Source organism: Chrysemys picta, chromosome 23 (assembly GCF_011386835.1).
Source record: "Chrysemys picta bellii isolate R12L10 chromosome 23, ASM1138683v2, whole genome shotgun sequence".
NCBI lineage: Eukaryota > Metazoa > Chordata > Testudines > Emydidae > Chrysemys > Chrysemys picta.
In genome coordinates this window covers 12,561,730-12,624,359 of record NC_088813.1, presented here as the reverse complement: position 1 = coordinate 12,624,359, position 62,630 = coordinate 12,561,730, and the positions used below count along the sequence as shown (strand labels likewise).

The following is a 62,630-nucleotide window of genomic DNA, read 5'->3' as shown; positions in this document are numbered from 1 at the left end:
GCAGAGAGTGGCCGGTGGGAGAAGAGAATAATTCCTTTGTTACTGGCGTTCCCTGAACTGCTACTCACTGGGCCTGCAGCCAGGATCCAGGGAGTGTCTCTAAATTCTCTCCACTCTCAAAAAAAACCCCAAAAAACAAAACAAAACAAAAAAACCCGGGCTTTGCCGCCAAACCCTATCTGTTTGACCCAGTGGCAGGTTCCTGCTCCGCCAGGGACCATAAATCTGTCCCACCCAGAGTAACAGAACAAGGACATCAGCCGCCCGTAGCCCCTGGGGAGGCAGGGCGCGCCCCAGCTCTTATCACCGCAGCAGGGAAAACAGTTGGCTTCAAATACTTTATAGCGCGGGAATCACGCGCTTATCTAATGGCCTGAAAGCGCAGGAGAACGTACTCTGCTCCTGCCATCGCCTGCCGGAGGGGAGCTAGAGCTGAGCGGCTCTTCCCTCGCCAGGCCGGATGGCACTGATATCATCCAACCTGTTTTGTGCCAGTTGGGGTTATTGCTGGCAGGGCTTTGGCTGGGGCAATAGCAGCGGGCTGTAGTGGGGAGAGCACCAGAGTGGTGCTGTAGCCACAGGAGACGTGGGTTCTGATTCTGCTCCTGTCGCTGGGTGGCCTTGGGCAAATCACTTCCCTGCTCTGAGCCGCCGTTTCCCTGTCTGTGACACGGTGCGAATGACAGCGACCTCCCTTGCCAAGCACGTGGAGAGCAAGGGATGAAGAGTGCGAGAGAACAGCTGGGGATTCTAATGGGACGCCTGCCTGGAGCACGAGACCTGCATGGATGCCCCCTGCACACGATGGAAGGAGACTGTCCCGGGCACATCAGTTACACGACATGCTGCCTCCTTCACTTTCCAGCAGCATCGCCGACGTTTGTGTCAGAAGCAGTGCCACACCTCCAGGGCTGGCCCAGTGCATTCTGGGACATCTAGTGCCCAGACAGTGCTAGGATCAGGGGCTTCTGGGTAATTTCCAACTAGGCAACAAAGCATTGTGGGATAGAAACGGAAAGACCCTGTGGAGAAAGCACCAGAGACAGCAGCAGGTGGGCTGACGACGCCTCATTGTAACCAGACCGTAGAGCCAACGCTTGGCAGATCCGCAGGACTGCTGCTGGGCGTGACTGCCGTGTGGCTCGGTAAGTCCAAGGAGAGCCGGTGCCTTGTGGTGTGTTGGATGCTGGCGGTGCTAGATACCCTGGGACCCACGTCCGTAGGGGAGAGGACGCAGGTGGCTGAGCTGCGTTGGCTCTTCCGAAGGCTGTGGGATTGTGTCCTGCACTATCTGCACTGGTGACTGAGAAGGGCACCTGTATCTGAATGCAATCGCATCTGTCTCAGGTGTGTGGGGAACATACCAGCCTCTGGCACTGGGCGCATGGTGCAACATAAATGATCAGCAGCTGTTGGCATAACACGGTGTGGAGGAGGAAATGCTGCTCTCATGGCCCAGCCCTAGAACAACTCGAAGGAACATTTCGAACAGGGAAGTTGGCACCTGGTCGGGAAAACTCCTAGGCATCATGTAAACAGCCTGTTTGTTCCCTCTAGTTCTGCCAGGTTTGGGGGAAGGGAGTTGTTCCTCCTTCCGTGCCCCTGCTCTACCCGTCTGTCCTAGCGCCGGGCGCAGACAATGCCATTCAGGAGCCTGCCTGAGCAGAAACAGGCCCAGCTCTCTGCCCACTGGAGACCACCTTAGTACAGTCACGAGAACCACCCCGAGCACCCACGTTCAGCGGAGCCCACGGGCACTGCTCACCCCATGGGACTCCCCCGGCACTTGGAGCAGGCGCTAAAGGAAGCACCCAACCCCCATCACCTGGGGGAAGCCGATTCCCACACGACTAGAAAAGTCCCAGCAAAGATTACAAGTGGGTGTGGGATATCAGCAATCCGGTCTCCTGTTCGCCCCAACAAGCTGTAAACTCTCTCCCCATAGTCAGGAATCAAGGCTGAGCAGAAGCAGAAGGGGTTAAAAGACCCTGGGTAAAGCAGGCTAGGAGGAGCTGCCCCTGCGGAGAGCCTCTCCCCATCACTGGAGCTCAGGCTCAGATCCCACAGAGCCCAGGGCAGCTAAGTGCAGAGATGATTAGCCAGCTAGCAGCCAGCAGAGACCACCCAAGCCAGCCTCTCAGCTGCCGGTTCCTTAGCGCTCCCCCGGCCCGCTGCTCGCGGGCACCCAGAGCCTTTGGCAGCTCGGTCACCGTAGCTGCCAGGAGTCACCCCATGCCGTCTGGGAGCTGCTCGGTGGCATCGCCTTTGGGGAACCACTCAGTCTAGTTGCTAACAGACAGGCCTCCACGTCCCAAGGATCGGCCCCAGAGCTGGCCCTAGATGGGCCCCGGAGCCCGAGAGCTCCTCTTGCTCCCGCAGCCCCTTGGCAGGAGTGACACTTCCATTGCTCTAAGGTCCTTCCTATGGCCGCATCCCATCGCACCGGAGCACCTCACCGTCCTTAGCCTCACACCACCTCTTGGCGGTGCTGTTATCCCCACTGAACAGCGAGGCCCAGAGACCGGGGTGAGTTGTGCACGGCGAGTTGGCACACTGTGGATTCACTCCTGGGCTTGCCGTGCAGTAACTTGCTGTGTAGACAAGCCCTAAGTGACTCACAGGGCAGCTATGGTGCAGCAGAGACTTGAACCTGGGTCTCCTTGAGGGCAGGCTAGTGCCCTACCCACTAAACTGTCCTTCCTCCCCCTGTCCCATCTTCAGCTTGCCAAGGATGTGTGATCCCTACACACCGGGAGCTTCGCACCCCTGGGATGCGCTTGCCAGTCTGGTGTGTCCCTCTGCAGCCAGCCTGAGCGGTGCATGCAGGGAACTGCCCCCTGGCTCAATGAGAATGGGATAAAATGCGGCAGGAGATTAGAGAGCAACCGGTGCATTTCCCAAACCAACCCTAGGGCTGGCAATTGCAGCTGTAGCTTCAGCAAGTGTTTGCTGTTTCCAAGAGCTGCATGCAGGGAGTGCTTCCGCCGCACCTTTGTTTGCTCTGTGCCGTGGCGGGAGAACCGGCTGCTGGCGCCCAACGATCTACTGAGCGCTGTATAATTCACTCCTTGGTCCACTCTCACATGGTGGGGCTTGTGTCAGCCGCAACTCCTAGCAACTGGCTCCGGTACAAATCGGTGCAAGGCAAGAAGTGCAGGGATTGCGTTCCAGCCCTGAGCGGAGCTGGCAGCTCTGGCTGGGCGAGGTGGTGTGATGGGAACCGACAGGCATGAAGACTTGCCCAGTGCTCGGGAAGCTCAGATCGGAGAGATCTGCTGGGCCCGGGAAAAAGATAAAATCCCGATTTCCTGACATGGCTCCAGAGCTTCCCCAGCGTTTGGGGGTGCTTGGATCCCGAGCCGCAGGGTGGCCCCCTCGCTAACCCGCACAGACATGTTTCTATGCGGCTGTCTATGCACGTGGAGCGCACAGGACGGCTGTGCACACGGCGATCCGAACACAGCACGGGGAGCCAGCTGCACCCAAGTTCTAATCCCAGCTCTGCCACTGACTCACTGCCTGACCTTGGGCATGTCACCTGTGTGCCACAGTTTGCCCATCTGGTTCATGGCAATGCCCCAAACCCCCACAAAGCCCCGGTGTCGTGGGCAACGAGCGAATACTGACAGAGGACTTCGAAGATGGAAAGCCCAGTATAAGCAGTATCACCACTAGTCTCTCAAAGAGCAGCGTGTGCGTCAAAGGGCAGCCTTCCCCATCCAGCAATGCAATGGTGGCAGCAGGAGGCGAGCGCTGCTGCTAGTCGCCCCTTGGCACTGGGGCGTCGATATTTTCAGCACACAAGTCACGAGCCGATTGGAAAAGGAGATCCGGTGTCAGGAAACAGCACTGGTGCCATAGGCTTGGCAGGGGAGTGACCTAACTGGAATGCATAGGCAGTTATTACTGACTGCATTATTATTACAAGGACCATTCATCTGTCTGGTGCCTAAACTCAGCTCCGCCTTGTCACGCCTAGTGGCTGTTTCCTACTATCCACGGGTGCTCCAGTCTCAGCTGCGGGGACTCGACCCACATGGAAAATCTACACAAAAGGCCTTGACTTGAATTCCATCCACCAGAAATCCTGACCCCAACCAACAGGAGAGAAGCAGCAGGGCTCAGAATAAGAGTCTGGATTCAAAGCTGATTTCCCCCCTACTACTAGTTTAGAAGGGCAGTATCTGGAGAGACCCAGACAGACAGGGCATCTCCTTCTGCCCCCTCCCCAAGTTGGCATAAGAAGAGTTAACATTGTCTTGCTGGATACACCTGCGTGATGGGATGGGGCAAGGGGAGTGGCAATAGAAGAGACACCCTTGACTTGGACACACGGATAGCTTCCCTGCTCTCTGGGATGGGCGGGGCAGGGGTGGGGGGACATGCCAAGCTGAAGCAGTGCTCCCGCTGCTATCTCCTCCCAGTCCCCGGCTGCACTAAAATCCAATTCGGGAACTAAAGATCACGCAAGCGGCGCTGCTAATCCACAGTGGGTTTCCGTTTGTATCTTGCAGCTGCCATGTGTCTGCACATATGTGCCTCCCCATGTGACACCATCTCCCAGACAGCCTCCTACCAGGTCAGAGCCTGCCTGGGCCAGGGACCAGCCCTCTCAGCGTGGGAACCCTCCCCAGGCGGGGCACATTGTACCACCAGGCAGCTGCCAAGTGGGAGTTAAAGGGTCGGGAAGGCTGAGGATTGGTCCCACGAACACCTGTGCACTAGATCCTCTTCTGACTTCTCTCTGTTGACTCCAGTGGGATTGGCCCTAGAGAGATGAGAATTGGGCCCAGTCTCTCAAACCTCCACCCCTCTTCTCTCCCACAGGCAACCACCAGACGATGACACCAAAGGGGAAAGACGCTATCTCCTCCCACATTCAAGGCAGATTGGACAGCATCCTGAAGACAAAAACCCAGCCTTCCTGCCAGCCAGGCCTATCCACACAGGCTGAGAGGCATTCTCCACCCACCAGAGAGAAATCACGGCCTTCAGCAGCAAAGAAGAATTATCCCCTGGCTGCTAATCCCTCTGATCACATGACTGGAGACAGTGCTAAACAACAACACAATGGACGCACTAAACTCCCTTCCCATGTGCTCATGCAAATATAGGCTCACCACATTTTTCCTTTGAAAATCAACAGCGCTGTATTACTGGGAAATCAGCAGAGGCAGCCAGCGCTTGCTTCAAACTGTTCTGAGGCTTCACTCCCAAGAGCGCACAGGATGCAGCATGCAGAACTGTCCGCTGTGGTGGGTGCCCATCTGCAGACATTTCCCCGCACGCCTCGGGAGGAACAAACTGGAGAACTTACCGGCCTGGCGAATGAGACAGGCCTGATGCCAGTGGTACAAGGAACCCAGCAGCTGCGGTGCAGACCCTGCAGAATGTCTTCTCAAAACGGGAGCTGATGCTTTCAATAAAACTAATCATATACGTAGTGACACTTCCCCAGCACCTTCCATTGGAGAACCTCAAAGTACTTTGCAAATACTAAAGCACTGGGTAGGGTCCCATGGTCTGTGTTCTATAAGTGCTCATAAACAGGCTCTTCTGGCCTTAAAATCCACAGAGTCCTGTACAGTTCACCGCCCTCAGCACAGTGGGTATTAGCCCCATTTTACAGATGGGAAAACAGAGGCACAGAGAGGGTAAGTGACTTGACCAAGATTGCCCAGCAAGACAGTGGCAGAGAAGGGGATCAAAGTGGTTGAATCCCGACTACTAGAACCTTGCTGTAGCCACACGATACCAGTGCCACCCTTAAACAAAAATCAGCAACGGCTCAATTATAATGATTTATGCAGAAGGTTCCCTTCCCCTTTGCACAGGAATTGCAAGTGGGCATTTCCCCATAATCAACGCGGAGGCTCTTTCGGCAGCACCTGCCTCACCTAGATGCACGTTACATGGGGCAAGGGCCACCTGGCAACCCAGTCACAGCTGGTCTTATAGGGGGCTACCCGCTGTTGTCCTTCTCCATTGTTCTAGGTTTCTTGATGTTCTCTTCCCAGAGGCTCTTTGCCAGAACAGCGCTCTGGCTGGGTTTATGTAACACAATCTCTTGACCTCTTTTCTCCAGCACCTGTTGCCACAATGTTACCTGATGTCTCTTCCTTAGGCGAGAGAGGACAGCTTGGAGGGATCTCCGCTGGCCACGTGTTCTCAGCTCAACTGACTGGCTATTGTACAGAAATATGTGGGCTTGCGTTCTGTCCGACTGCAGACTGGTCTGGACAACTGGGGCTGGGCTCCCTGCTTGGGGTTCGAGTCCCTCTGTGGTTTCTGTAACTCCCTCTCATTCAGGATCGTGCTGCAGTACACAGGGTGAGTTTATAACCCAGGGAGCGTGAAAGCACCTGGCTGACTGCGGCAAGCTGTAAACGAAGCAGGAGCTGGCACTGTTCTGATCCCAGCCCAGATGGGGCTTTGCTTTGCTGACGACGGGTAGCCCGAGGGGCCGTCAGAACTACACGCCAGGACGATACGTTCGATAACAAAGGCCCAGCTTATCCCCTTGAGTGGAACCTGCAGGAGGGGACTCTGGGGTAGGATGTCTCCATGACAATCTCCTGACAGGGATCCCCCCCACTGCTCAGTTAGGGGGCAGGAGCAGGAGGAGACGTGGGATTTCCCAGGGGAATAGGCCTGCCCCAAACCTGGCAGAGTCCAGCCAAATTGCCCCCCAGCAGCACAGCTCCATTAGAAGCTGGGGAGTAATAGAGAGTTATGGTTCCACTTTTTGGCAGCGTAGCCAGGCCCTCTCCAGACGCTTTGTTCACACACGGGCAGGTACCGGCTGTGTTTCCGGCCGGTCACTTTCACGTACAATATCAAACGTGGCACCTCGAAGTTTGCAACTTAGCAATAATGCAAAGAAGGAGCCATCAAGTAACTAAGGTGTAAAGGGACCTGGTTCTTGCAGGTGACCAGGTGCTACTACTACTAATTAAAAACAAAAAAAGTCTGAAGGGACAGCTGCAATCTCCCAGGCCTGGGAGTCTGGGATGAACGCCCAATGCTGCCACTGACTCACTGGGTGGCCATGGCCGAGTCATGCCATTTCCCCAGGCCTCAGTGATCACACCAATGAAATGGAGACTCTTTCCCACCCTTCCCCAGCCATTTTCAGCAACGGACCTGACAGCACAAATGAGGGCGCAAGGATTAAAAACAGAGCAGGCTGGGATCAAACATCGCTCTTCAGAGGCCTTCAGGGGGAAAAAGGAAAGCAAGCTTCCGAGAAGAATCCAGAGGGAAACAGCACAAAGGCAAAGGGATTAACTGTACAGACCACAGCTAGGGGACCAGGCTGGCTTCTAGTCAGAGGGCAGGTCTTCACTACGGGGGGGTCGATTTAAGATACGCAAATTCAGCTATGCGAATAGCGTAGCTGAATTCGACGTATCGCAGCCGACTTACCCCGCTGTGAGGACGGCGGCAAAATCGACCTCCGTGGCTCCCCGTCGACGGCGCTTACTCCCACCTCCGCTGGTGGAGTAAGAGCGTCGATTCGGGGATCGATTGTCGCGTCCCGACGAGACGCGATAATTCGATCCCCGAGAGATCCATTTCTACCCGATTCAGGCGGGTAGTGTAGACCTAGCCAGAGATGGCTCAACCCTGGCAATCCCTGAGTCACAAACACCTGCAGTTCCAAGAAAGGCCGAGATGACACATGTGAGGTGACAAGAGGAACAGTGAAGCCAATGACAGAGCTTTGTACGGGTGAATGAGAAACTCCCGATGGGGCCAGGGGATCGATGCTGAGGAAAAGCGCAAGCAAAACCTTACAAGGAAAGGTGGTAATCCAAAGAGGTGTAAAGATGGAAGACCTGCCAGGATGGTAAATAGCATGGGGAGATGGAAGAGCCACGAGGTCAGCTGGGTCCCCAGGGTGCGGGGCAGCATAAATAAAATATATAACGAGTTCCAGAGATTGCCAAAGCCAGACATTTTGGAAGCAACCGTTGTAATGATCTAGCCTGACCCTGGATAACAGGCCATAACATTTCACCCATCAAGCCCACTAATATGTGATTGAATCGGATCAGCTGTTTACTATGGAGACAATGGGAATCCAATGAATGGTTGGTGACATCCATGGAAAGCACTGTGGGTCTCAGTCCACGTCACGGAGAATAACTCAAAACCACCAGCACACTTGGCATTTGTATGGCACCTTTGCTAGCAGCCTCAGCAGAGGTGCTAAGAACTGAGCAGGGCACGATGACCGAATCCCCCCCCTTAGAGCTGCTTTCTCTTCTGTAGGGTTGGGGGCTTCACTCTCCAGGCTCCTCCCGCTAGCATCTCTCCTGAGCACTGACGGCCCCTGTGATGGAAGGACACAGCTGGGAAGTGGGAGCAAAGCAGGATCTCCGTGTTAATTGCTGATGGTCAGGGTGTTCCTACATCCCAGGGGACGATGAGCTCCAAGGGAGGACTGCCCCTAAGGCAGGCAGTGCGTTTCCTCAAACCTCTCTCTTTGGGAAACAACTACCTGTACTTCTAGTGCAGGGTCAAGGCCAGCCTAGCAAAGGTTTTTACTGATGGGCAAGGCTGGGCCTCTGCTGTTTTCTAATCCCACTGTAATTAATTACCTTATCTTGGCCAAAGTCATTTAGATAAAGTGCCTGGTGTGATAGGCCCTGAGACTCTGGCAGCACAGATGGGAAGGCTGCATTTGTCTGGGGATTAGGGGAGGGCAGATGGAGCTAAGTGGCATTCCTCATCCTCATTCCACTCGAAACTGACAACAGCCTGAAACTCGAGACCCCAACAACTTTCTCAGGGAGGCTGATTTTTAACTGCGCTCTTTGCTGAACGAGGGGCCGGAAGCAACAAAACCAAGAGAGGGAAATCTGAACAAAGGTCACGCAACACGGCAGCAGGAACCCATTCGGGTCTTCGGCAGAACCCAGCCAGAACCACCTTCAGACCAGGCCTGCATGCTGGCACTTACCTAATGCTGGGAATAAAAATAGCCTGTGGTGGTTTTTCACACCTAGGGGTAACCTGCACAGTTTGCTGGCTAAGTTCAGCGGCGAGGAGCTGCCGGCAGTTTCCCCACTGGCCTCTCAGGGTGACAGCTAACTAGGAAGATCATTCAAAGCAGCATTAACTCCTCCCCACTCGAGACTGCAATCCAGAGCCAAGACAGCCTCAGACCCTTCCCCTGTGTATGGAGCATTTCCACTGCCCCAGCTGAATCTGCAGCATGGTTAGGATCCTGAAAGTCTGAAGTCCACTCGAGACTTTACTTGCAGGATGCTCAGATACTGCGGTGACGGGTGGCAGTACAGAACCTACAGGAGCGGTGTTTTCTATCTGCTCAAGAGGAGAAGATGCTCCGGCGAGGCCTTCATGTGCCAAACAGCGACAGGGAAACGAAACCTTGCACCTGACCCTTCGAGGTGCTGAGGGCCCTTTACTCCAGGAATCAAGGGGACATCTCTCAGGCTCAGCCCTGAATGAAGAGAAGGTTAAAGAGTGACTGGCTGATAGTCTGTAGCATGCACACCGGGAGCAAACATTTAATATGGGGCTCTTCAGTCTAGCGGAGGAAGGTCTAACATGATCCAGGGGCTGGAAGTTGAAGGATAAAAATTCATCCTGGAAATAAGACATCCATTTTTCACTGCAGGAGCAATAAAAAATGTACCCAGGCTCGGGGTGGATTCTCCATCATGAGTGGAAAAAGCTGCTCTAGGAATTATTCTGGGGACATTATCTGGTCTGTACTTTGCAGGAGGACACAGTAGAGGACCACAATGGTCCCTTGGGATCTATGACCCTTTGCATTTCCACCAGTGGATTCATTTCCAGCTCAGACACAGCAGGGATGAGATAGTGAAACAGAACCTACAGTCACGAGGGCCATACCCTCCTAACCCCTGCCACGAGAGAGCGCGAGAGGAAGCGTGAGCATCACACACGCAACATCAAGGAGAAGGGGAAAGCTCTCGCCAGCGCAGCCCCCACCTGCAGCTCGGTGTTCATCGCTAATGGGATCGTCCATGGAATATGCAGACTAGCAGCAGCTATTTTGGTCGCATAACACTGTTAATCTTGGGAGATAGTGGAGTTCATATTAAACCGATTAGGCCCATTAAATCCATTTTTAACAGTGTGGTCATCTGACAGCACATGCTCCGTGAGGCAGACTGGACACACACACACACACACACACACACACACACACCCCGCATAATCCCGGTCTCATTCACAGAGTTTGCCTGGACGATCCCGACGCTGGCTGGGAAGACAGGGAGAGGGGGAGGGGAAGAGTCCTTACAAAATAGCAGTGTCTGAAGGTTTCAACGCCGGCGTTCAGTCCTTGCTGATTCCAGGGCAAAAGAGTGACATGTTATTTGCAACTTCTCCCTGGATTTATCTTGACTGAGCTACCCCCAGTGGGTCAAACAAATCAACGATGCTGCTTTTCAGGGCATTACAGAAACAATTAAACATAGGGGACCCAGAGAGCACGTCCCGGCAATTCAACCTAATCCCCAGATCCATTCAATCCATTCCCAAGCGGGCAGAGCCCTGGGGCATTCATCTCATCCTGGCCACATTCAGTGATTCTGTGGCAGCTGCAGGAACACCTTGCGCTTTGAAGGCTAGAAGCCCCACGGGAGAAACCTGAGCCAAAACATAGTCTGCTCCCTTTGCAACAAGAATCCCACGAGCCCGGTCTGAAGACAGAATGGTTTTTACACAGGGAAATAAGGCAGGGTAGCTGGATCTCTCTTTGATCTATCAGAATGAAGCTCAGATGCATTCACTACCACACAGAAACCCACAGGAGTACATCTGCTCCAAGCACGGCTCTGATCTCCAAGCATCAATGGATGTCCAACCACGGTATAAACCCCTGGGAATCAGGGTTTAGCTAGGACAGACTCACCTGTTGTCAACTCTAGGGATTTTAAGTTCTAGCCCATTGTCAAGATCATTTCAAAGGTGCTGTCTAACAGGTGCTGGTGCTTTCACCTCCTGCAATATGCAGAAAGATAAGACTACCTTCTGCCCACAGCACACAAAGCACAGGCTCTGCAGAACGCATGTCTGGAGAAAAGGGCTGGACCTGGGGTCACTTGCAGCTCAGGGAAGCCTGGAACAGATTGGAGCTACCAAACCGGAGGGCTGATCATTTTCACCAACAAGAGAGCGCCAACATTTCTACTTTATTTAGATGTAAAAAAAAGCCTCCATAAAAAATAAATCAAGGTAGTGAGAATTCACTAGTATGTGGCTCTAATCTTTTGGCCAAGGCTGGTATGAACACAGTCTTTCTGTCCCTGAGAACGCCTCACTCAAATGCCAGCAAACCAGATCAAACCCCAAGGCTGGGATGCTGTGTCACTGCCTAGAATTAAAAACACAACTCAGCTCGGTTGCTCCTGAGGCGCTTGCTTGGAGGTTCAGCCGTTTTCAGGCTGGGCTGGAGAAGTTCGGGGATCCTCGCCCCATTCGTGCCGGGTGAAGGCGATATGCTCTTGCCTGCAGCAGGATGCTGAAAGCAAGACACCCAGCTTATCCCCAGATCCTTCCTGCGCTCTGCTCCATTCAATCTTGATCCCATCAGGGGTAGAACAGCGGCTGACCCTGCTCCCCAGCTGGTTGGCAGATGCAGAACTGAGCCTAGTTTCTGCCCTGTCCCAAGTCCTCTGTCCCTTCACGGTCTCCTTGAGTCTCTGTGACACTAACACGACTTTCCACAGCACTGAGCTTCAACTGCAGCTTCCGTCTTTTCTTCAGGTGGCGGAGGTGGGACTTGGATTTTGTGTGAGCTGAGGGCAAAGACAAAGCAGAACATGTGACTCAGGGGGATCTTGGGGAAGTAAATACGCAACTCGTCCAATCCTGTGATGTGCTGAGCATCCTCAACTCCCATTCGCTACTACCGGCGGGGGGTGGGGGGGTGTATGCTCATTACCTCATAGGATCCGGCTCTCAAGCCCCTTTAGCCCCCGTTCCAGTCACTCCTAGACATATTCCTTTCAGGCCAAACCAATTCATTCTCGTTCTTCGTACTAGGGGGAAAGGCCTTGGTGTGTTTAAAATCCGGTCACCCACTTGAATAATCCAAATGAATAAACATTATATTATAGCACGCACACACACTGCACTTTAAAGAGAGACGCAAAACCATTTTTGTGCCAAAAGACTCTCAAATGGGTGACCCCTACACCGCTGACGAGTCTCGCCCTCAGTGAGGAACAGCTGCCGTGAGACTCGTATCACAAAATGGTTTTCGTATCTCATTATGTCGTGAAGTTGGACAACTGTCTGCAGCACCACGAAGTGGTGCCAAAAATATGTCTTTATATACAATCTGCCATAGCTTGGTGTTTTGTGTGTCTACAGACTGGATGACGTGAACACCTACAAAGTTGTGCAAAAGCACAGGTGTGCCACAGGTAGGCCCTGATCCTGCAAACACTCACGCTTGTGCATTCCTTTAAGCACACAAGCAGTCCCATTGCTTAGGCCTGGCCTACACTCAAAGTTTTACTGGCATTACTATGTCCGTAGGAGGTATGATGAATTTACAACACAGTTATGCCAGGCAAAACACCAGTGTAAATGCAGTTATATCAGTATAAGGTGCTTCACCGAACCAGAATAACAACGGCAGTATAAGCACTTTTATACTGGTATAACAGCCTCCACACTCGGGGGGTTTTGCTGCTCTAATCATGCCAGCATAGTTCAGGCAGCAATACTTCAGTGTAGACAAGACCTTAATTAAGCATGTGCATATGAGTCTGCAGGATGGGGGCTCTAGGGTGTTTTCCAGACTTTTTTTTTTGCCTCCTTCTAAAGAAAATTACATGCAAATTTGGTACTTTATTGCAATGTTATTGGGACACCATCAGGGTGCAATGAAATCGCACTTCTCTGAAATTTTGTTACAAGTGATACCAAAGTTTAACGGAGACAGTACACATCTCTCCTGTCATTTGTAAGAGTCTTTCGTTTTAAACAACATGAAAGTGCAATTGTAAAAAACAAAAAAACCCCACAAAAACTGAGAAGACGATCAGGGCAGGAGCAGTTTCTGAAAATACATCTAACTCATTTTCAGAAACTGACTCGATTTCGAGTTGACTCTGTGCCCCCAGTGTTTTCATTTCCTGCCTCCTGTGTTTAAATTTGTAGCTGTTAAGATTGCATTTAACGGCAACATTTCAGTTCAGTTCTACATGAGTCCTCCCTACCCCCCAACACTGCTCCGGCACCATTCATGGGTTCTTGCCAAATATGGATGGATACAGGGGATGCAGCATTGATCAAGGATAAATGAATATTATTAATAACTGGGAACTTGGGCAACACGCCCAGAAAAGGAATCTATTGCCCTGTAACTGTCGCTTATGAAAGTAACACTCTGGTCAGAACGCTTCCTGTGTCCTAACAGCATGGAGAGCGCGCTCAGATCTTTCAGAGACACTCTCCTTGGTGTGTATGGATGTCTTTTAAAATGTCTTCAAACTAGTACAATACACAGATCTACTAAAAACCAGATAACTACATTTATGATCTAAGCATATTAAAGAGAATTGCTACATTAAAAACACCAACTTCCCTATGTTAGGGAACTTCCCTATGTTTATTGATCCTTGGATCAATAAAACTAAATTAATCTTTAAGATCTAGTTCTCGCTATTAATACTGCATTTGCTTTCAGCATTTCACTCAGTTTGCACAATGAAGACAGACGTGTCAGTTTCATGTTTGTTGCTAGTCAGTTTCTATCCAATTTCACTTTGAGGTTCTGAGCTTCAGGGAAATGTTAATTTGTTTAAAATATTTTGATTCCAATGGGACTAAGATTCAATTTTCAAACTCATGGAAATGTTCCTATCAACGTTAGATGTGGGGAAAGCTTTAGTTTTACAAAACTTAAATGTTGGAGCAAACCCGACTTTTTAAAAACTTTCCAGGATATATTATTGTTGGTTTGAAATAAAAAAATGGATTGTAAAAGAAATAAGATTCTCAGTGCAGGTTCGCTAACCCTCCTGAATTGCTAGCAAGGGCCAGCGGCTCAGAACGAACACTGACAAATTCAGAAGTGATGTGCTAAGAAGCGTGTTTTGAGGAGAGGAATCCTGTCGCCCACCACCAGAAGAGAACGTGAGCTTTACTGTCTCCCTCCCCCCAGCCCGGTGGTAAGAGCTGACAGATGGCTGCTATGGCATACCCCCTCCAGGCTTGCAAGTGGCTGCTTTTATCAGAGGGCTGTAAACAATCCTTGGAAGCCTGAGATCATGTGATGAAGGTCATATGGCCAAGAGCAGGTATCTATGGACTCATTTTGTTTCCTTCGCACAAACTGCAATCTCCACATTTCAGTTGTCCCATATATATTTCCCCGCCCTCTGGATCCTACCTGCCCATTCTCTGTCCCCAACGATGACTCTGTTGCAGAGTTCACACATGTGATGACTCCGTTTGTCCTCCTTTATCTCGCTCTCCATCTTTACAGGGTCTGCCGATGGCTGCCGCCCCTGAGGTTACAAACGTGTCAGGTCAGTTTCTATTCAGTGGGGTTTCTCTCGTCACTGCCGGTCATGGGATTTGGAGATACGAGGCTTTCCTCCTGACCTTTGAGGGTCAGAGCTACGGAGTCCGTCTCCTCCCAGTATGAGAGGAGGGGCGTGCTGAGTGTTTGGGGGTGTCTCGGTAACAGCGGGGGACAGTCGGAAATCTGGAGTTAGAGACATAGCAATAGCCTGAGAGGGGCAAGTCTGGAGGCTAGAGGAGTAGAGAGGCAGCCCCTGGAGTTGGGAGGGACTGAGCTCTAGGTCAGAGGCATGGAGATCGCAATCTGCCAGGGTGGAGCTCTGGGGAGAAGATCTCAGCTTGTAGCAGGGACACGCTGCAGTTCTGGCAACAGTCCCCACCCAGCGCAGGACAGAGAGATCAGACACACACCAAAATAAGTGTCTCCTATGCAACTGCTCCCACAGACCCCTGGCCACGGATGAAGCTCACCTGGATGAAGCTCTCCACAATCTGAAGGGCAGGTTTCAACACATTCTCATCCCACTGTGAGAGATCAGACACCTCCAACCCATACACTGGGGGCACATTGGGTCCAGGGCCTAGGGAGAAACACAGAGCAGAAGCAATTCTCTGCCAGCAGTATCCTAGCCAATCAGTCGCAGTGTGACTGCAGGACGCGAACATCCCTGGGAGACGCGTCTTCGCTGCAGGGGCCCCACATTACCCTCACCGGCTTGTCCTTCAATGTTCTGAGACAGAGCGGTCCTGAGCCGGGATTACCGGAGCCCTTGGTTTGCTAGGAACTGCACATCCTCAATCCCAGCAGGGCAGTTTGCAATCTAGGGGCAGGAAAGCAAACCCAACATCTAGAGATCGGCAAAAGCCAGGCAAATTCTGCTCCCTTCATAACTACAACCCGCTTCCCACCTGCACGGTCCACTGGAAAAGTCCACGCTCCCTCAGCCAGCAGAAGAGACAGAGACCCAGATGGCTCCAGCACATAGCAATTATGTGAGGTGCAGCTGTTCTTCTAGGCAGGCTCGAGCCTGGTGCTTGGGTCAGGTATTTGCCTGTGAGGGTCTCAGCCTGGTTGCTTTATTTACAGCGGTCACGGCTAACGAGGCCGCGGAGGTGGACGCGCTGCGGCCACGTCTGCAGGTAGCAATGGATGGTGCTTCATTTGAACGCCTGCATTTGATGTGGGGCTATTTTAATACCAACTCATCTGCCTCCTTGAGCCAACGTGAGGGCGTCTGGCGCTTCCAGAGGCCTGGCCGGCACCCAGAGCGCAGAGATGTCTGCAAACCAGACAGCGCGCACTCCCCAGCGACGTCGCTCCCCCGCCGTGCTGCTGGGACTCACCTGCCAGCCGGCAGAGCGAGCGCCTCGCCACTCAGACAAAGCCATCAAAGGCTGCGGCATCCGGCAGGTGCTGACTTTTATTGCTCCAACCACAAGCAAGGCTCTTAGGAGGCCGATCGAAGGCACACCTGTCCCCCACCTGCTGCTCGGCAGAAAGGTGAGACGCGGATGCCACGCACCTGGCCCCAGGAAAGCGCTGCACCCCATTCAAAGCCAGGCTTTCGGCCTGGTTGGGTTTCTTTTTCTTGCCCCTACCAGCCACCTTTCAACAAATGCTCGGCTCCCAGCTGCTGATCCTGGCCCTGCTCCAGGGTGAGGGAAGTCCCACTGGCTTCCTGCCATCATGGTGTCCACGGCAGGCCCGTAACCGCCAATCAGCTGCAGCTCCTAATCTGGAGGGCGGCTGTCAGTTGGGCTTTTCACTCCAGCCCAGCGCACATGTGGGCTCATGGGGAGAGGTAAACACGATGGGCAGATCCCCCATGGCCCCTTACAGGAGAGAGCTGGCCCGCGAGCAGCCAGGGATCCGACTGCCAGCAACAGCTAGTGCAGGAGGAGGGGACGTGTGGAGGGACGGGTGGCACGTGGGGCTTTGTTCTGCTGGGATTTTAGCCAGCAATGAGGGAGCTTCTCCTGGGAGGGGTGGAGACCTCCCTGTCCCAGCTGGACAAGCAGGGAGCGGTGCACCGAAGAGGCCCTGGGAGGGAGCTAGGGAGCATCCACTCCAGGTGGGATGGGGAATGACCACAGACAAGGCCGGGGCAGCAAGGTCTTGGGCAGGCCTGGTCCAGATGGGCTGGGAGCGAAGCAGGAACAGCACGTCCTGATGTGCCCAGGCAGCTTGAAGACAGGACACACCCAAAGCTTATTCACAGCAGAGGCTGCTGGACAGATCCCGGTAATTTGGGGAGCAGGCGGCCTCGCAGAGAACATCCATATGACTCAGCAGGAGGGAATTCATGCAGGAACAGTTCCCTCGGTGACCCTGGGAGAGCCATGTTACGTAACTGTCCTTGGACATGGCCTCCGCCCGGAGACGCTGCTGTTTATCCAGCCACCCCGTCGTGTCCGGCCCCCTCCCTCCAGAGAGCTACCTCTGCCGTAGAACCATAATGGCGGAGGAGAGCTCTTCGCAGGGAGGGGGGACTGCGGGGAGCAGGGTCAGAGCACACCCTATACGCAACTCACCCCCCTTGGGAGAACTCGGAGCCCCCCAAGGGCTGGACAGCAACTGACAAACCAGAGTTCGCTCGGCCACCATTAGCAGCCAGGCTCCCTTCTCCAGCCAGGAGGGCGGAGGACGCTGCACAGAGGGATGGAGGAGAAAGAGGAGGTCTGGGATCGGGGAGTGGGGCGTGAATGGGGAAGAGGATGAGAGGGGAGGGGACACTCCCAGGGCAGCTGGGGGCGGGGGCGAAGAAGGGATATAAACACTTACGTCTCAAGAAGCGGTTTCGGACCCACTTGTTCTGCTTCCGGGCGTATCTCTTCGTCACTAGTTTCAGGGCCTGGATCCCTTTCAAATGAAGGTAACAAAGCCGCTGTGAATTAGACTCCATGGATGTTAAAGAAGCCAGTGGGAGCTAAGCGTGGGGCAGGGCGTGGGAAGGTGCGAACCCCAAGGGAGGAGGGGGATGGCCGGGCTAATGGGGGAGTGACCTCTAGGCTAATGATCAGGGAGGTCTCTCAGCAGGGGAAGGACTCTCCAAAGGGAAGGGATGGAAACACCATCATGGGGGACAGTTCAAACTCGACTAGGCAAGGCCCCAAGGAACAGTCTCTAGGGACGATTCTACAGAGGGCTCCAAAGGGATGGATTGGAGGCCTCAACAGATCTTCTCCATCTTTGGATCCAATCAAGGGGCAAGTGAGCAAACCCCTGGCTCACCAAGCAATGGCAAAGGAGTCTCCATCAGTCTCTAAGCATGGGAGATACCCAGCAGCCCAGCTCCAGGGAGCCCTTCCCCAGGGAGACAGCCTGGTTCAGCTGGCCAAAGGGCACCAGACCCTGCTCAAGACTCTGCCAAGTGACACCAGCACCTCCTGCACTGCAGGGCTTGTCAGGCGTGGGTGGCTGGGACCTCCTGGGCCATTGCACAGTGCGGCTAGGAGTAGACACGAGACCCCCCTCAGGTGTGAGCAAGCGACAGCCTCCTGGGCAAGCAGTTCCCACCTTTCTCCAGCAGCAAGGCGCTGGTCTCCTGTGGGCACTTCCCCTCCGTGATAAGGTACTCGTGGAACTCCTTGAAGCCAATCGACTGGAAAATGCCGTGCTGATAATCCTGGCTAAAGAAGAAGGTCACAGACAGCGGGTCAACCCCGTCCGCTGGAGCAAGGAGCTGCCCCACTCTGTGCTGTGTCCCCACAATAGCAGCTCCCATGGGTTTAGAACAGCACAGCTATCACCGACCACATGGGAGTGACCCCAGCAACGACCTGGGTCCAAGGTGTGGGGTGGGGATGTCCAGGTGCCCATACGAGGAGCCTGGCATCAGAGTTTACAGCCAGGAGGTACCATCACACCAGCCCAATCCTGGATGTCACTAAACACCCTCTAACTACCCCCACACCAAGCCCTTCAGCCACAATCAGCCCAAGTACTCAGCTCTCCAGGAGACTCGCATATCGTGGGCCACAGGCAGCGAACAGGAGTATTGAGGTGCACCGACGCCCGAGGCCCTGCAACAACAGGGGACTGATTGAGTGCGAAGCAGCCAGCCGAACACTCACCAGTTCTCGGCCACCTTCTCCTGGTTGTAACGCTGGTGGAAGTCCCGCAGCTCCTCCAGGAGCCCCGCTGCCACCATGTCATCCACCCGCTTGTCCAGCCGCTCATCTAAAGCTGCCAGAGATCACAACAGCCATTCAAACACCCCGAGCTGCATTCGCAGGACGGAGAGCCCCAGCACCAAGAGTGCACGGCTTCCCAGCCACATACACCCACAGCAGCAGGCTGCACCCCGGACCTCCCGAGGACCATGCGCATGGCTCCATCGCCAGGCACCCTAAATCCTCGTGTGGGGGGGGGCATTGCCAGTCCTACGCTCCACCCCAGACATCTCCATACTCACAAACCTGCTGCCCCTCTCACTGTGTGACTCCCACATTGAATGCCCCCTCCCTGCTGGAGCCGGGGCACCATCGCCAACGCTCCTGAGGGACCGGCGACCAAGGGACTCTGATCCCTGGATGGCAGCACTGGGACATTCCATGCTTGCCAAGGAACAGGCCAATGGACAGAGGACAGGAGCAGGGGACAGGATTCCTGGGTTCTATTCCCAAGGTGACCACAATCCCGCTGTCTGAGCCTAGACAAGTCACTCCACGGCTCCCTGCCTCAGTTTCCCCATCTGTAAAACTGGAATAATTCTACTGACAGGGGGTGGTGAGAATTATGGCGCAATCACAGGCCAGATCCTGCTCTCGTTAAAGCCAATGGCAAAACGCCGATCCTTTTCGACGGCTCCAGCCTTGTGTTGGGTGACACGCTAAGAACTCTTAGGAGTCCTGCACCGTCAGAACCCCATTGTGCAGGGCCCATGGGCATGACCCAGGGAGCGAGGGGGTGAACCCCGAGGAAGTGGGACTGCTTCGGAGGGTACGAGTGGGAATCGCCAGGGCTAAAGGGAGGGCACCCTGACGATTGGGGGGGGGCTCACATTAACCCCACGCTGCACACGCTGCTCACCGGGGTCTCTCCTTGCTGAGGACCCCTGTCCCGCTCAGACCAGGCACTGGATGAGGGTGCTACACAGCTCAATGAGGAGACTACACTTGGGACGGGAGAGGCCCTGCCTGCGTTTCGGGTGCAGAAGGAAGTCGGCCCCGGGAGGGCTCTGCTCGTTCAGCCAGACGGCGGCTGGTCAGAACCCGCTCTTTACCTGCCTGGTCTGCATAAAGCCACAGGATACAGGAGTTTGGGTACTTCAAGGGCCCCCCCAATGGGCCCCCACCTTCCTCCTCTCGTTGCCGATGCAGGAACTCGCTATGGGGGATCCCAGTTTCTTCAAATACTTGCAGGCTCCTGCACAGCAGATGGACAGACAGAGACAGCTCAGAGGCTGGGTTCGGAGCAGATTTCCATCTGCCCAGTCCCCTCGGGGATACAGCGAGAGGGAACCTTGAACGCACAGGAAAATCCAACCCTTCCACTTGGGGGAAAGATATCTGCCCCTTCCTGGAGCCTGATGTACTGAGTATGTCCAGAACCAACTACCAGCTCCTTGGGGAAGAGGCCGGGGGAGCGGGGGTGTAACGCATGGAGCACCCAGCTGGCTGACCATAAAAACCACCCCCCAAAATGGCACTGAGACAGGCCCTCCGGGGGTAGGGGAGAGGTGCTGGCACCCGTCCTGCCTCTTCCCGTCAAGAGTCCCTGCAGGGAAGGGGTTGGTACCACGGCTCAGAAAGGTCACAGAGCAACAGAGGCAGCCGGCAGAATAATGCCTGCGTCTCTCCCGTGCGAACGGGGTGGGCGTTGCTCCGCTTCCCCTGCGGGCAGGGCTGGGTTGGCAGAGTCTGTTCGAGGCGACAAGTCCGATCTCGCCGCGGCCCCGTTCCCACAGCTCCGCGGTATGTTACTCAGCCAGCACGGCAGCTTTCGCTTTAAATAGCTCCAGAGAAGCGGCTGCTGCTCCCCTTGCCAGGCAGAGCCGGCAGCACGGCCAGCGCGCTATGGGCCCGTGGGCAGCGTTATATCAGTTGCCAATGGCCACCCTATTTAGGGCCACTGGAGGTCCTGGCCACCCTCGCTGATGCCTCCGAGAGCAGCAAGGATGCTCCTGCTAACAGGCCCTAGGCTTGCAAGTCAGGGCTGGGCCTTCACCGCAGAGGGCCCTGGGCTTTGGCTCCCTTCAGAGCCTGAGCTGGGTGATGTCCTAGGCACTGTGCTAGGCCGCCCCAGCCACGCGGGGGTGGGGAACGGGAACCTGCTCCCTCTGGCTTTGGGCAGCAAGTCGCCTCCATTGCCCGTTTCCAGCTGTCTCCCTGCCGACGGAGCAGCACATTTCATAAGCCCCCAAAGAAACGCAAACCACGCACTGGTGGGGCAGGCAGCAGCTGGGACTTTCACTCCCTCTCCCTGTCAGATCACCTCCATCAGCCTGTAGCAGAGATCACGGCCGCCCAAAGAAAGGCTCTGCCCCGTCTCTCGGGATAACAGTATTAGACCCTCACGAACCGCCCGGCCTCTTGCTGATCCCACCGAGTCCAAGGACCAGAGACTGCTCTTCATCCAATGCCAGAGAGATGAGAACCACCCTCCTCCAGCCCCCCAAAATCTCTCTGCATCAGCTGGAACCAAGAGGTCAGATCCAATTCCTCCCTCTCTGCGATGTCACTCCATGCAAGCCCCGCCTCTCACAGTCCTCTCCCTTCTCTGTCCAGCCTCCGCACGTGACCCGGTGCTAGTCTAGTGAGTGGCAACGGAAACCGACAAGAGGCCAGCGAAGTTTGTTCATCGGATGGTGGACAAGAGGCGACCATGCCCACTTCCCCGCGAGGGGCCCGGCCATGGCAGATCTGCAGAGAGGCCCAAACCTCAGCTGGACTCTAACTGCAATAGCAAACGGAGGCCGCAAACGGCATGTGCCGCAGGGCCCCCGAGATCAGCTCTCTCCAGCTAGCCAAGCTCACCTGGCCATTTTGCGCTTATCGTGGGGATGCAGCTTGGCAGCCATTTCCGGGTCCACTTGGCTCAGCCGGCAATGGAGCTCGTGGCCGTCCAGCTGCTCCAGTTCCACCCTCTGGTCGGCTGCTCGCCCAGGGGAAGGGCTGGTCTTCTCCTGTGGGGCACAGATCAGCCCGCCCAAGTCAAACCTCTGCGAATGTTCCTGCAAGTCAAAGCGAGACCCAGCTCAAACCTGCTGCGCGTGGGACCCTCCGCTTCCTAAGGGGGCGATGGTGGGACAGATCAGAAAGGAGCCCAGATCTCCTGAGCTCTGTGGCAGTGCAGAGCCAGACCCGAACGGCACGCCTCAGGCCCAGCTCCAAGCAGAGTTGCATCCTACGAGCCTACCGAAGTCTACCACCTCGCGCAGGGCACTGGCTCCCTGCCATTGGCTAGGGATTGCCGCAAGAGCCTGCTGCAATAGAGTACCACCCACAGCACCGGTAATCTGTCTCCAGGCACCTGCTTGGTGCTGACTCAGCTAACAAGATGCTAATGCAAGGAAAGCATGTCCTCACCTCTTGGCGATTGCCTTAGGCTGCTCCCGAGGGAGTGCATTACCTGGATGCACGGGGTATGTTGTTCTGCACGAAGGGGGTTACCCGGGCATAGTGTAGCTGTAGCATTTCAAGGGAGGAAGGCGAATCTGCTTCCAATCACAGCAAGCCCAGCAGGGACCTGTCTCGCCCAGGAATTGCTGCCCCCCAGAGCTCCTACCTTGGTATCGACAAGGACCTTCCAGAGCAGGGACTCGATGTAATAGTTGGTGCCTCCCACAACAATTGGGATCGTCTCTCGAGCAAATATATCTTCAATGTGCCCGGTTAAGGAGCGCGAGACACAGAGGGGCTCTGCGAAATCTCAGCATTCGATGGAGGCAAAGGGAGCTTGTCACAGCCCGTCTACACCATGGACACAACTGTGTCTGGCTGCTACACATGTCTCCGGAAATCCAGTCTGGTCTTGTAGCATAGACAGGATTGAACCAGGCTGAGCCGGAGCCCGGCTACTGCTAGGTCATCACATGTCTCAGGGACACAGATACATTTGTTCAAGCCTCTCTGCAGTACAAACTAAACTTGGCTTTAATCTGCCAATGGACAATGGCGCGATGACTGCGTCTCTTGATGCAGCTGGCTATAAAGTAGACCAGCACCTGCTCTCAAATCCTGGGCTCCCTGCAGGAGTCCACTGATCTATTTCAAACCTGACCAACTTGGGTTTGGGATGAGATTATCATCCCCCTCTCAACTCCGCTTCTCCCCACTAGCCACATCCACCCCAGGCACTAATGCTGCAGGTGGCACGCAGCAAGGTAGAGGGCTCTACCCAACAGCTGCCCGGGTAACCCCAAATTCGAGTGCCTTCCATCACGCCAGCAGCACTGTTTTTACAAAACGTTGGTTGCCACGCTGCTCCTCTTGCTGGCTACGGAGTCTGGCCTGACACGAGATGACCAGATGCCCACACATGGACAAAGAGGGGTTTGGACAAGCTAATGCTTCTCCGACAGCAGCAGCTCAACTTCCCACCGCCTTTAACATTCTCCCACCAGCTTTAGTTTCTAAGGAAGTCACTCCTGGAAGAGAGCGAGCGGCTGATCCAGGCAATCGCCCGGGCCTAGGCACAGGGAAGGGGCCAGGGAGAGAAGGGAGGAGCCATTGGCCAGTCGGACTGCTCTGTGAAAGGATATCAGGGCCGCTGCTTTGTTCCGGAAGTCCACCACAGTGTAGTTAGAGACCAAGGGATCCACAAAGCTGATCATGTGGTGTCTGCACAAAGCCTGCTCCTGGAGAGAGATCTTGTTTGTGATGATGTCCAGCCCCTTGTACACCTGGAACACAGAGAGCAGGAGATAAGAGTCCGAATTCCCCTTCACTCCTCACAGAGCCCCCCCACCACACAGGAAAAGGGAGGGATTTGCTCTCCCTCCCCAGCCCCATGACCACAGACCACTTCAGCTAATCCTTCATGCTCTCAAGACATTCCTCTTCTTCCCTCTCCAGCCATCCTCTGACCCAGCCCGAGATCAGGACACAGGCCATGCAAAGGAAGGCCGGCTTCAGCCCTGGCATAAGCGGACTCGCCAATCAGGGCAGCATCTGCTTGCGCCGGAGCCAAATACAGCCCCACGTGCGTTACGACACAAGCGTGTTCCAATGACCCAGCGCTCGGAGAGCAAGGGCAGAGCCACTGATCAGGGAGGGTAACCTCGCCGAGCCCAGCTCCGAAGTGCAGCCCTCAGACAACAGCCTGTCTTCATGAACCTCAGCGGGGTTTTTGCTGGTAAAAGTTCAAGTGCAGCTCTGTCCAAACGCAGGGCCCCACAGAGCACAAAGCCCTCTGCAAACACCGACTGACTCCACGGAGCCCCCGACTCATTAAAAGCTGAGCTTATCACCCATTTCGCCTGGTGACACGTCCGGCCAGGTACACAAAGGAAAAAAGTTATACATCAGCTCAGGTCAACAACCCCCAAAGAGAGGGGGCAGCCACTCTCTGGAGTTGCATTAGTTCTGCCACGGGATTAGAGGCCCTTAGAATAGAATCAAAGTCTCTAGGTTTAGAGGTAAGCTGATATTTACCAAATCTCAGCACCCAGACAATGGGAATTCTGGGCTTCAAAGGGTCCTGGGTGCAAGCCCCAAGAACCAGTGAGAGGGCAACAAGGGAGGGGAGAGTGGTAAGGGAGCTGCACAGAGGAAATGCCTGGAGAGCTGGAGGCCGAGGTTTTGCTTACACTAGGATCCCTCCAGGTGTTAAGTAGACCAGTGACCACATGGCCACCCTTAGTCTAGGCTCCAAGCATGTTAAGAGGAAACCCCAATGGGAAAGCACAGTGCAGAAAACCCTGAGGGTTCCATTTATAATAATAATACCACCTAGCTCTTCTCTAGCACGTTTCATCAGCAGATTTCAAAGGATTTTACAGAGGAGGGTCAGTATCCTCCCCACTTCACAGATGGGGAAACGGAGGCACAGCGCGCTGACGTGACTTGCCCGCGGTCAGCCAGCAAGCCAGCGGCAGAGCTGGGAACAGAACTCAGATCTCCTCTGGCCCAGGCTAGTTCCCGCACAGTTCTAAAAAGATACACAGTTCCCTTTGGAGGGGAGCCAGGAACTCACGCCTCTGACCATGTGCATGGGCCTTGGACAAGTCCCCTTCACCTCTCCCACTCAGCTTCCCCATCAGTAAAATCGGGGACAATACTCCCCTATCTCCTGGTTAGGGTGACCAGATGTCCTGATTTTATTGGGACAGTCCCGATATTTGGGGCTTTTTCTTATATAGGCTCCTATTACCCCCCACCCCCTGTCCTGATTTTTCACACTTGCTATCTGGTCAGCCTACTCCTGGTACCTAATGAGTGAGGCGCAATGGGCGTTTGGATGGAATATGCAGTGCCTATGCCCCGCAGGGCTAAGCTAGCGAGGGTGGGTGGGTGGGACCTGGAGAAGAGAGAACCCTGCCTGTGTCCAGGAAGGGCAAAGGACTAGCACTAGATGGTTATTCTGAGAAGATCAAAGACCCACTGGGTTCCCCACCTTCAACTGGGGCTCTTCCATTTCAATGTTTGCTGAAAATTCCAGGGGTCTTTGGTAGAAATAAACGTTTGACCAGAAAGTCCAACTCAGGGAGCTTTGAGTGTGTTTGCATATGACTCATTCCTGTCAGCTTTGTAATGTTTCCTATCATGGGACTGGGGGGTCAGGACTCCTGGGTCCCATTCCTAGCCGTGCCACTGACTTGCTGGGTGACCCGTGGGCAAGTTACTTTGCGTCTGCATGCCTATTTCCCTGTAAAACACAGACAATGCCTCCCGACCTTTGTAAAGCACGCCGAGCTTTTCAGGGGGCAGGCGCTGCAAAAGGTGGGCAAATTATTATATCCTGTCTAATCCAAAAGGAACATGAGATTATCTAGAGCCAGCTGCTCTGACTGCTGCATTCTCTTTGGAGGGATCTCATCGCAGAGTTTATCTCCCTGGTCTGAAAGGGCTGCAGGCTACAGTGGAAATCGGATCAAAAAACGCTGGCAAGGTAGAGAAACAGACAGACGACAATCAGGAGTAAGAAATTCTCCACTGTGGCTGCAGCTGCTCTTTTCCAGCCTGGGGAAGCGTCAGCCCTCCCCCACCCCAGCTCAGAGTCCCAGCTGACACCACTTCACATGGCAGAAACATACAGAGAGGCAGCAATTCAGCTCCTGGAGGCTTCAGAGACCAAATCAACCAATGCCCATTAGTGCAGAGACGAGCATCCCAATCATGTCAAGCCCACGTGCTGATCTGGTGATACCACACTGATCTTTAACACACACACTTGCATGCCACACACACACACACACACACGCATCTCTGCACATACCATCCCGCAGCTGTTCCTGCAGCTGAGTGGACGTACAGACCGACCTGTATCATTTCCTGCAATGGTGTAGCACAGGGCACGGTGCACTCTGGAAGATGTGTGTTTTGGGTAGTTACCGAAAGAAAATGCACAATCACCGATCAAACCCGATGCACCGCACCCCTTCAGGACCAGAAAAAGACTTGCTACCACAGTCATCAAACGGACTGTGCCGATAAAACTGGGTCGGATTATTTTCTGAGCCCCTGACTAAGAACATCCCTCAGCTAGGTAGTCTAGTATCGCTGGGCTAGTCAATCCCTTCTCTTCTCCTACTCCCTCCCCGCGGAACAGGAAACAGACTTGGGAGCACTTTTCATGTGAAGCTCTCAAACCACCTCACATCATTACATCCCCTGCGAGGTAGAGGAGTTACCTCTAGTGAAATGGAGGCACTCAGGAGGGACCTGCCCATCACACAGCGAGTGAGCAGCACAGCTGGGACTGGACCCAGATCTCCCGGCTCCCAGGCTGGTGACTGGCTGGATCGTGTTCCTTGATTTAGGCAACACAGTTTTATTTTAAAAACCAGGCCAACCCTTCTGGAGGACTCTTTGTAAATAGCCAAGCTCTGGCTCCAGGCAGCACAAACATCAAGGTCATGCCCAGGATCCACCCTCTGGGGCGTGTAAATACCCAGTGATGGCCAAAGCGAAGGAACTACCCAGTGTAAATATCAGAGCCTCAGCTCTAAGGAACTGTGAGTGCCATGAGGAGAGCGTGTTGTTACATCGCTGGGCGTGTCCCTTGCATGCTTCACGGCACCGTGCAAATACAAGTCTCTTCGGTGCTGTATGCCCACGGACCCTGGCACTGGCCTGGCACAGCACAAAGAGCCTCGGATGCTGTTGGCAGCCCGGGCTGAGAACCAGCTGCGCCACTGCTCTGAAGAGCCTGCAAACAAACCCAGATCAGAGTCGGGTTCTATAGCCCAGCGCTCCCCCAGGACACTCAGCGCTGTGTGCGCGGGCGAAGACACTGCTCATAAAGCAGCCTCTCTGTTCCGAAATCCGATTTCAACGCCTTAAGGGGGACTGGGCCTTCTTTGTGTGAGACACCCACTGAGGCCCTGCTTTGTAACCACGGGGTTCAGCCCCTGGGCCGGCTCCCAGGGAGGATATATTCAGCACGGCACAGCTCACGGGCTGGAGTTTTCTGTACATGCCAGGCCTCAGGTTAGAGCCTGCGCTGGAATAAGACCCTGTCAGCCTGGCTTGGTGGGGCGAGAGCAGTCTGTGGCACAGGAGAGCCAGACGTACAGAGCCAGATTATTCCCCACTCTACTTCTGCTAGCTGCCAACCCCTCAGCCCCCCAGTCTCCTGCAAGTGGTGCTCAATGGATCGCGTTGGTGACTTGCTAGGGAGAGGCGCAGGACCATGGCAAAGAACAATGTGAGGTTAATGGAGCAAAACAGCTCCGTCCCTGGCTTGGAGCAAACCACCCCGCACACCTTCAGCCCGCGACCCCCCTCTAGTTTGTAGATGTGCTGTTTCCCTGCAGACAGGGCCCCCGGAGCAACTGCACACAACAGGGAGAAAGGAAGGAAAGCCGCCCCGTCCCCAAACCACGCCAGCTCAGGGAAGGGCTGCCCAGAGACTCAGGCCACGTCTACCCTGGAAACCTTGGCGGTGCAGCAGTGACAGTTAGGAGGTGACTTTTTGCAACATGCAAAAGCCCTAGCGTGGTTACAGTTCTACCAGGGCGAGAGTCCTTTTGCTGGTATCGCTCATTGCCTCACTCAAGCGATGAGCGCCACTGGTACAAGCTGTGTCTCCATGCGGAGAATTTGCCGGCAGAGTTAGACCGGTAGAACCGTCCCAGCAGTCCTGGCCTCAGCCGGCAGCAGCTGCAGCAGGACCTGCGGACTCTGCCGATGTCATCTGTGCCCGATCGCTTTCTCCCCTCGTTTTGACTCTGGCCATTCTCCCCCTGAGCTGATTGGCCGTTTGCGCCAACACCCTCCACATCTTCTTTGGCTCAAGCTCACTCCGCACACACCTTCTTTTCCTTTCCCCTATTCTCCTTAGCCCCCTTAGTCGCTAATTAGCTAATTCTCCTCCCAGTACAACCACACCCAAACAATTCAAAACAAAACCACCAAACCATGGCACTAACTTGACAGGTACCATCTGTCACCCTTGCCCCTGTGCTACAGCCCTTCTCCCTTAACCCTGTGTTGGTCTGTTTCGATCACTAGCTCTTCAGGGCAGCAATCATGTGTTTGTACAGCACCAGGCACGGTGAGGGGCCTGATCTCAGCTGGGCTTCCGAGGCGGTCTCCTAATAATAATGCCCTGGAATGACATGGGACGCTCAGATCGAGGGCAGGGAGGAAGAAGGAATTTATGTTGGCCCCTACAAAACAGTCAGCAGATTGGAAGGGACCATTGTCGATATCTGCCAAACTCTTTGGGTTTCATTCCTCCACTGGACCCCCGTGACGGGGAGAGGGAGGATTGTGGTCCTTCTGGTGTCATATCACATTTCAAGAAGCTGCAGAGAGAAACAAGATTCATTTGCTCGTTTAACTTGCCCCTTGGGTGCCATGCTTTGAAAGCACCTCTCCTCGCCACCCACTGGCACCCCCTTAACAGCATCAAGAAGACTAGCGGCTGCCTGCAGGCAGTCTCCGTAGGGGCAGGAGGGTGACCCAACGTGCCGGCCCTGTGGAAATGCAGCCAGCTCGGAGCCCAAACACAAACAGGGCTCAGCGCAGACAGAAGGAGATGCCCAGGAGCCAGCTCCCTGCCAGCAAACCCCATGGCTGGCTGCAGCCTATTGATTACCTTCCGCTGTCTAATACAGTCAGACCCAGAGGAGGTAATTGCTTGGTGCAATTCAGGTCTGCTGTGGCTTGATACAAAGCCGGCGGAAGTCAATGGGAAGACGCTCTGCCCAGGCAAGGCCCATCAGCCTTTCAGCTCCCCTGGTTCCCCGAAATCATAGCGATACACACAAATCTCTTGCTAAGGGCAGGACTTGACTAGCTGCAGGGGAGGTGGCTGATGGGGGTGGGAGCAGGGATAAAAGGGCCCCCGCACCCTACATGACCAGAGCTGGGATTTACAGGGCATGCTCAATCCTTCAAGGTTCTCCTGAGAATAAACACGGAGGGAGAGGCTCCCGAGCTATCTGGAAACAAGAGGAGGAGGAATGTGGTGTCAGTGTGTGGGCTGGGAGCGGAACAAAGGGAGCCTTTTACACACACAGAGCAAAGAGAAAAGAAAGATTCCACCAGCTGGCTGGCTTCAGGGCCTCGCCGCTGAGATATCCTTGCGCTGTACGCTCATGTCTATTTTCAGCCAGCATTTCAGATAAGCCTTTGTTACTGTCTAAGGCCCCAAACCAGATTAGCAGCAGCCTGGAGCACCGGTCCCCTGAGTGCAACACTGGGAATAACAACACTTAGCACTGCTAGAGCACTCAGATGCGGGCTGCATAAATACCTAGATGGATTTATCCAGAGATCTTAAAGTATTTCACAGAGGTGGGAGAGTATCGAGGTGGGGAAACTGAGGCACGGAGCGCGGCCGTGAAAGTCATCCTGCCAATCACTATTAAAAACACACAGTAAATGACAATCCCTGCCCCAAAGGGCTTCCAGTCTAGAAGATAAGACGTCACAACGGGCACGTCAGGGTGGGGGAGATGGGGTAACAATAACCACATGTGGGCCATTTCTAGCCTGTCAGGAGTGGTAGGCACAACTCAGCAGCAGCCTACCCTCTACAAGATTGTTGGCATTCTGAGAGGAAGGATGGTCCAGTGCAGGGGTCGGCAACGTTTGGCACGCGGCTCGCCAGGGTAAGCACCCTGGCGGGCAGGGCCAGTTTATTTACCTGCTGACGCGGCAGGTTTGGCCGATCGCGGCCCCCACTGGCCACGGTTCGCCGTCCCGGGCCACTGGGGGCGGTGGAAAGCCGCGGCCAGCACATCCCTCACCCGCGCCGCTTCTTGCCGCCCCCATTGGCCCGGGATGGCGAACCGCGGCCAGTGGGGGCCGCGATCGGCCAAACCTGCTGCGTCAGCAGTTAAATAAACTGGCCCGGCCTGCCAGGGTGCTTACCCTGGCGAGCCGCGTGCCAAACATTGCCAACCCTTGGTCCAGTGGTTAGCGCCACTGCCTGGAATTCATAAGATCTCCACCATAGATTTCATAGGCGACCATGGGCAAGTCACCTAGGCCCAGATTGGTATTTAGGGGTGTAACTTCCACTGATTTCAGTGGAATCTGGACCCCAGCCTCTTTGTTCCCCATCTGTACAATGGGGAGAAGAGCCCTTCCCTACTACCTCAGCAGGGTGTGTGAGGAGAAACATGGTACAGATTGGGAGGTGCTTGCTCAGACAGTAATGGGGCCATCTGAGTACCTAAGATAGATACAGCTCTGAAGAGGGGCATGAAGTTTTTGGCTGGGAATTTTCCCCACGTCTGGTCTGGGGAGAAAGGTTACTCAGCAGCCTGATGTGAAAGGAAGGAAAGGCCCACTTGTTTCTTCAGCTGTCTCCCATTAGCTGGCACTGCAAACAGGGTAGGTTTCTGTCTGTTTTCTCAGGGGCAGCCCTGAAGAGCTGCTGTTACTCCTAAAGGAGGTTCGTTAGGATTATAAAACCAAGAGAAATGACAACACAAAATGAAAAGAGTAAAAGCCCCTTTAGATGATCTGACATCCTAAGCCATGCAAAGAGGGGGCTGTGAATCCATAACTCAGCCACCAGGATCCACAGGCACCAAGAACACTTTGGAAATACAAGGGTCCCTGCGAACTAGGCCTTGGCCATACTATCACCAGAGCAGGCGGTCTCGGGGCTCCGCCATCCCCTTCCTCGGGCCCAGCTTTGACTCAAACAGCTGCCTAACCACTGTCCGCATTCGTCAGATGTTTGCCGGGTGCCTTCCGTGACTGGATAGAGCCGTCTCAGAACGTAGCGGGCGGCTGTCAATTAGGAATGAGGGTTGTTTAAAAAGGACTGATAAACCCAAATCCAGCCCTATGCAGCAATTCACCAGGATCCTCAGGCCCGAATGCTACAGCCAGCTCTGGGATACGCAGAGGGGAGGCATATGCCACAGGAAAAATACCAGAAGGAAGGGAGACGCATTCTTCCAACTTCTAAGAGAGCCACCATGCTGTGTGGAACACAAGTGGGGGAATGTGTCAACCAGCTCCAATCTACACTATGTCTTCAGGCTGCCCAGTACCTCTGACAGGCCCCCTTTGCCCCGTTGTCTGGCAGCCTCAAGAGGCCACGTGGAGAGCAGGCCTCTACTCATGGCAGCCAGTCCCAGCCAATTCTGCAGAGAAACAGAGAAGTCAGGACAGAGCGAGAATCGCTTGTTTTTCCATTGACTTCCATGAGATGAGGATTTGATCCTTATTGCAGCAGAAACATCTCATCCTGGCCATAAAAAACCTGCCATGTTCCTAAAATAGGGGCTGCCGATGTTTTTCCCCTCCCATAACACTCTTTTTTTTCTCCTGACTCAGACTCATTTCTGCTACGCCAGCCAAAACAAGTCACGGCACCCAGTAACTTGTTAAAGTTTACTGTGCCCTAAATCGGCATTCACATCCAGTGCACATTAATTTGATCATTGTACATTACCCTTGCAAAGTTTTCCTCATTGCTAGCTGGGCTAGAATCCGTCCAGTGAAAGCTTCGGGCTTGTTTAGACTAGGAACATTTGTACCAGTGCTACATCACTATACACTACGTCTACACATACGTGAGCTAGCACTCGTCAAGCTAGTGTGAGCACAAAGAGCAGTGCAGCCATGATTGCATACGTCACGGCAAAGCTACCTGGACCACCGGTGCTACCGCAGCTTTGCTGCTATTTATACTCCCACTCGCGCAACTAGGTGTATGCGAGCAGAGGAATCAAACCCCTGGCTCATAGTGTAGACATAACCTTTGTGACACTTGTGGAAAACCCTAATGAAGACACTATACTAGGGAGATTTACCCCCACTAATTTAACTTGCACTGAAATGCCCTACCTACGCAGGGCCTTAGATTCCAGAGAAAAATAGGTTACCTCCTCCCTCTATGCAAACCCCTTTGTGATCTACCAGGGAGTCAGAACCCCTAATGTGATAACTGTTCTACAGGACTAGCAGACCTTTCACTAGGAATATGCTTGGCTTCCTGAAAACTGTTCTAAGTGCTGGTCAGCATAAAGGACTCCTCACCTTGTGACTCCAGCAGATATTCCCATACGCACGTGGCTTTCTAACATGGCTAGGTCAAGCGCTTGAATTGATGGTAGCTCAAAGACACCATGACAATGCTCCACAAAGCTTCACAGGGTACGTCTATACTTATCCGCTGGTTCGGCGGCAAGCAATCGATCTTCTGGGATCGATTTATCGTGTCTTGTCTAGACACGATAAATCGATCCCGGAAGTGCTCGCCATCGACGCCGGTAATCCTGCTCCGCGAGAGGAGTAGGCGGAGTTGACGGGGGAGCCTGCCTGCCGTGTGTGGACCCGCGGTAAGTACCTTTAAGTTCAAACTAAGATACTTCGACTTCAGCTACGTTATTCACGTAGCTGAAGTTGCGTATCTTAGTTCGAACTGGGGTTTTAGTGTGGACCAGCCCACAGTGTTACTTCAGGCCTAAAACTCCCCGGCCCCACCTCCCTACGTTTTAAAATCTCCCACATGAGCAAAAGCGTTTTCATTACCTGTTTTAAATTCAGTAGAAAGAGTTTCTAGACTATCCCCCTCCCGTGTTCAGAACCCAAACAGCAGCCGGGAGCAAATACACAAGAACCAGAAAGTAAAAGCAACAAGTCCATGTCTAAACTGAGTGAGGTGCAAAAAGACAACAGCGCATAGGGGCAGGAAACACATTCACAGTTTTAAAAAAATTATTTCAGGTTGAAAAGGTAAAAACCAACACCTTAAATTTGGCACCAAATTAAAATATTGTAAAAAAGAAGCTTATCGGAATATTGCCATGATTTAATACAAAACGATGAAAAATGTTAAAGTAACAATCCCGCTGCAGTGTATCACAACACTAAGAACCTCAGTGAAAGGGACTATACACAAAAGCAAAACTTACTTCATTGATTTTCCTTGTACAAGCTAACAGAAATCCAACAAGTAAATAAAACACAGTGACGGGTACAATGGAAGCATTAACATCTTTCGCTTGTAATAAACTAAGATGTTATTAGTAAGATAGCTAAAGAAATTGATTTGTTTACATGGGCTTTTTAAGATGACACTGTCCCTTTCCTGACCTCTGGTGTCATTAGCGACTAATAAGGAATTGTTTTTAATATTATTTATCTCTGGGCTAAAAAAGACTAGTCTTCTGTTGGTAAATGTCAGTAAACATCGATTTCACACACACACGAAAAAATATTTCCATTGATAACAGAAACTTACAGATAGGCAAAATAAGAAAAATGCTGCTTGAACACTTTGATTAGAGTTTGATTTAAGGATATTTACTTTGTAGAATTTGACATGTGATGATGGCAATTTGTGTTTTAACAGTTATAAACTTTAACTTTTTGAATCTCAACATCTATGGATATTAAATCATTATTGTCTGACCCTCCCCCCAAAAATTTCTCACGACTGTGAAAATTTAAATTGATAAAAATTGAAAAACTGCTTAAAATAAGCATATTATCTGTCAAAATTATAAAGATATAACATTTGAATTCTGCCAAGCCTATTTATCCAGCCAGTCCCTTTAATATGCAGTGATAGAAGCACACAGACTGAGCTTCCAAATTGGATCATTATCTTCATTTGGACCCTCCTCCTACAATGACCTCTCCAATGGCAGACCCCTCCCCCCTCACAGAGTAACAGGGCCCCATGCAAATGCAGGAGACCACCTACACAGAGCTCAGTGCAGGAACAGGGCCTTGAGCTACTGTCCTGTTTCATTTAACATTGTAAGACCCTGACCTTGCACTGGGATTCATTTATGGAGGTCTCACATGCTCCGCAGAGTCTTATTGACTTCAATGAGACACAACATAGGCCCAAGAGTCCATGCTAGAGGATTCTGATTGGAAGCTGTGCTTATAAGAGCAAGTATGTGAGCTTCAACTTCCATTTTGCATTCCCTGAGCTCATTACTTCTCATACTGATTTTTTGGGGGTTTCAGTTGTCCAGGCCCAGTTCTCATTCCAAAGGTGAAATTATTTTTGGCCGCAGGGGGAATTTGAACAAAATCAGTCCCACCATTTTTGAGTTATGCATGTGTTAAAAAAACAAAGAAACAGATCGCATTGTTCCCGCCCCCAAGATCTTGATGAGAAATCTTCTGCATGGATCACTCAAAAAACTGCAGAGGGTAGAAAAGTCAAACTTGGCTTATTTGTAGAGATCTCACCAAGATCCGGTGAGCAAAGAACAAAGACCTCCCAAACAGTTTTAAAGTTATGTGTTGACTCCTATACGCCATCCTAAGCGCTTCCAGGCCCTGTTTTGGGCTAGGCCAGGGGTAATTCTCAACAGCATGTCCGGGCAGCAACTGGAGGCTGAGCTTGTAAAAATGAACACAGAGCCTCTATCCAGAATGCAAATTAATTTTTTTAAACGACACTTGCTGTATGTTTCACAGACAGGGAAATGTCATTTGATTGAACTGAGAGATATACATGTTGCTTTACCTATCACATCTTAAGTAAGCAGCGTCGGTTCTTAGAAAAAAAAAATCTGCAATTACGCCGAGTCCAGTCAGCCTGTGGGATTATTTCCCTCTGGTGTATGTGTAACCGGGGAGAATGGGGTGATGCACACACCTCGGTGAGTTAGGGGAAGCCATACCAGGGTCTCCAGGCTGCAAACCAGAGTGAACAGGGGCATGGACTTAAACAATAACATGCCCACGCAGGGCTTTGCAATTTGAGGGGGCCCAGCTGCAAGGAGAACCAAGAGCTGAGGAGTCAGACCAATCCCCGCCCTGGAGTGAATCTTTGGGGGGCTTGCCCTTGAGTTCACCCCACAAAGCCCAGAACCAGAGCCGGGGGGGGGGGGTTAGCTGGGGTCTCCTGGCTCCCCTCTGTGATGCAGCGATACTGAGCTCCTTCCCCCCCACACCCAGCCCTCATCGCTTCAGGAGGCCCCGGCTCTCCCGGCCCCTCGTCCTCCGGGAGGCCCCGGCTCCGCAGGCTTTGATCCCTCCCCGGGCCCCCTTCACCCTGCCCCCCGCCAGCCCCCGATCCCTTCCCCCGGCCCTGGCCTTTACCCCCTCCGGGGGGCTCCCGATCTCCCTCCGCTCGGCCCCCAGGGGACCTCGGCCCCGGCCGGACTGAGGCCCGGCTCCCCCCGCTACCTGCATGGAGTCGGCGCCGACGATCTCGCCGCCCAGCCGCAGGCCCAGCTGCAGCGCCAGCTCGGACTTGCCGGTGCCCGTGGCTCCCAGGATCACCACCAGCGGCAGCGCCCGGCGGCCGGGCCCGGAGAGGGAGCGCGCGGCGGCCGCGGCCATGGCGGGGGGGCGGCCGGCGGCTGCTATGGGAACGGGGGGGCGGGAGAAGGGGAGGGACGGAGGCGGGATGGAGGGGGCATGGCTGCGCCCCTGGGCCTAGGGGGTGGGGAAGAGCCGGAGCCCATTGCAGGCAGAGGCTCTCCCCGCCAAGCCAGGCCCTTTCCCCGCTGGGCACCCCTAGGGGCCCGCTCCAGGGCTGACATCTGGCCCGTTGGGGGCCCTTAGGGGGACCAGACAGCAAGTGTGAAAAATGGGGACAGGGGGTGGGGGGTAATGGGCCTCTATATAAGAAAAAGCCCCAAATATCGGGACTGTCCCTCTAAAAAATGGGACATCTGGTCACCCTAAACAGGAATATATCACACACACACACACACACACACCACCACCGCCACCGCCACCACCACGGTCCTTCCGCAATTGCTTCGTCTGCCTCCGCTGCTCTTCGGGGCAGGGCCTGTTTCTGTGTGTTTGTGCAGAGCCTAGCACATTGGGCCCGACCGTACCCCGGATAACGATCACCCAGACATGTCCCATCCCTAGAAACCAGCGCCCGCGCCGCAGCATGACCCTTATTGCTGTAAAGCCCTGGCAGTGAGAGAGCTAAGCCCCTACGAAGCTGACTACAGGGATCTTCCTTTAGGCCATGTTATGGGGGGCCCTGGCACTATAGCAACAGAGAAGTGGAGGGGTAGAAGGGAAGAGGAGAAGTGGACTGGGGGGAGAGGGAGAATGTTACCATAGCAACAGAGGAAAGAGGAAGAATGTTACCATGGTGACTGAGCACATGCCCTACAGAGGGATAAAGAACTAAAGCTGCAACATAGGCAACAGGGAGAGATGGGGAGCAGGCAACTGTTACTGTAGCAACAGAGAGAAGAGGGAAGAAAAAGATGGGGAGACTGTTACCAGGGAGACAGTAGGAGGAGACTGTTACCAAGGTAACAGAGGGGGTTCTGTGACTTCTACTGCAGCAACAGATATGGAAGAGGGAGAGAAAATGGCTCTTATCCTAGCAACATACATCTTTTGGCATAGCAACAGGGAAAGCAAGAGGCAGCAAGGAGACGTATCATTGGAGGAGATGAGATTATAGCAGGTTTGCCAAACTGTCACAAACTTTACCAACCCAGGCGCAAACCCCTCCCCCCACCCTTCAGCATGATAAGAATGGAAAAAACATGATTCTTTACTCACCCAGAACAAATTACTCACCCTGTACAAGAAGAATTTTGCAGGAGTGTAGTAAAACAGTTACAGTCGCAGAGTAAAGCATGGTCCATGGAATGGTAGAATACATGCAATATGAAATGGGCTGACCCCCCTAAAAGGCTTGGTGTTAACAGGACAAAGTGAACTTAAAAATTTGGCTTTTGTCTGAAACCGTTTACTATTATTACAGCTAACACCTGAGAGTCTGATTGCTGAAGGAGATTACAAGGGGAAATAGGCTCTCCATTTGTTTATTACGTGCCTTTGGCAGCACTGTGTGTATAGTCAGTTTCAATATTTACCTTATACTCTCAGTTTCCCTGAGTCCTTCATGTAGTAATACTAGAAAAAGCATTTTTAAAGATAGAAGCTGTACTTGAAAAGTGACAAAAATGGCAGGAAAATTCAGGGACAGGTGTAACATCTAAAGGTACTTTTAACTTGGTTTTGAAATTGACTAGATTTCAAATTGATCCCAGAACAACATATAACTTCCAAACACAAATAGCCCTGTTTGTTTCATTTAAATATCTTTCTTACCTTCTGTCATTAAGCCTCTGCCCTTCCCCCCCCCAAAAAAAAGCAGAAAGTCCTTTAAAAACCTCTCTGTAGGTAATTTTAACAGAGCAAAACATCATCCTTTTAAAAATACCCTGGCATCTTTAATGGGTACTCAAAGTTTCATTCAAGAGACCCACACATCCATGCACACTTTATTTGGTTTGTGTGCTTTGGGTAGATGTCAGGTTTATTTAATCCTGATGTATTTTTAACCTGTGCTTCCAATGGGTCTATTTCAAACATGATGCTTACTCCACTAACCATCCTCTTCAACTGTGAGTTATGATTTGATGTCTGAGTATTTTATGCAAACCTAATTTTTTTTTTAATATGCTCAGACTTATCCCTAGCAAGACCTAGCTCAGCTATTCTCCCTCTAAACAGGCGTACAATGAATCTCTACAAGCTTTTGCACTTTGGTTTAAAAATTATCTTGACCCCCCCTTCTTTGGTCTTACAATGCTGTCTCATCTAATGATGGTCCAGTACTTTTGCAGCTTTCTGAGCAGCGGTGCTGGAACAATTTTTATAGTGGGGGTGCTGAAGGCAGATACCATGTATTTGGCTTGTTCTTACAGTACTACTTCAAGCCAGGACATGCGACAGTACCCCCCAACACCCTTAGTTCTAGCACTTATGCTTCCAAGCCAGCTCAGTGCACAACTTTACAGAGATGCTGCCTCCAGTTTTTTGCCTGTGTATGATCCAACTGCTAAACTGAACTAAATGGAGTCTCTGGGTGAGATTTTCAAAGGCATTTAAAACCCAGATCCTCAATGGTATTTAGGCTCCTAACTGCCACTGAAATCAATCAGAGTTAGGTGTCTAAATGGCTTAGCAGCACAAGTCCCATTGATTTTCAATTAAACTTGTGCTAACTCACGAAGATTCACGTACAAATCCCACCTTCCATCTTTTTCTTGGCATGCTCTGGGACAAGCAGACTGTATGAATAAGAGAAGATCAACTCAACCTGCATTGCTGCATTGAAGAGAGTGCATCTATTGCTTCCCACCCTGCCCTCCTGTCGAAATAAATCTAGACACTTTGAACCTATATTCTTTACCATAGTGTTTTGTGTAGAGGTGAGAGAAAAGTATTAGGAGTCAGAACACCTGGGTTCGACTCCCAGGGTACATCTACACTACCCGCCGGATCGATTTATCGCGTGTAGTGTAGATGCGATAAATCGATCACCCGTCGACTGCTGAACCCCAGCTCGGCGAGAGGCGGAAGCAAAGTAGACGGGGGAGCCGCGGCCATCGATCCCGCGCTGCGAGGACGCAAAGTAAGTAATTCTAAGTCGATCTAAGGTACATCGACTTCAGCTACGCTATTCTTGTAGCTGAAGTTGCGTATCTTAGATAGATCTCCCCCCCACCCCGCCACAGTGTAGACCAGGCCCCAGTTTTGCTATGTGACCCTTAGAAGTCACGGCAGAATATTGCAAGTTGAACTCCAGTGTCTGTACAATTCTTTGACCTCATCTGATGCAACACAACAGAAGTGTAAAACACTATTTCAGCTATTTCAGGAACCAAAAGGAACATGGAGCATTTTAAGCTCTTCATTGATTAATCATTCTTTAAAAGACTTGCTTCATTCAGACAACTAAACCCAGGGCCGGCACAACCCATTAGGCGACCCCTAGGGCACTGCGATTTGGGGGGCGGCGACCGCAGCAGTATTTCAGTGGCGGGACCTTCCACCGCTTCTGTGGGGGGGGGGGGCGGCATTTTGGGGCGGCGGAAAAGCTGGCGGCGCTCCTGACTAAACCTCTCTTGAAATGGCATTTTAGACGCATTCTAGAGACTGCCTTAGCAGTAACATGATGCCTGTGCTCCATTGCATTTAGCACAGGATTTTGCCTCCAGGAGGAGTTAAAACCAATAACCTGGGATTGTTAATGGGTAATAAATATGCTTCAAATTAAGGCAAAAAAAATATTTCAAACTCTGCATATGGGGATGTAGGGAATTCTCTAGTAGCCCCTAAAGGGAAGTCTAGCCCCTCTCCCACCCCAGCAAGCAATTTCATTCCCCATCTGAGCTTTCCTCTAGAGTTACTCACTGACAATTCATCATCATATTCATCTTGATGACCTTCAGGGGCAGTGAATTCCACATGCTGACTGTTCTGTAGTGCCATTAGAAGAGTTTAAAATTACATTGAGTCCCTCATTAGAGGAACTCAGCTCTCAGCCCCTCTTCCTCAATAAAACCACTTAAAGAGAAATTAATCTAGGTGATTTGTTTCCCAGGACCCACTGCTGTAGCCATTCCACATTTTACATTTTGTGAGAATGCCTACACAAAGGGACTAGTCTTGCTTGCAGGAGATTATGTGCTGCTTAAAGGAAAATATCCCAGTTTGGTTCTAAATATCTTGCACTCTAATTTCTGCAAACTCTCCCCCACCCCCCTTCTTTCCCCCAAGCCATCATCCAAGCCTTCCCCAGGAGCATTTGGGGATCTAACAGCTGTGATAATTCTGTAGACACACATCAATCCTATAACTGTGCTCAGTGATTTACTTGCCTGGGATATCCCAGGAACAGTGCCTGTGCTGATGTTTTGATCCTGCCATTCAGGGATACGGCCAAATGGCCAGAAGACAGCATACTCCTCTTCCTATAAAGACAAAGCTTTGAGTGGGATATGGTGGCCCTTCTCCAACAGCAGAGGAAAGGGCTGGAGGTGAAAGTCCTACTGACCCAGCAGCTGGATTCCAACAGCCCTCCTTAGCTTTGTGCATTGTTTATGGCTCATCTCAACGGCTCATGCAATAGCAAGGCCACTGTTCCCTTCTCCAGGGCCCTGCAAAGACTCAAAGCTGGGCAAGTTAGTTAGGGCAGCTGCAGTGGCAGTTACTCCCTGGAAACAGGCACCCAGGGAACAACTATATGGAAAAAGCCAACCCAGTCTGTCTTTGTAACTTATTTATTTATGAAGTGTGAGGTAATGAAGAAAGTGCTAAATCCGACCACAGTGTTAACTCTAAAGTTTCTCAGTAGGTCAGTTAGGAGCCAGACAGCTCACTGGCTGCTCCGTGCGTCTCTGCTGCAAAGTAGAGAGTCAGCCCCATCAGTGCCAAGGGAGACGAAGGCCGCTGGTCCTACTCCCCTCCCCACATCCCTTGAATCAACTGGTTAGCATTCACAGAAGAGGGAGATTTGTGGGGGGGGGGTGAGAGAAGACCCTTGGCCAGCTGAACAAATGCAACTTCAGGGAGTGTAGCTGCAGGTCAGCAAACAGAGGCTAAAAGTCCTGATCAGATCCCTTCTAAGAGGTGGCTTCTACCCACCTAGTAAAGACAAAGTAGGCTCCAGGCAACAATTAGATCAGCCCTTGTTGTCTGTCCTGGGCTACACCTGGGATCTTAAGCAGCATCGCTCTTAAGAGCCTGCGCTTGGGGAATACGTGAAAGTCAGCCACACAGGGTAATTTTCACCCTCATCTTCTGAGAGAGGAAAACCCCGTTCAATAGTCCATTGTACTGCTTGAGGAGCTGGGCCCCAGATAATGTCCGTTCCCCCCTTCCTCCCCCCGAGGAATCTCTCACTTAATTCCAAACAGTAAATCAGAACATAGGACCCTTCTTGGGCTATTCCTAGAAAGGCATCAGGAACCCCCCACAAAGACACACTCTCCACGCTGCAGCAGGGACAATGCACACACTCCCCCGAAAAAGGTTTACAAAAAAAGACAAATCTTTAACAATACTCTTCAAAAAAGTTGTACAAAAATACAGTATTAAAAAAAAGGGTCCTCCAGTATAAGACTCAGGCAGTTACAGCAGCAGTTTCTAGAACACAAACCTCAAGACAAGCTACTGTGTAAAGTGGTAAGAAAGTGAGGTATAGTCCATGTCAAGCTAGTCTCGGTTCTTCTCCAGTGCTAGGAGTTTAATCCATGCATCATCCCACCCCTGGGAGAAAAAGGATCTTTAACAGCAGCCCCTAGAGCAAAGCTTTCCCAACGCACCTCTAGGCATTCCCCAGCTGTCACTGCTTCTAGAGAGATGGACCCACACTGAACCACTGGATTGCAACCCCCTTGTTTTCCTGGATCTGAACGCCCTGGCCTACATTCGCTCTATTCAGTTGCAGTGGACCAGGAGCCGCTTAGGAATTTAATGGACTTCTTCTGGAGAGGATGTGTTGGGTACATGGTCTCAGCCCCCCCACCACGGCAGAATAGGATGTGGGATGTCGTGAAGGGTCGTGATTGGGGAGGTGGGCCAGTACAAAGGATGGGTCAGGGAAGGGACGGTGGACGAGAACCGCACCACGGGAACCAGTGCTGGGGTTGGGTTGAACGACAGAAGTTGGGTCAAACTTAATAGGTCCAGGGCAGCAACGGCCATGTTAACAATCCACCCAAAATTGTGTGTGCATGAAAGTAAATTCACAGAATAGCTGGATTCAGGGACAGGTCCTATCTGTCTGAATGAGGATCCTGCCATCTCTAGGTTGGCGTTATCCACTCAGGCCCCTATTTTGGAAAAGGGCCTCAATTTTTGAGTGCCCAATTTCAGGCACCTGAGGCCTGAAGTTCAGAGGCACTAAGGCAGCTCCTGTGGGCCTCAGCCAGCGTTGTTCCACATCTCTGTTCAGATGCTCAGCATCTCTGGCAGTCAGGACGCAGGTGCTTCAAGTTGGAGACCCTCAAAATGAGACACCCAGAACTCAATGGTCACTTTTAACAATTTCAGCCCAAGTGTCTTGCAAAATCCAGTGTCAAAAATTACTCCGGTACCAACCTACCAGCATCCCCAAAGGATAAGAGTTAACTCAGCCCACAGTTGGCAACTCCCTGCTCTGTTAAAGGAGGAACCCGAGACCAGACGTGAATAAGGGAAACAAAGAACCCACCCCCTGCACACAGTTTAAATTTCCTAGAATGCAAGCCATATTTGTGTGCGCTGGCTGCAGTGCATTCTGGGATCTGTAGTTTGGAGGGTTCACAATAACCAAAAATGTGCAAATCAATATAGGAAAGGTGTCAAGTTTTTGGTAGCTAACGTCCCTTGAGATGGGCGATTCGTTTCAGCAGCTGATGCTGTCTCAGCTTCAGCTGCCTTTTCTCTGTAGCCATCCTCCTCTCTGCACTGACTAGCGACTGAAGGTACTCCGAAGCTTTGCTCAGGATCACCACTTTGGGGGTTTTGGGACAGTTAGCCAGACCGGGGACCTGATCCCTCAGTGCCAGGAAGCGTGAGCGGAGATCGTTTCGCCGCTTGCGTTCTAAGTAGTTGTGGTTTTTCCTCTTGGCCATGTCCTCGCTATCTGAGCTCGGGGCGCTCTCGGGTTTCAGCAGGCAAGGCTCAGGCGATGAGCTCTCTGCGGCTTGCTCTGGGCTGCTCAGGGGCTCCTCCTTGATCTCCTTCTCTGAGGCCTCCTCCTGGGAGCAGGGGTCCGGTGGAGAGCGGGCAGCGTAGTTGTGCTGTTGCTGATGGATGGAGATGTGGAAGTGTTTCATGCAGGGGTCCAGGGGGTCTGCTCGCACGGTGATGGTGACCGGCTTCCTCATGCTGAGCGATTGTCTCTTCTCCACTGTCACCACATCAATCTCTTCACCCTCTGTTCAAAACAGATGCAAGCAAAACAACCCATCACTTGGAATCATTCGACTATTCTCTTCAGCTACCCCTTGCCCAGCCTCTCAGCATGGGGCAGCACCATACCTGGTGCATGGATCTCCAGTACCTCTTTATGTTCTGGAGATTATACAGTCACCCTGCTAGGTTAAACTGATCAGGAAGAGGATCACATTGCATGGATCCCAGTGCATTGCATAAAACAACTCAATCATCCTTCCTGGGGCAGAATTGGTCTTTCCCACAGCCCCTAATCCCAGTCATAGGAGTGAGATTTCTCTCCTGAGCTTCAGCTCCGTGTCCCAGGAAGTGGGACATGGATTTCTTACTGTTTCCCTTACACGCCATGGGCAACACTCATTAAGAACAAAGACCCAACAGGCAAGAAATTCCTGCACCCGTCCTCACCTCCCCCAGCAGACAGGAGGGGAGCAAGAGCCTTAGTGGCTGGGGACAGAGTTGAAGGATAAAGATCTTCCCCTTGCTCCTGCTCGTCGGGCTCTTTCATGGCCCATTGGAATTGTAAATGAGGGATCTGGGGGCTGAGCTGCCCTTTGTTCCTGTTCACTGCAGCTTCGCACTTTAGTGACTTGTTACTTTTCACAAGTTATAAATCCTATTCACCCCCCACCCTGGTATTCTCCTCTCCCCATTCAGCTGGGGGGGGAGAGGGGGAGAGACAATCCTCCCCTCTCACAGTGGGGGAGGGGGGACATTTTGCCATCAGGTTCAATGAACCTCTAAGCCATCCACCATTTAACATTCCTCCCCTCACCACCTCAAACATGTTCAGCCTTAAAGAAAGGGTCTGAGGGGAAAGGTTATCAAAGCTGTAAACAAAGAGGAACAGACCCAACTCTTTAAAACTCCATTCTAACCATCCCTGAATTATAGCGGCTACTATCAATTCACTCCCTGCCACTTTCCAAAGTCACTTGGGCTTTCCCCAAGAGAGTGTAACGCTCAAAAGCGAGCACAGATCCCTTGTGCATGGCATTCCAACTGGCTTGGCAATACTTTGCATTAGCCATGCCTTTCACTCAAATCAAAACACTTCACAAAGATGGGTATTGCCTCCATTTTACAGTTGTGGAAACAGAGGCAGAGCTGTTTAATATACTTGCCCACAGTCACGCAGCTAGTCAGTGAATAAGACCCTCACAGAGTGCAGCTCTATGCTAGCAGACAGTGGAGGTCTGTCTCCTTTTGCACGTTAACAATAATCTACTGGCATGATGAGTATTGCCAAATCAGAAAAGAGGTTGGGACCCAGGGCTCTTGACGCCCAATCCTCCGCTCTCCGCATTAGACCACATTGTCTCCCATGCCCCTCTAATGCTAGTGAGATTATCCTTCAGAGGGCTTGCACCACTTGGTGATCAGCAGTCTAGAATTTGCTACTGTGGTTTTATTTTAGGTGACACACACACACACACACACACACACACACACACACACACCCCTCCTGATAGTCAATGCTATTTCCTGGTTGCTTTGTACTGTGCACTTTTTATGCCCTTCTTTTGTCACAAACTTCCATTGTGTGGACAATAGTATCGTTTCCCCATTAATAAAAAATCTGACTGGCTGGGCCCCTCCTCCCAGCCAGGTGGCCATTGGCTGCCTCAGCAGGCGCTTGGAATGTTGCTGCTGCAAAGCTACCCATCCCTCATTGGCCAATGCCCGAGTCACTCACTGAGGCCCCCCTCATTGTTTGCTGCAATCTGTTGCTTTTTGTTCTGGGACCATGTGGCCAGGGGAGCATGTGCCCAAGGGGCCTGGATTCAGATCAGGTAAAGTGCAGGTCACCGAAGTAGCAAGATTACAGTAGAAATAATGAATGCAGTCATCCTCCCCCCCCCCCACTAATTGAGATTAAGCCCTTTAGAGCCTGCAGCCTCCTTACTATCTCCATCATCCTAATGTAATTAAATCTTAGTCCTAAAGGTGCTTCTTGGCCCAGCCATCCTCATCCCTGGAATGAGTCACAGCCAAATTACTCATGCCTGACTCAGACTCTAGTATTAAGGTCAAGATAATGAGGTGTCTAGCCCTGCACCCCCAAGGTTGTGTCAGCACTTCCGCCTGCCCCCCTCCCCCTTCCTTTCAGAGGGCAGTCATTTAAATCTTGCCTGGAGTTTAGGTGTATCAAAATCACACCTCCTTCACCTGGTCATTTCTAGAAAGAGCAAAAAAAATTTAGTAGCTGATTTGGGAGGATTTTTGCCTGCCGTTAAGTGACAAATTGAAGACAAGGGCTTTTTTTAAAAAAAACAGCCTGTATTAAACTTCCAACCCTACAGATCAAGGCTCAGGCTCGGTTTTGGGGGCTTGACACACCATTCCCTTGATCACTTTTAAGCCTCAGTCTAGTATTTAGACCAGTTTTCCTGTAGGGTGAGGCTGGATAGGACCCAGGAGACAGGACCCTTTTGCAGAGGCAGGGCTAGGAGATGCATCTAGTTGCTTGGTAGCATGCCTCGCCCCACATACCAAGAAGGGATGTCCCCAGAGACATGAACAATTGTTTTGTGACCGTCAAAGCCCACAAAGAGATTTTGCCTTTTGTCCTAGGAGGCCACCGGAGACAGGCTGCAAAGGGGAGCTGTCTGATCAGCTGAAACCTAGTCGTGGGGGAGCACTTCAGCCTGGGTGCTGTAAATCAAGCCGAAAGAACAGCAATATGGCTGCGGTGGGAAACATTACAAGAGGAGCTAAAGCGAGCTGCAAACTTCCCCATGCAGCTTCCAGGCTCAGAGAGCGTTCCCCGAGGAGCCCAGCGCCGTCTCCTAGCAGGAGGGGAAGATTTTTTTTTTTTAAAGCAGCAGAATTCTGGAATCTGAGGTCCCTCCAGGGTCACCCCCTCCCTGCAATGTGCAGGGGGTTCCCAAGCAAAAATCCTAGGGGGGAAAGAGACGGTTCAGCTTCCCTTTGTTCTTGTCCGTGGGCTTTTCACAACAAAAGGAGGCTGGGCTTCCGGAGAGCCGTTCCCAGACTGTTTACCAACACATGTGTAAACGGGAGCGCCACCAGCACGGCGGTTTTGCAATGCTGGAGAAAGCAGAAAGTTCACTGCGTTGCTGGGACCAGCCCACACCTTGATTTTAAGCAAGGGAACTTGTGGGGTTTTTTTTCATCCCTTACCAGAATCGCATTGCCGCTCGGGCCCGGAGGAGGCAGGGGGATGTTTGTTCTCAGCCAAGGGGCAGGGGAAGACGGCAGCGGGATCCACGCACTCGCTCACCGAGTTGTTGAACCCGAAGTCCTGGGCAAAGGAGGGCTTGTGCGGATTAACCCTTTGCGTGCCCGTGGAGAGTTTCTCGGTCATAACTTTCTCCAGCCGCTCCCGGGCGGAGAAGCCGCTCCACATGCAGTCCTGGAGAACGAAGGCGCTCAGGTTCCCAAAGATCTCCCCGGTGTCGATCAGATACTCCGGCTCCTCCCCGGCCAGGCAGCAGTGGGAGAGCCAGTCGGACCTCTCCCCTGCCCCGGGGCAACAGGCTTTGCCCCCCGCGCTGCACAGGGGCGACATGGGGGGAGTGGGCACCAGCTCGAATTTCTTCCAGATGTCTTCGCTGGGGGCGGTGGATCGGTAGAAATCCTCCTCGGAGTCATGGTCATAGAAGTAATGCTGGTAAGAGTCGAACTCCATCTCTGGAGGGGGTCACCTGGGGATCCCAAAGCGCAGTGTCAGCATAATGGGGGGGGAGGGGAAGAAGAGGAGATAAGCCCCCGCCCCAAGCCAGGGAAACACCCCAACATCAGGTCAGCCTCTGTACCGTAGCCACCCCACGCCCCCCAAAACTCTAATTACGGGGCGTTCGCGGCATCTTCCCGTGCGTGATCAAATCCCCACTGAACACACTCACCAAGGGGGTCCCAACCGCCCCCACTAGAGACCCCAAAGCCCTAAATAGGAGTCACCCCCCCCAAAGGGAGACTCCCACGCGCGGAGCTGCTCCCACCCACCCGCCGTCCAGCGGCCCCCCACGCACGTGGGGCGGCTAAGTTACAAACGGGTCGGTCCCCGCTGCCTGGCTTGGAGCTGGGCAGAGGCGCTGGGGGGGAACCGCGCTGCCTGCAAGTTTCCCAGGGTCACCAAACTACAGCCCCCCGTGGGGGGGGGGGGGGAGAAAAAGATCAGCCCCAGGGCCCCACCCCTTGGAGTCACCTTTCCCCCGCGTCCTGTTCTTGCTCCAAGCGGGCGGCTCGCTCTGGCTACACCCCCGGGGCCGGGTCCCGCGATCAGAGCGACCGAGCCGAGACTCGGGTGCATTGTTCCCCCACCGCCTTATATCCCGTCTGCAGCGAATGGCCCCGCCCCCGGCAAGCGGACCCCCAACCAGGGGGCTGTGATTTGCATAATGGGCGGAGCGAGTGCTTGTAAATCACCTCGGTGCTCCGCCCAGCTCCGGTGTTAATTGCTGCAGTTCCCTCTTGGCCCTGGTAATGGCACAGCAGAGCAGCTGACGGGCCGGCCGTGGGGGTCCCACCGCAGCCCACTTCCCAAGGAAAGCGGCCAGCAGCGGGGCAGCATCAAGGAGTGTTTGCTCACAGGCACTGTAAGGGCAATTGAATCTTCCCTGCACTAAAAACACCCCCGAACTCCTGCCCTTGCCTGAAGGGGCTAATCTGTTAACCCCAGTAGAGTTAGGACAGCTGTGGCTAGGAGAGAAGCCCTGAGTCCTATGCCCAGCTCTGGTGTTGACCTGTCTGTGACTCCATTTCCCCTCTGTACAAACAAGGCTAATGTTGCTTGTCTTTGTAAAATACCTGATGGGGGGTGGGGTGGGGTGCTGAACACCTGCAAAACAAACGCAACCTTTGAGAAACATTTTTTTCACCCAGGTTAGCCTGTAGTTTAGCAGCTGATACTGTGGGAGTGGTAGATTATATCTGTTAGAGTAGTGTGTTCAGCATATACTCACTTTTCTGCAAAGTTATTTGCCCAACTTACTCGTGAACTGATTATTTATATTGTACTTAGAGGTCTCAGCTGAGCGCTGGGCACTGTTTGTGCTAGGGGCTGTCCATGCACATAGGCTCCGTCGTAGACATAGGCTATGTCAGACTGGGGTATGAAAACAAAACACCCCTGACCAATATACCATCCTGACAAACCCCCCAGTGTAAATGCAGCTCTGTGGACAGAAGAGTGCTACAGGCATAGCTAATTGTGTTCAAGGAAGCAGCCTTCCTACAGTGGCAAACAATTTCTAGGGCAGCATAGGCAGGGGACGCTTATTATGCCACTTACTTCCTTACTAACATATTATGTCTACACTGCGGAGCCTATGCTGTAGTCATAGAGCTTGCAAACGACACTATTTTAATATTTTTATTACTTCTTGTTATTATGCTGAATCTGTATTAGTCTGTCTTTTTTGACTATTTGTGTCATGTGTATTTGTTAAATAGGTAAAACAGTAAAAAGGTTTAAAAATACAAGGTAGATGTTTGGTTGTTTTAATCTCAGAGGCTGGTGGATGTAGCGTGTAATTTAAGAAACAAACACATAGGATTACAGTAGTAAGAGAGGAAAGGCCTATTCAAGGCATTCAGTTTCTCCCATTAATACAAAGATGGAGTTTGTAAATTCCCAGGCAAATCTCTTGGTGGAAGGCTGTGCATGGAGCATATATTGATTTGTTCTTGAAATACTAAAGAATACTTTGGTACAACATGCTCCAGCTGTCATGTGCACCCTCTTCCCTAGTCAGTTGTGGACTGACATGCTTGGAAGCCTTCTGCTTTACATCCATTCATCCTTTTAGAAAATACTCTGATTTCCACTAAAGAACTAAATTTCTTCTCCCATGCAGCTAACGTCCTGGAATGAAGATGAACTAGTGTCCAAGAACTCTCAGTGCTGCCGGAGTGGGAGGTGAAAGCAGGATGGTGGAGTGGTTAGAGCACTGTGCATGAGCCCAGAGCCTCATCAGCTTGTTGGCATCGAGCTCCCACTGATTTCTGAGCCTGAGCCTCTAGTGTATCTACATCATCATGGGGATAAAAATCCTGCAGCTGGTCTGGGTCAGCTGACTCAGGCGCCGAGACTTTTATCCCCAGGTGGACATACCTCTGTGCCTCAATTCTTTATCCGCAAAATAGCAATAATCCCTACCTCTCCGGGGATCAAATATTTTAACAGATTGTAAGGCGCTCAGATAGTCTGATAAGAGGTGCCATATAAATCTGTACCTAAGACAGGCAGAAAAATGATCACCTGCTCAAGGGAATCCAAAGAGTGGGTACTGCACGCAGCTGATCTCAGCTACTTTATATTGAACAATGCACATATCTGTATAGGACACTTCAAGCTAATCCAACTTCCATTATTTTTCACAGAACAACAGGCAGGTACTAAAATGGCCCATACTAGATCCAGACCCCACACTGAATCCAGAACCGATTTACAATAGAATCTACATAGAATACCACTGAATGAACAACCTCCTACCCTAAGCTTCTTATTGGGTCAGAATCTCTGATTTATCCCAGCCAGGTCTACAGTATTAAAAAGCGCCACCATCTGGCGACTAGCTGAAATTGCACCCTCCAAAACGTTCCCCTTTTGTAACTGAAGTTACATAAGGTTAATTAAAAAGTTGGTTACACAAAAAAAAGGAAGTGGATGTTACCAAAGATCTATTTTCACTTAATTCTAAATGTCAGGTTGAGATGGGATGGAAACTCCCTGTTGGTTTAAAAGAATAACATTGACAAAAGGAAGAAGGGGAAAGTAAAAAGAAACTTAAACTAAAAATCTTATTTACCTCTCCAATTAAGTAAACATAGCAGCTTTCTTGCTTCTAGACCCCCAAAGTGGACAGGGACTTGCTGAAACCATCCCAAACAGCTGCCCACTTCTGGAGTGCACCAGCCAGGAGCTCAAACTCACACAAACACCCCTACAGAACAGGAGTGGGAGGGAAATATTTTGGTAAATATTGGACAAACCGCTACAAATATGAAAACTGCCAAGAGATCTTTAAACACCCAGGGAGAGCAGAGAGAACATGGAATGTTAAAGTCTCACACTGGCAGACTCTCAGCTGACATGCTCTGGAAAGATGAAGGCTGAGCCATACCAGAAAGATCTTAATCTGAATTAGCACATTGGGCCAAATTCATTCAAGGCATATAGATAGATAGATTTTTTTTTTAAATCTTTCAGTATTCTAGCCCCAGATCACCACAATATAATAGGAAGCATTCTAATATTGTATTTCATTTTTATAAGGGCCATTGTCTCAAATACTTCTGCCAATTGTCAAGACAATGAATATCTATTCACCAGTGTAGTATCTAAGCAATGAGAAGTTTAAAGTTAGGCAGATTAAACAGTCTCAAGAAATTGAGGAATATTTAAGGCTTAAAGAAAGTGATTGTGATCCAACATGGAAGGTAAAAACCCTTTGAGATTAAATAACGTCATCAGTTACATGATCTTCATTGAGGATTTTGGGTAGGAAGGAGACTGGCATTGCAGTTGTGGGTTGAAAAGTTAAGCGTTGAAATTCAGTATACAGGTCTGTCTCATCTTACGCTGGGGTTACGTTCCGCAGTCAGCGCCTAAAGCGAAAATCACGTATAGTAAAAATTACATTGAGTTTAATGGCAGGCGGAATCGCCCGCACTACAGAAACAGTATTTAAATTGTTATTTTTCTCTTTTTTTTGTTTTTGCTGACTGCGTAAAGCTGAAATCGCACATGTTAAATGCGCCTAAGATGCGACAGACCTGTACCAGCAAGTGTCCCTGAGGAAGCTCATAACATTGTCACAAAATAGGAACTAAATCTACTTTGGCTTTGCCTACAATTGGCATTTTTCTTCAGCTTTCCCATTGGCGCAGTAGGTGATGGTGGGAGTGCTGTTACATACAGGACACCAGTATTTTAACCACTGTGGGTGAGATCCTGACAGCTCCACTTAATTCAATAAAGCTACATCCATTTACAGCACCTGAGGATCTGGCCCTAGTCTCATCTAGGCCGCAGAGAGAGGACTGACTACACCCTAGCATTGGCGTTGCAGGAGTGCTGCAGACCAAGTCTAGCTAGCAAGAGCAGGGCAGCCTCTCTCTCTTTCAAATCTTTCCATCACTTGCTCCACAATTTCCTCTTTATTCATTAACAGGAGGGGGGCTGGGAGTGCAAAGAGTTAATTTGACTCCAGGACAAAAGCCTGGGCTAACAGATTTAAGGAGAGGCAATTAGCCAACCCCTCTGACTGCAGCACAAATATTTGCATCATTGCCCCTTAATTGCTTCCTCAATGTCTGGGATGGGGAGCCTTCATTTGAATGGCTTCACCTTTTTAAGCAGAACAGTTTAGCAGGCAAAGACAGGCCTCCAGGCAACACCCCCCACCAGAAGCATCAGGGTGATTTATAATTTATGAGCTGCCGGTGGTGGTCCTGGGGAGGCCCATAGGAGAGAGCAGTTGGCAGAGATTCACCCACCAGCATCATCTGGTACATTTCACACCATCAAAGACTACTCTAAAGCTTGGGAATGCACAAGACTACAATCCAGGGTCTGAAAACAGGATCTTGCAATGGAAAGTGTCAGGCATCTTCAACGCCAAGCATCGCTACCTGCGCCAGTTAGAACGATGGGTCTTCTTCGCTGGGACAGGGCCGTTCTGGGGGTTTGGATGACCTCAGCTCCCATCCGTTTCTGCAGAATTGATTTAATTTTAAACGTTGCTGTTCTGGCTGTGAAGATAAGCCCTGCCAGCTGTGCATGGCCCCGGTGTTGCCGGCTGGAGACACCCTGACACAACAGCTCCGGGAAGTATGAAGGGCACCCAGTCATCTCAGTAAGGGCTGAGGTGAACTTTCTTGCTGCTGCTCATTTTAGCAGAAGCACCCAAGCGAATGTGACAGTGGCAGATATTGGGGGGCACCAAGGGAAAGCTGGGGGCCAGGAGGAAGAATGGAAGGAACACAGGTCTGGGAAGGAAAAATAAGATCCGGTACTGCCTAGACAGCTCGATTCAAAGCCCTGTGCAGTCAGTGGCAGTCTTGCCACTTACTTCAATGGCTTTGGATCAGGCCCCAAATCTTGAGGCCTGGCAGAGAGACGGAGCTGTTGCCTGAGATCCCTGCACTGGAGCCTGTAATGGGGGAGGGGAGCAGTTGGCAGTGACAAGAGGATTCACTAGGGGAGAGGGGACATTGCAGCCCTCCATTGCTAACCCCACTCCAGCGGCACCCGTCCCGTCCGAGCAATGCTGGCGACCCCAGGCCTGACAGACGGCTTGCCCTGAACACCACCTCACAGAACCCTGCTCAAAGCAGGTCACACGGGCACGCAGCAGAGGAAGCTAGCGGCCCAACCCCAGCAAGGCTCTGACTGTTGCTAATCGCAGCAGAGGCGAATGGTGGGAAGGTTTATTGAGAATCCCCTGGTGTAGACAAGGCCTTAGAGAGTCAAATACAAAAGAAATATTTCTAGGAACATCTGCGTGAACCCGAGCCGGGCTAAGAAAGCCTCAGGACATGGGGCGGGAATTCCCCCACCTCCTCCATCTATGGCCCTACACAATAGGTCAGGTGTGTTACTGCCTTGCCTGCAGCGGAAGGCTGGTGGTTGTTGGAGTGAGGATCAGGGCTGGATGGACTGTTCCTCTGTCAGTTCCCATTAGCCTGCTAATTAGCTCCACGTTGCATCAGGAATAACCAGTTTCCGTCTAACCACAAAGGGGAGGTGCCACAGTGCGACTTGGTCCATCAAAATTCTTCAGAGGTAGCAGTTCCAGGGTTCTGCGGTCTGAAGGCTGCCTCTGTACAGTCCAGCCGGGCTGGATTGTCCCAGGAGCTGGACAGTTGGACTTCATGGTCTCAGTTCTCGGTGCGGGGAGGGCAGATCGAGGTTAGAGGAGAGGATGTGCCTCCAGGCACCGCCGCTGTCTTGGGGCCTGGACATTGTTCCAAGTAACAGAACCACAAGGGCAGATCTCCCAGCTTGGAGAGGAGCAGTAACATCACATTGCTCTTTAGTTTTCCCCCTTAGCCTAGGCGGGCAATTGTCTTGACGGACTCTGGTTTAACAGCCAGCAGCTCTTCTTAGGACTTGTCTACATGGGGAAACTGACTAGCTATACCAGTATAATTATATCGGCATGGCAATGCTGGTGACACCCCCCATGACACGCCACTGGAGAAGAGCACTCTTATACTGTTACAAGAGTCCATGGGGGTGGGGGGCTCTTACCTGTATCCCCAGGTGGTGTCAGCTAGGGCAGAGAGGAGGATCTGTGGTCAGGATAATTATACTGGTCTAGCCATGATGGTATATTTCCCCACGGGGACGAGCCTTAGCCATGTGAGGGGTTGCCGTGATGGGAGGCATTTGGGGGCAGCAGAGAGAACCATGTGGAACCCCGTCATGTCCCTCCCACCCCAGAAGAGAGGCCACGTCTGTAAGTGATAATGTAACAACTGGCCCTATGAAACATGAATCGGATGCACATTTGTAAGAGCTGCCAGGAGGAAGGTAGCTACTGGGAATACCCAGGCAGGCAAGTGGAGAAAGCGATAATAGGCCACAGCCAGGACTCAGGAGCTCGATGGAGTCTATTGACATACAGAACAGAAGACCAACCAGGCCCAGAGAGCCACATAGGCAGGGCCCTGTGCTCCCAGGCTGAGCCTGTGACTTCAGTTAAGCACGGGGTTAAAAACCAAAACCCTGCTGCCGAAGCCCTGAGGGCCCTTGGCCCACCCACCCCCATGGGCCAGCTGCACCACCTCAGCCTCCTGTCAAACACCTGGCCGGTGCGGCGAGCCACAAATCCTCCGGCGCCGGGAAATCCAATACGGGCACGTCTGAGACAGTTTCCCCTACTTCGTTTACGCAAAGCTGGCAACAATCGGCACCGCAATTTACCCCTGCTGGTTGCCACGGGGGAAGGGGCTCAGGGACTAGGATCGTCTGCGGTAACAGCCAGAGCTCCATCTACTCTACGCACTTCGGCTGGGGGTGTATTAAGGGTCCGTTTTTTGCCAGCGACACCGCAAGAGACCAAGCGAGGAGCCTGAGTAGGAAGTGAGCTGTATGAAGACCCCACGACACTGGCAGCTGGTGCGCCTATAAGTATAATCCCATGTGGCCCATTAGGTGCATGTTATGCAACAGGAGATGTCCATCTGTAAATAAGCTCATAGCCCCGACTAGACCATTTCAGGCCTTTATCAGTAAAGCTGGGGTGGGGAGGGAGGAATTAAATGCAACTCCCTCCTGCAGCCAACACTTGGGATCCTGCTTGCACCTGGAGATGGGAATGCCCAGTCCCAGCTCCTTTACTGAAATCTGGCCTCCAGAGGCACTGACATCTCAGAGAGCTGAAGCCCCACCCAACATGAACCCAGGTTGCTCTGCGTGGGTGCCAGGGTCCATCCGGGCGGAGCCTCTTTCCAGACTGGGGCCAATGACCATAAGGGTTATTGTGAAAAACAGAGTCCCCCTCATGCACAAGGAGAACTAATAATTGACTATATCCTGAGCATGAAACAGGGTCTGATTATGAAGTCCACCTTGAGCAAGAAGAACAGACCCTGGATAACTCTTTCAATCATTAGTTGTTGCTAAGGTATCGTTTTAAACGACAGGCACTGTATCCGTGAAGAAGATGCCATGTCAATCAGCACCAGTCTAGGCTTTGTCACAGTTAGAATGATACGGCGGAAAGTCTCCAGAACATGAGAGCGATCTACAATCCTTTCACCCCAACTGAGGCCACGACGCTGACCGATTCTGAAATGCAGCCACTGCTGGGGTGGAGCACGGCAAGCGGAGATAGTGTAGTGCAACCCTCTAGAACAATCCAGGCCAGGGCTCATTAATAGTGATATATAAGTGATAATGTTTGCTCCTTCTGAAGGTGACAAAGCATCTATAGAGAAGACCGATCTTTTCCACATGGCAGAATGAAGTGGAGAAAGGAATCCAGCATTGCTCTTTAGGGCACAGGGTGTCTTTCTGCTCTGTTTCCACAGCACGTAGCACAATGCGGGTCTAGTCCTTGACTTGGACTCCTAGGCACAACCACAATATAAACAATATTGCGAATAGGGGTACCAAGTTCCCATGGTTAGTTTCTTTTCTCCGGATATATTTGGTCAATCAAAAGTTACGGCACATACCAATCTGGTTCACACACGACTGTCTGATAATTAGGTTGCATTTAATCAGAGTAGAACAAAGGTCATATAGAGGTATTAGATCATAGCCCTCAAAGCCACCTGTAAGCCTAGCAGTGCGAAAACCATCAAGAAGGGTGACTGCTAGAATACAAAGGTCTAATTCAATCTGTATCCCATGCAGCTAGCTAGCTTAGAAAAGACCTACAGCATGATCTGATACTACAACCAGATTGTCTGCTCTACAGGAGCCAAGTTAATTACCTGAAAAAGAAGATGCTCATATACAACATATTTCTTAAATCCAAGTAAGACGTACACTGAAGCTCCCAGTGGTTCAAAGACCTCCCGTGGTCTTGCATGGGTGTATTTTCACCGATCCACCTCCTGATTAGGAATACAAAGCCCGCATTCCCTGACATCTAAATCAAACATAGGCATTTCTAAATGTAACTTTTGGCAGCTTATTAAAGCTGGCCTGGCCTGCTGGGCTCTGGCTGGGTGACCAAGGTGGGTGGGAGACCAAGACATTCTGACCTTCAACCGATCTTCTGATCATTCACCAGCTTTACATATCTGCGTTCAATGTTTGTTTCTCTCAAGCCATAAAATTGGCCAGCTGAGAGACAGCAATTGTCTCTCTGATCTGGTATTCTGTCTGGACACCGACCGGCACTGGATGGTTTAAAGGGAAACCATCAATTTAACGGGTAGTCAGGAAAAACAAAAAAAGTTGAAAGTAGTTGCAAGTTTTACACCTGCCCCAAGTCCTCCTGGCCAATTTTTGTGGTTTTACAATCACACCATCCTGTTTCTAAATTGTTTTTACTATCCCCTATGACTGTGTGAAAGACCCAAACAAACTAGGGAAAATAACTGACCAGACAGGGGAATACAGTGAAGTTGACAGCACACAAAGTGCTGTCAAACGCGCAGAGTAAACACACTGACTAAAATCACTATTCTGCAAAGATCATAGGGATTCCTTGGAACAACAGGAGTGAAATATTCCGTCAGAAGTGTCATTTTTAATTTGACGGCGTCTCTTCAAATAGAAAGGACGAGTTCCGCTATAATGCACCCAATTGTGTAGGGCATAATCAAGGGAAAACTCTTCCTTCTCACCAGCTGGGAGTCAGTTTACAACCCCGTCACTTTCAGGGCCTGTAAAATCCACTCAGACTGGCAATTCACCCCTGATGAGAGCAAAGGCAGGGGGAGGAGGGATTTATTTACTATATGCTGCCTCAGAAGAACACTAAAATAGTTAAGTATCAGAGGGGTAGCCGTGTTAGTTTGGATCTGTAAAAAGCAACAAAGAGGCCTGTGGCACCTTAAAGACTAACAGATGTATTGGAGCATAAGCTTTTGTGGGTGAAACGCATGCATCTGACGAAGTGGGTATTCACCCACGAAAGCTTATGTTCCAATACATCGGTTAGTCTTTAAGGTGCCACAGGACTCTTTGTTACTAAAATAGTTGTGTGTCTAGGCAATAACTTAAGGGCTTCTCAGCAGACTGACAAAAGCCATGGGGATGGCAGCAGCTCAAACCCAGCCTTCCAAGTCAGGGAGAATCATCTCAAGATCTATTTAGTTAATCGTTAGCGGTCCTCACAGATGGGTAAACTGAGGCACAGTGAGGTCAAGGGCCCATCCACACTATACTTAACAGGTGGGTGAATGCTGCCTCTGGTATTTGCAAATATGCTTTTGAATCAACCCCCCCCCCTCCCCTCCGCATTCTCTTGGAGATGTTCTTCACAATCCCTTCCGCTCTGCTCCTGCTTTCTGAACAGCCAGCTGAGCAGAGCATGGAGCCCAGGCTGATCTGTACTGAGTGAAAGCAAACAGTGATGCAACTCTGGGCAATTCACGGCACCCCTGCCAGCGGAGCTGATGTAACAGAAAAGGGAGAGAAGTGAATTCAAACTATGCACACGGCAGATAAGGGCGATTGCTGTGCATGGGATAGGCCGCTTCACACCCAGCCGTTTCCCTGCTCTCCCTGGCCAAAAGCATAGAGCCAAAGAGATGTGACCACCCCCTTTGCAACAGGGGACAGTGCCCCTGTGTGCTAATTATTATCATGCCTACGCTCTAGTCCCTTTGGAAGGCACTCGGATTCCCCACTGATGGGTGTAATAGAAATTCCTAGGCGAACAGACTACTGAAGTATCTGCAATAATGATGGTAGGTGACTGATAGAGACCAGCAATTCAAGCAATCCCTTAGCAAATAGGATGGGATCCTGAACACAGCAGTTCTTCAACCCCCCACCCCCGGCCAGACCGCCAGCACCCAGATAATTATTCAAAGAAGAGATACAGCTGTGAGACCACTGAGTATCCTTCATGCATAGGGCTGACACATGCAGTTATTTTGTGTGAAAGCAACAAGGGGGGGGGGGAAAGAGAGTGTGAAGTCTAACAAATAAACCTTTCAGTGACGTGTGTGTCTGTCTGTCTCTGGGAAGATCCCAAGGGGTTTTAAATCCACAGAGACAAATAATTTCTTGAGAAAAGAAAATCTCCTGTGCATGGTTAATTACCGGATATCTAGCTACTTATCCTGCCCACATCACTGGAGTCTCATATCACCTCCCTCCATTACTCCGCTACCCTCTCCCTGAGAGGATAAAATCAGGTTTTCCTCAGCAGTTCTTCCTTCTGTTTCAAAAGGTTACATCATCCAATCGAGAGGACAGAGACACAGGCAAACCACACACAATGGTGAGGATCGACTCCTCCAAGGAATAGACACCCCCACACCCACCAGCCCGCACGGTGCTCCACCAGAGCCAACAAGCAAGTTGATGAGAATCACAGTCCTAGCATGGACAGGGCAATCTGGGAGCAGACTGAAGGTTTAAACTTCATGAAGAAGCTGGTGGTTGTGAATCAGTCGCCCCACTCTTTGCAACGGTCCACACCAGCTACAGCACACACCTTAACCATGCTCCCTGAACTGTGCTGAGAGCGAGACCTGGCTACAACTAGGGCTTTGGCCCCACTGAAAACACCTTTCAGTGTGGGTAGGTCCCGTCTGTGCTCCAAAATGGAAGCAGGCTGTAGCCACGCTCACCGTCAATGTGGTGTGCAGGAACCATTCAGTGGCAGAGCCATGGAGTTCCGGCTCCCTGGGCAAGCTGAGCTGCCCATAAACAAGCCCCAATGTATTGCAGACTGTGCACTCCCAGGATGCAGTGTGGTTCCTCCTGGAAGCTCTGAGAGCACAGGGTTCAAGGGGTGGCCCAGGTAGGGACGGCCCTAATCCTCTTGGTTTTTAGTGGTATCCGGGAACAGCAGCTGAAGGGCTCAAAAAGAAAATCGAGGGCTGACAAGGTTAAGATTGCTCTTCCCATTTGATTGAAAGACAAAGATATGAGCCTTTCAGCCCCCCAATATAAACATACACTCCAAGCTACACATGCGCACATACACACATGAAATATACAAACATCTCAATATTAAAGGTGGGCCAAACCAACCCATCCCTCCGAGCCAATCCCCTTCCCCTCCAAACGTTGGGGGAACGCCTGGCTCCTGTCCCAAAGTTTGTAGCTTGTCGCTGTGTGTGTGTGTGTGTGTGTGTGTGTGTGTGTGTGTGTTTTTATATATATATATATAAAATGAGCTGAACTTTTGGGTCTCCCCCTCTCACACACACACTTCTATTGTGCCTCTCATCCCAAAAGATCCCAAAGCACTTTGCAACCTATGGACAGCACCACGGAAATGCAGCCACCTCTGGGGGGCGGGAGAGAAGCAGGGGCTCAAAGTCAACAGGCACACAGCATCTTGTACAACGTTAGGCAGAGGGGAAATATTGACCAAGGCCCCATGAATATTCCTCCCCTGATCCCCGTCCCTGCGCACACACAGACAGAACTAACAGCTCAGCATCACTCTGACTCTCAGCTGTTTCAAAGCAGATGAACTTCAGTTCAAGCTCTTCCGCCGAACAGAAACCCGGCTCACAAGACTCCCCTGCACTGATCCCCTAGGATCTGGGGGGTTCACAGCTGGCAAAGTCCCTGCTGATGACCCAGCCCAGCCACACCCTCCTGGGCACAGAGGGTTGAGGCCTGGGCTTGGCCCATGCCGCTGGAACAGGACCCTCCTGCTGGGGTTCCCCTGGGCTACAGGCCCATCTTGGGGTTTTGCGTCTCAGGATCTGCGGTGGGAGGGTGGAGAAGGAGGCCGCATTGAGATGCAAACAGTAAATCTTTATGGCCAAATGCCTTCCCCAGGGCACAATAGGGGGAGTGAAGGGCCCTGGAGCTACAGTCTTTGTCTGTTGGCATGCAGGGAGCAGATTGCTGGCTGGAGAAAAGGGAACCAACAATGGCACATGAAGGAAGAGAGGCTGTTCCCCCGCCCCTCCCCCTGCCTGTCCCATCCATCAGGGAGGAAGGGCAGGAGACCAGAGGAATGCGGGGCTCGGGCCCTGCTGGAGAGTCCCAGAGAGACGGGTGCAGGCCAGGGCCCCAGTGAGAGGACAGGGGCTCTGTCATTGCTGCAGCTTGAGCTGGGTCGGGCCAGGTCGGAGCCAGGCTAGACGGCGCCTGGGTCCACCAATCCAGCAGCCCTGGTTTCCCTTCCCTTTGCTGCCACAACTCCTGGGGTGGGGAGGCATCCAGGAGCTGTTTGGCTTTGCTGCGGGGAAGCGCTGGGCTCCATGCTGGGAAGGTGGCCATAAGAGGGCTGGGTGCTGCTGCCCAAGCAGAATCCCTGCATTACAAACTTGGTGGGGGTTGGCAGTGCCAACGGCTGGGGGACGGGGGGGGACCCGGTAAACTCAGAGGCCAGCAGACCAAGTCCATGAAGTTTCTGGATGGCCTGATCCACAATAGAAACCAGCCCTCCGGTGCTACGGCCAGACCTCATGTCCTGCTCAGGCAGGGTGTGCTGCATATTAAAGCAAAGATTATGTTGCCTCGGGACCCAAGCGGGACGACTGGCCCCCTTCCACTTGGGCAGACACTTCCGGCTCAGCACCACTCCCCGATCGCTCTACCCCCCCCCCCCCACACCTCCTCACGACACATCTCTCTGCCAAGGGAGGCAGCCCAGCCAGCAGCACCCACATGCGTGCCACTCAGCCTGCCTGGGACCCTGCCTGAACCCCAGGCATGGTTCCATTTACTGGCTATGGGGGCTCCAAAAAAAGAACAGTTTGTGGGTGCAGAGCGACCCCCTCCAGCACAGGCAGGGGGACAGCAAAGCCCCCCCTTTGCTCTCGGAAGCACAGAGCCCCACCTAGAGCAAAGGGGTGGGGGGCATGAAAACAGAAAGGCGCTGTACATACAGCCAGTGGCCCCAGCATGGGGCACTAGCTCTGCAGGGTTATCTACCTACTCAGCAGGACGAAGGGTGGAGATTTGCCCGTGCAGCTCCAATGACTCCTCCAGCTTCTCCCCCGCAGCATCCCGTCCCTCACAGGGGCCTCGGAGAGCCTCACTCTCCCCCGTTGCTTCTGCCCAGTTGAGATCTAGCGCCACCAATTTGCCAACCCCTTCGCTGTTGCTTCTGCAGCGGTTTCATCCGGTGGCTCGGGGCTGGATTCCAGCCTTCCTGCCGGCAGCTGTGCACACAGCTGTGCAGGGGTGAGCAGCAAGTCAAAAGGCTTCTTTATCCGGGGGGGGGAGGGGAGGAAGGGAAATCAATAGTGACCTAGAGGCATCTCAAGCGGTGGGAGGCAGATGGCACTGGACAGAGCGTGTAGAACAGAGCTGAGAGGTGCTTGTTAGGAGGTATCGGGCTGTTCCCTGTCATACTGGAGCAGAATAGGTTGAGTGTCAGTGAGGCCTTCCAGCCCAGCCTGGGGAGGTAGCCTGGTAATGGACCGGGCACCACACTGGGAATCAGGAGACCTGGATTCAGTTCTCAGCTCTGCTACTGCTTTGCTGGGTGACCTCAGTCAAGTCACGCCACCCTTGCCCGTGCCTCCGTTTCCCCCTCTGTGGAATGGGGATGATGGGGGGAGGGATAGCTCAGTGGTTTGAGCATTGGCTTCCTAAACCCAGGGTTCAATCCTTAAGGGGGCCATTTAGGGATCTGGGGCAAAAATCTGTCTGGGGATTGGTCCTGCTTTGAGCAGGGGGTTGGACTAGATACCTCCTAAGGTCCCTTCCAACCCTGATAGTCTATGATACTGACCTCAGTTGTGAAGCATGCTGCCTTGCAGATGAACAGTGTGAGCTAGGAGCTAGAGACACAGGGCGGGTGAGAGCAGAAGGCTTCAGGCTCACACAGGCCCCCAAACAACCCAGGCCCCTGGTGTCAACCCCTGGCTGTTGCTCAAAGCTGGCAGACTTGTGAGGGAGACGCGCCACCTGCTGGTACCCTGTGCAAAGGGCAGACAATACAACAGGAATCGGATAGGTAGCAGCAGCAGCCTAGAATAGCCACCTCAAACACACCTGCAACTAACTCTTCTAGGTGGAGAATGTGAGTAGTGACAGTACAGGCGGAGGTCTGGTAGCCTGCCTGCCGGCTAGGCAGTATTATTGTACTATCCCATGCCTCATTGGAGGATCTCAAAGCACTTTGCAATCTCAGCCCTCCCAACATCCCTGCAAGAGCATGAGTATGACCCCCCTTATCGATGGGGAAACTGAGGCACAGAGTTCAGTGACTTGCCGGATTCACAGAATAAATGACCCCAGGAGCTGGGAATAGAACCCAGGCTCCTCAGCTCTACAGGACACATCTAAAGATACAAACCGTCTTTAAAAAAAAAAAAAAAAAAAAAAAAAAACACACCAACCATGCAAAATGCATTTAATTTCTTTTGTATTGCAATGCGACACAAAGCTTCTGAAGGTCTCACGGCCAGTTTGTACAGACAATCTCGCCTGTGATATTTTGGTTTCCCAGGCTGCAGTCAGAAGGAGGAACTTGCTCTATAAATAGACAGTGTCATCTAGCAGTTAGGACAGCAGTCCTAGGAGCAGAGACAAGAGCCACGCCTCTTGGCGGGGGGGGTCTGTTCTTGGTATTCTCATCGCTGGCTTGCTCTATGACTCTGGCCAAGTCTCTGCTCTGTGCCTTGCTTTACCCAGCTCCATTTTACTTTCCTCAGAAGCAAGGCTGAGGCTGAATTCAGCAGAAGCTGGGTAGCTCAGTAGATAGGGGACTGGGATTCAAGAGATGTGGGCTCTAGTCCTGCCTCTGTCTTTAGCCTGCTCAGTTACCACGGTCAAGTCACTTCACCTCAACTTTCCCAGCTGTAAAATGGGGATAATGCTACTGGCCATTCAGATCTCTGGCTGGAAAGCGTTACATGGGACAGATATTCTGGGTGGTGATTTTGTAGCACTTTTTAGCCAAGGATCTGTGAGGTAAGACCTATTATACCCAGAGAACAGAATTCCTATGAACTCTCTTATTGTTCTGTTACACATCATCATTATTTAAATGATGCAAAGGCTCGGGAACTAGCGGCGCGGGGGGTGCTGCAGCACCCCCAGGTTTTACACGAGGCCCTGGCTGCAAGCCCCGTGTGCCTGGGACTCCACGCCCAGCACCCCACTCCACGCCTGGGGCTCTGCTCCTGTGCCCCCAGCCCTGCGGCCCACTCCTGGGGTTCCACTCCCAGGGCCCTGCACCCAGCCCCCTGCTCCCAGGGCTCCGCTCCCAGCCCCGCAGCTGGGACTCCACTCCCAGGATCCAAGTCACCAG

The 62,630-nt window shown here is 52.0% G+C and overlaps 2 protein-coding genes across 5 annotated transcripts; both read right to left on the bottom strand.

Annotated features, from left to right (window-relative positions):
- Positions 1–11,177: 11,177 nt before the first annotated feature.
- On the bottom strand, positions 11,178–35,467 carry TRIT1 (tRNA isopentenyltransferase 1). Of its 4 annotated transcripts, none has more exons than XM_065576990.1 (11): positions 35,182–35,467; positions 23,244–23,384; positions 22,268–22,366; positions 21,517–21,713; positions 19,764–19,906; positions 18,613–18,724; positions 18,056–18,168; positions 17,321–17,398; positions 15,010–15,119; positions 14,405–14,522; positions 11,178–11,798 (listed from the first exon to the last, which is right to left on the bottom strand). In XM_065576990.1, the coding sequence occupies exons 1-11, from the start codon at positions 35,422–35,424 to the stop codon at positions 11,650–11,652; spliced, it is 1,503 nt and encodes a 500-aa protein (XP_065433062.1). In that variant the 5' UTR covers positions 35,425–35,467; the 3' UTR covers positions 11,178–11,649. The 4 variants fall into 4 exon arrangements, with proteins under 4 accessions (XP_065433062.1, XP_065433063.1, XP_042700649.2 ...); XM_065576991.1 differs by having other exon boundaries at positions 21,517–21,665; XM_042844715.2 differs by having other exon boundaries at positions 35,269–35,466.
- Positions 35,468–40,120: 4,653 nt separating this feature from the next.
- Positions 40,121–47,120, bottom strand: MYCL (MYCL proto-oncogene, bHLH transcription factor). The gene is made up of 3 exons (XM_005302103.4): positions 46,967–47,120; positions 45,940–46,463; positions 40,121–42,778 (listed from the first exon to the last, which is right to left on the bottom strand). Exons 2-3 carry the CDS (start codon positions 46,445–46,447, stop codon positions 42,216–42,218), a joined length of 1,071 nt encoding a protein of 356 aa, XP_005302160.1. The 5' UTR covers positions 46,448–46,463; positions 46,967–47,120; the 3' UTR covers positions 40,121–42,215.
- Positions 47,121–62,630: the final 15,510 nt, after the last annotated feature.

Bases quoted from the DNA above. Each gene is read 5' to 3' on its own strand.
- TRIT1 (XM_065576990.1), bottom strand. From the start codon at position 35,424: ATGGCCGCGGCCGCCGCGCGCTCCCTCTCCGGGCCCGGCCGCCGGGCG. The intron at 19,907-21,516 runs GTGAGCTTGGCT...TCTGCTGTGCAG, and splicing joins GATAAGCGCAAAATGGCCAG to GAGCCTGCAAGTATTTGAAG. The intron at 17,399-18,055 runs GTGGGAACTGCT...TTCATTTGAAAG, and splicing joins CGCCTTGCTGCTGGAGAAAG to GGATCCAGGCCCTGAAACTA.
- MYCL (XM_005302103.4), bottom strand. From the start codon at position 46,447: ATGGAGTTCGACTCTTACCAGCATTACTTCTATGACCATGACTCCGAG. The intron at 42,779-45,939 runs GTAAGGGATGAA...TGTTTTGAACAG, and splicing joins CGAGCGGCAATGCGATTCTG to AGGGTGAAGAGATTGATGTG.